At 41.6% G+C, this 72,089-nt stretch overlaps 1 protein-coding gene and 1 pseudogene across 5 annotated transcripts; both read left to right on the forward strand.

Moving 5' to 3' along the window:
- Positions 1-5,686: 5,686 nt before the first annotated feature.
- TNFAIP3 (TNF alpha induced protein 3) lies at positions 5,687-22,211 on the forward strand. 4 transcript variants are annotated; one of them, XM_017856523.1, is made up of 9 exons: positions 5,687-5,827; positions 9,966-10,275; positions 13,757-13,947; positions 14,601-14,748; positions 14,909-15,079; positions 15,973-16,153; positions 17,332-18,251; positions 18,977-19,158; positions 19,933-22,211. In XM_017856523.1, exons 2-9 carry the CDS (start codon positions 9,981-9,983, stop codon positions 20,215-20,217), a joined length of 2,373 nt encoding a protein of 790 aa, XP_017712012.1. In that variant the 5' UTR covers positions 5,687-5,827; positions 9,966-9,980; the 3' UTR covers positions 20,218-22,211. The 4 variants fall into 4 exon arrangements, with proteins under 4 accessions (XP_017712012.1, XP_017712010.1, XP_017712009.1 ...); XM_017856521.1 differs by lacking the exon at positions 5,687-5,827 and adding an exon at positions 6,036-6,340; XM_017856520.1 differs by lacking the exon at positions 5,687-5,827 and adding an exon at positions 7,097-7,251.
- A 24,689-nt stretch (positions 22,212-46,900) lies between these two features.
- Positions 46,901-48,655, forward strand: LOC108518252 (phosphoglycerate mutase 1 pseudogene; annotated as a pseudogene). The gene has a single exon (XR_001882330.1). The product of XR_001882330.1 is annotated as a phosphoglycerate mutase 1 pseudogene (transcript).
- Positions 48,656-72,089: the final 23,434 nt, after the last annotated feature.

Consider the following 72,089-nt stretch of genomic DNA (forward strand, 5'->3'; position numbering starts at 1 on the left):
TCTTAAAATACTGTATTTCCTCAATTTTATGACATACTATTTTTTAACATTTAAGTATTTCTAATATAGTGATTAGTTTAAATTTTACATAAAAGCCTCAAATGCCAGAGAGTGAAGAGAGGTGGTTCTCATTGCCTGTGCATTTGCAAGCTTAAAAATGTCCAAAGGAAAGGTATCTTTTCATTCATCCACCCAATCGTTTCATTCATCTAACAAACTGTTATTCACTGAGTGCCTGTTTTGTACCACGTACATTTCTGGGCACAGGGAGTACAGAGTACAATGATAGGCAAGCATCAATGGCAGACTCTCAAAGAGTCTCATTCTAGTAGGGAAAGGTAGATGATAAACAATTAAACCAATAAATAAAGAATTTTCAATGGTGATAAACGCTTCAAAGAAAACAAGACAGAAAGATCAGGAAGTGGGGTAAGTCAGGGAGGTTTCTCTGATTAAATAACATGTAAGCAGAAAGCTGAGTGCTGAGCGGTTGAGAGGGCAGTCCCTGTAGAGAAAAAAGTAAGTGCAGGGCCCTGAGGCAAGCTGGCCTGAGCTCAGCAAAATCAGGGAACACGGAGACTCACCCTGTTGACTCATTTACATGGCTAGCTGGACAAGAAGTTCCATTTAACTTAAATTTGGATTTCTATCTCTTGAACAAAATATCTTTCAAAAGATACATTATGATGCTGGACTAAAGCTAAAAGAGAAAAACGCAGAACTAAAGTCCATTGTTTCTAGTAAAGCAATGGCCCGTTTGGTTCCTATATAGAGATAAAGCTGTTTAAATGTGTCATGGAAGAATAGACCCGCTCTCACAATGAAAGGCTTAGAGGGAGCCAAATTCCTTTCCAAAGCTGTTATTGAACAGAGCATCTTAAAGGACTATCTCTGTTTCCAGCAGACCTTCAAGAGAAGTTTAAAGGAATATGTAATGTTATAGTCAATTCTAAATTAGTAAAAAGGCCAGAAGAGGCAGATCACTGCAAACAGCCTATCTGAGCACTGCAGTACACCACTGTCAAAGATCAGAATCAGCTCAGAGGAATCACAAAACTCCAAGAAGCCTTCGAATCAAACATGAATTGTGACAGTGACGAAGAAAAACAAATCTCATCGCATCAATAAACGTAGGCTAAGTGAGTAAAGGAAGAAACACGTGTACATTTCATACAATGAGGTTGTCCCCCTCCCAATCTTGTTATTAAATCCATAGTGTGTCTTACAAACATGGACTCTAAGAATCATAGAAATACCACAGCTCTTTCTCCAGCCTGCTAAAGTGCTTGGAATTTCCACCGTTAAGCTCTAGGAAGTTCTGTAAGAACATTTTTTTCAAGAAATATAACACAGTAACACATCGCAATCTGTTTGAAAACGAGCATGATTTATCTTACCAGCCAGTCCCAGAAAACAGGTCTCTGAAAGAATGGAAGCCTTTAAAATTTCTTTTTTATGGAGACGGCTCACAGCCAAAGGAGCAGGATTATAGAGACCCCGAACTAGATTGAAGGGATTGAGGGACAAATGAAGAGAAAGGGGAATGTCAAGGCAAATTTTCACAATGGCTTGCACTATTCCAAGTAACAGGAACTAATTCATCTCAGAAACACATGGCTTATTGCTAAAACCAACACTGCATTCTAGCTAGTTCCTAATAACACCCATTTCTGGGCTTTCTGTCATCCTATTTGGTCATTAATAGCAGCCTTCGCAGAAACAGAAATGAAACTAAGAATTGAATATTTATATTTATGATGTAAAATAAAATTACTTTGCCAAGTGTTTCAGCCAAGTGTTGACAGGAAATAAAACAGAATTCACAGGGACAGTGGATTTTCTGACAAGTTTGAGATGTCAGCATCCCATGCTTTCAGGCAAAATGGAACAGAAGGAACTGTACTTGTCATTACACCAACTGCCTCCCTCCCAGGGGAGGGTCTTTGTTCCTGGTACTATGACTCATCGGGGTCACTAAGGACATCAGTTGTCCCTCCGCCATGGTGGGTCTTGGGTTTCTCCATTCGGTCCAGATAACACCTGTAAAGGATCTGAGGTCCCTAGATAAGAAGCAACATTCAGTAGAATTTGGCATTCGTAAGATGATGAAATCTATGACATCATTATCCCAGTTCTCACGCTTATAATCCACAGAGAGCTTCTCTTTATTCTCAGAACTAGCCTTTGTAGTGATCTTGAATGTGCAAACATCACTCTTCAGTAATGTTTGAAGCAGAATTTGAAAATCTGAACCACGATTCAAAGCTATCCTGTAATAACTAAGCTGCCATAGTTACCTAAGGGTGCTTCCCAATATGTTTTCTATGAATCTGCCTTTCCAATAGAGCACAGTGCAGGGAAAAGGGGAGGGGGCAATTGTATAGAAGACACAAAAGGTCCAATTTTAGTTTGGCCCATGACTACCATGCCCTGGAATTCTGTACACTCTCAGAAAGAGAGTGTCACTGATTATTAAAAATATATAATTTCTTCTTCTTTTTTTTTTTAAATTTTTAGAGACATGGGTCTTACTGTGTTGCCCAGGATAGACTCAAACTCCTAGACTCAAAGGACCCTTTCCTCTCAGCCTCCCGAGTAGCTGGGACTGCAGGTGCATGCTAATTAAGAATCAGCAACCAGGGGCTCACGTCTGTAATCCCAGCACTTTGGGAGGCTGAGGCGGGCAGATCACGAGGTCAGGAGATCGAGACCATCCTGGCTAACACGGTGAAACTCCGTCTCTACTAAAATACAAAAAATTAGCCAGGCGTGGTGGCGGACGCCTGTAGTCCCAGCTACGAGGGAGACTGAGGCAGGAGAATGGCGTGAACCCGGGAGGCGGAGCTTGCAGTGAGCCAAGATCGTGCCACTGCACTCCAGCCTGGGCGACAGAGCAAGACTCCATCTCAAAAAAAAAAAATCAACAACCAATAAACTGTTGCTGATTCTTGATTAAGAAAGGCTCATGAACTATGTTTGAGCTCAGCAGGGTCGCCTCTCACTTGTCACAGGTGGTGCTCTCTTTCATCAGGTTCTTCCTGCTCCCCCCATCTTGGCAAGCACATCTTTTTTACTGCATGATACAGGGATACAGGCTGCAAGCACAGTCTCACAGAAACCGTTTAATTCCAAGAGGTCATGTGTGCTCATTTTACACAGTTCATGACCCTTAAACCCCGCATTGGTGTCAAAATGGCACGTAACTCAGGAACGCTCCAAAAATATTTCACATAATCAGAATTCGTTTTTCATCTAATAAGGAGACATATTTTTTCTCCTGTCTACTAGATTTTAATAATTATTCTCTTCTTTAAAGAGTTCTGTCCATCTTGACAAGGCCTATAGCTCAAATTAAAGTCTCCTTCAAGGCTTTTCGGCATTCTATATCTCTTTGGTTTCAACTTATTCAACAAATCTCCCCAAATTGTATTTCCCCTTTTTTCCATAAGAAGTCATTCCATCTATACTCTCTCCTTCTCTTCTATTCTTTCCTTCTGTTTCGCCAAGAAAATTGTCATTGGTCTTGTCAATGCATCACATAATAGAAGGGGAAAAGCCAAGGGTACAGCCCAACACAGCGCTGATTTAGAAGGTGGAAAGGACAGTAAAGACTGCCGGGTGGTGGGAGTGACAATTCACAAGCCCAGTAGTAGAATCATGGAAAGTGGAGTTTGAACAAAATCGAGGGCTACAGACCACTCCTGCATCTGACTGCTATTACCTTGTCACAAATCCTGGCAGGCAAGATGACAAAGCATTTACATCAGGACAGTTGGCAGTGGCAGATATGAACATGGCCCCTCGGGCTTGCCACTCCTCCTTACTGCACTCCCAGCTCATCACACCAGAGAGCAAGACATGAGCCAGACAGGGACAGTGGAAGCTGCAGGAGGAATTGAAGCCATGGAGCCAGACAGAGATGAGAGGGAGCAGGCCAACTCTGTTTACAAAGGAGCACCAGCGGGACAGTGGTGTGAGGACTAACATTCCAGGCAGGGTCTTTCAGATACACGATCTTCTTCTGTCAGCTCAACTGAAGCCCAGAAGGTTTCCTGAAGGTGGAACCAAGACCCTTCTACCTCTGAAGCTGCATTCTGTTTTGAGAGGCTGGGAGACAGGGCACCAAAAGAGTTCCTGTCTCACAGGATCTTTCCTGAGAGGAATGGTCTAATAAGACTGGTCATTAGGGGCTTTGGAGTAACACAGGCTTAATGCCACAGGTGACTCTGCCCCTTCTGGTTGTGGAAACTGCACAAATGTCTCAAGCTTCTTAAGCTTCGTATAAAAAGCATATATAAGCATATAGCAAGTACTTGATAAATGTCATTTTAGACCCTGTCATTTCTGCTAGCCCTGAATTCCAGCAAGGTCCATTTACAATGGATAGCTGACTATCCATTGTTTGAATGTTGATAGCACATTTGTGAACAAGATGAGAGGACAAATAACAAGAGGTTTGGAACTGGAAGAAATTCCAGCCATCGGTTTTAAAAGACCAGGACCAGTCTTCGGAGAGGCCACTAGTGACACCCTGCTCTAAACTTCTATTTTTTTTTTTTTAGACGGATTCTCACTGGGTCGCCCAGGCTGGAGTGCAGTGGCACGATCTTGGCTCACTGCAAGCTCCGCCTCCCGGGTTCTCGCCAATTCTCCTGCCTCAGGCTCCCGAGTAGTTGGGACTACAGGCGCCTGCCAACACGCCCGGCTATTTTTTTTCTATTTTTTAGTAGAGACGTGGTTCCACCGTGTTAGCCAGGATGGTCTCGATCTCCCGACTTCGTGATCTGCTCGCCTCGGCCTCCCAAAGTGTTGGGTTACAGGCGTGAGCCACCGCCCCCGGCCTGCTCTAAACTTCTTCTTGCCAAAACAGTGCCATCCTCCACCCAGCTCGCACCCCCATCTCTGCAGGTACTTACAGGCAAGAAGAGGATACTTTTCTAATGAAAAACCTGTGATATATGGCCTGACGAGTATTCTTAAATGTAATTAAGGGGACCACAGTACAGAATATTTCCATCTGGTTCTAGTTTAGCCAATCTAGTAAATGATCCAAAGGGTCCCGTGCTTAGAGGGCAGTAAGACAGTAAAAGCACCCTAAGCCTCCTCCCTGCACAGGACCTGCACCCCCACTGCCCAGGGGACTGCACCCATCTCCACATGACTCACTCTCCCTATGCAACGCATGGGGGTGGGGAGGGGAGCGCCAGTATTATCAGCCATCAGCACCCTGGGGTGAACTGATTATCAGGACAACTAAAAACACACCTAATAAAGCCTTGGAGACACATGGCAAGCACGGTGATGGACTAGAAGCGGTTTCAAAGCTGAAATGCTGCTTGAATGCAATGTCAGCTGGATGCTTGGTGAGCAGAAATAGAGAAGGGGAAATGGAGCAACGGTGGCATAGGGGTGAATGTTGTTCTGATTCCTAAGTTTACCTAAGACTGGGGCCACGGGGTCGGGTGTTCCCTGGGACCTACGTCTCATGCAGCCTGGGGTCCAGAGCTGGCAGGAACAATAGAGATGGGGACCAAAGGCTGTCACTGTTGCTTTTTCTCGAAATCCCCGCCCGGGTCCTGTCTGGGGCTCCCGCCTACGCGCTCATCACGTGCACAGCCCAAACTTTTCAGAGCCAGCCGAGGCCTGCGGGCCGGGGCGCCAGGGTGGTTTTTAGGGTTTTCTTTTTTTCTTATTTCCCTTCTTCTTCTCCACAGTTGATGATTTTCTGCAGAAAAACAACTGCGAAAAAGAACCTATTTCATTTCCAGTTCCCATCACCGCGATTTCCACATGGATGTGACGTGACCCCAGCTTCCGAAATGCCCAGGTGACTCACGCGGGGACACCCCGGGGCGGGGCGAGGGAGTTTCTCCCGGGACGGGGCGGGACGGGGCAGCGGGGCGGGGCAGGGAAAGGGGGCGGGGCGGGGCCCGGAGGCCGGGGCGGGCGGAGAACGCGAGCGCCCCTCGCCCCCTGCGCCCTCTGGCGGCCGGCGGGACGCAATTCGCAGCCCTACCCAGAGAGTCACGTGACTTTGGAAAGTACCGTGGAAATCCCCGGTCCTACAACCCGCATACAACTGAAAACGGGGAAACGCAGACTGCGCAGTCTGCAGTCTTCGTGGCGGGCCAAGCGAGCTTGGAGCCCGCGGGGGCGGAGCGGCGATAGCGGCCGCCAAGAGAGATCACACCCCCCGCCGACCCTGCCAGCGAGCGAGCCCGACCCCGGGCGTCCATGGAGCGTCGCCTCCGCCCGGTCCCGGCCCGGACCTCCGCCTGCTGGGCGCTGCTGCCTTGACCCGTACTTGGGACTTTGCGAAAGGATCGCGGGGCCCGGAGAGGTAACCACTGCGCCTCCCAGTGCCGTCTGCCTCGGGATCACCGCAGCCGAGGGCTGCGGGTGCATGTTGGGCAGCGACCCCCTGGCTGGCACCGTCTACCTGGCGTTGGTTTTGCAGCGCTCCTGGAGTGGGAGTTTGTTGGATGTTTGTTTCTGTCTGGGTTTTGAAGTGCTGGGAGTTGAGGTCACCGCTCCAGAGGTTGGAGTGACAGCCCTGGATACCTCCAGCCAGCTGTTCCTTTCGGATAATGCACGGAACTTAAGCAGCAGCTGACTGGTGAAGAGGCGCCCTTCGGGCCCTCTGATCGGGTGGTCGTTGATGCTTTGCCCCTTTCGTATCTTTTTGAGAGCCAAGCGTTGCATGCTCATGGCCACGTAGACCTTGCAGAAGCGCTGCGGCTTTTTCCCAAATTGTGCGGGTCCAGCCCGACGGGGAGTAGGGTACTGCATTGGCCGCCAGCCCGGCGGAGGTGAGGGGCTTCAGTCCCAGAGACAGCTTCCCAGAAGCTGAGGGGTCCGTGCATGGGGCTGGGGTCCTGGCGCGGGGTCCAGCGTTTCCAGCTGCAGCAGTGAAAGAGAAGTATGCATGTAGACGTGGGTCGCTGGCGCCTGCTCCAGCCCCTACCCCAGGGTTAGACTGTCTTTGTCAGCCGGTGTCGTCCCACATCCTGCCACCTGGCCTCTCAGGAAAGCAGTGGCATTAAGTAAGGAAGGAGCTTAACTCTTTTTGAACCCGCTTTGTTTTCAGTTCTCCTCTTCTCAGATCTTCTTGCCTTGGAAAGCCAGTCTGGTCAAGTGTCTCAGGGCAGCATTTTGGCGGAACCATTGTTAATCAAAGGGACTTCTGGACCCGCAACCTTAATGTACTGGATTATTGAGCAGCCAATGAATGCCTCATTCTCATTGTTTAAGGTGCTGCTTTGATTTTTTGTTTTTGTTTCTTTTTTTTCAATTCTTAGTACTATTTTTGATTTTTTGGAGAGGCACATCCCCAAATTTGGATGAGGTATTTGTTGATAAATAATTCATCAATTTCCACAACGCAGACAAAAATATCTGCCCAGAGTGGAAAATAAAACAAGGGGAGAAGAGTTTGAGCAATGGAGAAGTTCTGTAGAATCCTAGTGACAAAAGTTGAGAAATTACCTTTAAATAAGACAGTGAGGTAACAAATGTTAAGAAAAAAATATATAGTTAAGGGTAATATTGCATTGTTTGCCACTTTATAATATATCTGAAACATTTATTCTTTAATCTTAAGTGTAGAGAGGTCCAAGAACTGGAAACTTGGACAGTGGGTTTTGATTTCTAAGGAGGCAATTTTACAGACTGTGCAAGGCTAAACCTACCAATGAGATCACACTGGGGTATCCAATATTGACATTTGCATGTCTTCCCTATGGTTTATAGCTCTCACTATTTTAGATCTTTGGCGAAAAATCTTTAGATTCAGAAGAGAAAAAAGGGTCAGACAAGCAAAAAGAGATAACACCTCATTTGTTTAAAATCTTCCTATTGCCTATCTCTTTCCATCTGATTGTGGCAGGCACTGTAGCCACAGGTTTGGTATTGTGGGATTGCAAGGGGCAGGTATTGAAAGACCTGGCTCCTAGGCAAAACTTTGCCCCTGAATGGCTGTGGGATCTGAGCAGTACCTGTAACTCCATTGCCTTAGCTGCAGACTAAGTTGGTAGTGTGATTTCAAGGAAGGGAATAAGGTCATCTTTGACTTTTAGTCCTATCATCAAGCATGGTGATTGGCCTTCAGTAGTGGTCAGGTAGTGCTTGTTGGGTGGATGGGTGGGTGGATGGATGGATGGATGATATCGTGAGAGAGACTTTTGCTGTGCCACAAAGGAAAGGTGTATGCGTTATTTTTGTCCTGCTATAGTTTTGCCCAATTCCACCTGTAGAGGACGTCTGACATCAAAAGAGAGCACCATCTGATCCAGAGAATGACTCCCACTATGCCTTTCCCAGCAATCAGATTAAGAATCCCAATCTAAAACTATCACCAGAAAACTCCTCAGGAGAAAGCCTGGGTCATCTAGTCCAACCTCTCCCCTTTGAGTGGGCCACAAGAATTTAGACCACCTTATCAATGGTGTTAAGAGAGTCTAGACACACGCAGGAGTAACTACCCTAAAATCTAGATTTCTTCTCCTCCCTCTTCCATAGGTTTAACATTTTTATTAACTGGAGAGTTACCCTGGCAAATAGGATGCTGCAGGAATGGAATTAACAATCACTGTGAAATTTCCTAGGGAATGTCTTTGTGCTCTGAAAACTTCTTCATCTTCTTGGAAATTAGGAAGTGTGGCCAGACACCCTACTAAGGGCTAGTGAATCAGAGCTGGCTTTTTACACTGTTCCATACTGGAGAGATCCCACATCATGTTAACTTGCATCATTCTGCACTGTTGGCATGGGTTGTAGATGCTGGTCTTTGCCGCCTTTCCTCCTTCATTTGCCAGAGTGGCCTCCTGGTGGAAACTTCTTTCCTTGTCTCCTTCTAGACTTTCATTCCTTCTACTAGTTGATTATGCTTAAAGATTTCAGGGTGAAAAGCCAGGCAGACATGCCCCGGTGTTGGTACCTGGAGGGTGATGATAACATTTCATTGGCAGTTGAGTTAAAATGATTGACCTCCAATATCTGTTCTTAGAAGTATAGAATTTATTGTTCTATTATTATTTTGTGGTTTTTCATTTTTTGTTTTCGTAGAGAGCTAGGTCTCACTATGTTGCCCAGCCTAATCTCAAACTCGTGAGCTCAAGTGATCCTCCCACCTCGACCTCCCAAAGTACCAGGATTAAAGGCGTGAGCCGCCATGCCTAGCCTATTGTTAGTCTGTTTCTTATTCTGATATGAAGTCCGATTGGGAGGTTCTGAAGGAATGCTGACTGCTCTTAAAATTGCGAAGTATCTTGGTGGAAATGGGCTTTTTTATTGATTAGAAAACATTTGGTTTTAACTCTTTATAAACATTAAAATAAACTTTATGAATAAACACTTTATAAATACTTTTCTTTGGGGATAAAGAGGAAACACCAGCTAGCAGCCTAAGTGACAGCATAAAATTGCAAGATTTTTCATAAAGTATTTTACTGTCCTTCCAGCATAGGGAGGGAGTGACAACTCAAGATTTGGCCCAAGAGTAGGATTGCCTGGTGGTGGTCTGAGGGGAGGAGCTACAGACTTGTCAGGGCTACGTTGAGCCCTGAACTGGCATCCGGTACTCCCCAAATCCAGCACTGTTCAGCGTGGCCTCAGAATGAAACGGGAGCTTAAGTTGGTTTTGAGGAGCAGTACCTGTTGCTGACAGACAGGGTTGGCTCCCTGACAAAAGTTACTGAAAACACGGGTTATTCCCCTCCTCCTCAGTACCCACTCTCTGCCTTCCTTCTCCTGTTTAGGCTAATCTTTTAAAGTGATGTAACTTAAAACAGTCCAGTGTGAGTTAATATCTGGGGCCAGCTAGTATCCCAGGAGTAGAGGTGCTAAGATCTTTTGCCTACAGATCAGGGTAATGACAAGATCAAACACTGGGGTTTCCTGCAGGCAGCTGTATAGGAGTCGTATTAAAGTTAGGCTAATGGAATGGCTTTTTTTCCTTTCCTTTTCAGGTGTTGGAGAGCACAATGGCTGAACAAGTCCTTCCTCAGGCTTTGTATTTGAGCAATATGCGGAAAGCTGTGAAGATACGGGAGAGAACTCCAGAAGATATTTTTAAACCTACTAATGGGATCATTCATCATTTTAAAACCATGCACCGATACACACTGGAAATGTTCAGAACTTGCCAGTTTTGTCCTCAGTTTCGGGAGATCATCCACAAAGCCCTCATCGACAAAAATATCCAGGCTTCCCTGGAAAGCCAGAAGAAACTCAACTGGTGTCGAGAAGTCAGGAAGCTTGTGGCGCTGAAAACGAACGGTAAGACTTGATCTGTTGTGCTTCTTTTGCCTGGGTGATAGCTCCCGCCTGCTGGGTCCCCATTCAAGCTTTAATAGCACAAGCCCGAGCTCAAATCAGTCTTGAGATTTAGTATTGAGACCTTAGTATAGAATCTCTATTCGGGGCATGTGATAATAGCAGACTTGTTTTGTGAATCTATTTATTAAGGATATTTTCTGATTGCGTATATTGCAGAGCACATTGAGGCTTGGAGAATGCATTTGTAAACACCATACCCCAATTAGGCGATTTGTTTCTCATTCTTGCAAATGTTTAATCATCTGTAAAATACCCTTCGCTGGCCCGTAATGGAAATGTTAAAAGCCTTTAAGTTCAAAAGGAAAGCATGGTGTGAAAACTGGTAGTACATTTGTTTCCCATTGTCATTAGAAAATGCTTGTGATGTTCTTACACTTCTTGAATTGGTAGCATTTTATGGGTTAACCAGTGAATGGCTGTTGGAGACATGAAGAACTTCTTTTGTCTCCTCCTCCTCTCTGACCTAGGTTCTATTGCCCATGCCCTGCAAGGTGAAATAGATAGCTGAAATTTTTAGCATGAATTTTAGACTTCAGCTTCATTATTTTTAGGGGTTCTTAGTCACTGAATTCCTTCCTGTCTGTGCTGTTCTGCCAATGGCCTTTACCACTAGTAGCTATTTCCTATTCTAAGCTTTACTGTTTTGTTTTTTAATCATTTCCCTTGGGTAAGAATATGTGCATCAACAGGAATGTCAGAGCATACTGTTCCATGCAGGCACAAAATTCTACTCTATGGATGTGGATAATTATGACAATAAGCAAGTAGACTGTACAAGATCAATTAAATGCTCATAGTCTACATAAGAGCAGGAATCTCAGGTCCTTATATCTGTGACAGTCGCAAACCATCCTAATAGAAATAATATGTCCAAGGGAAGAAAATCCTTGTTGACAATGATTACGATAAGAACACTAACTTAATTAACTTCATTGGTACATTAACTTTGGCTTTTTTTGACTTGGGTAACTTAGAGTGATTGGTGGACATGAGATTTTAAATTCTGATCCTGGGGGCTCTTGTACATTACCCCAACATCTTGCCTAGATTTATGAAACACTGATTCTTAGAAACATACATAGAAAGAAAACTGGGGATAGCTACTGTCTGCATTGTTCTTGGCATTAAATTAAGTGATACATAGAAGTAGGTAATTATGTGAAGTCATCATCACAGGGTTTATGTGCCTGACAATTTGTGGTTTTAATCCTCTCACATTTGTTACCAAAAGAGATGGAGTCAACTCTGGGGAGTTAGAAACAAAGATTCTGCTGAATTAAAATGTGGTAGAAAGGGGAAAACCTTATTAAGAGAATTAACTGATTTTTTGCTTTATTTCCTTAAGAAAGGAAATGCTCTATTTCCACTAGGGGAAAAATAAAGGAATATAAATAGGAAACACTTACTTTGCAAACATGTCATTTAAATCAACAGGGAGCCACACTAGAAATAAAACTACAAAAGCAGGTGTATTTGCGTAACATTTTCTGGGAAATCATTTTTAGACTCAAAATCCTTTGTTTCTTCACTTTCAAGAAAACTCCTTAAGATTCTAAAAAAGGAAGAAAAGATATTTAGGGAGGAAAGAAAACAAATGACTTTTTTTATTTGATTTTGATTAGCACCTTTTAAAAAAAATTAATCCTTCCCTTGATAGGAGGGTTCTTCAAAGGCAATATCTGTTTGGGGAGGGGGTGATTCACAAGTTTGCATTTGAGGATATGAGACTGTGGTGAATGAGGAAGGGAGTAGGTGGCATAAAATTGAAACTTCATGTGAAAAATTCCAGCGTCTATTGGCTGCAGCGATTTCACTTGTATAATGAGTAGCCCTATTCCAGCTCACCCTGACCACACCCACTTGGAAAGTCCAGGGTGCACTTCGCAGTTTAAATGTCTACACACCAGAACAAAAAGTACAATAGCTGTTGCTCAATTGCTAGTCAAATAACTTAGCACTGGGGAATTCCAGATGTTACTTAGGGAATTTTATACTGGTGCATCTCAATAAAGAACTGAAAGTAAGCACAAGAAGAAAAAAAGCCTTATCTTTGCTCTAGATTTTGCAAAGGGGAAATTTCAACAGAATGCAATCATTGCTACACGTCTGCCAAGACACAAGGCTTGGGTGATCTTTTTTGTTCATTTGTTTGAATACTTAGCTAGTTTTTCTAAATGTATAAATTGAAGGAATACTGGCTGTGGATATATATTTGAGGGTTTTTTGGTTTCTTTACAGTTTGACTATCATTACAATTTGATAAAATTTCAAATAACTTTATTACCCTACTTATAGAGTAATATAAGAAACAGTTTACTTTTCTTTATAAAATTATTTTGCACGTGCCAAAGGAGATTAAGGAGTTAACGTTTTTTGTTTTGTCTTTTTTTTTTTTTTTTTTTTTTTTCTTTTTTTTTTTTTTTCCCTTTTGTGGAGAACGGGGTCTCGCTGTATTACCCAGGCAGGTCTCGAACTCCTGGGCTCAAGCTATCCTCCCGCCTCTGCCTCCCTGAGAGCTGGGATTACAGGCGTGAGCCACCGCGCCCGGCACGTTTTTTGTTTTAAACATTCCCCCAAAATATTTATTGTTTGGGGGCTGAAAAAAAATGCAGCCCATTGAATTGTGAGTTTTAAACTGGAAATGTCACAAATTAATGGCATACAATTAAACTTGTTTTTTTGTTTTTTGTTTTTTTCTCAAAATGTCAGCCCTAAACACTGAATTATTTTCAAATTTAGACACCCAGGTGATTTTTAACTTTTGTACTTTACAGTTACTAACAAGCAGGTTTGCATAAGGCATTCTTGAGAGCCGGACTAGCAGGCCATAGGTAATTCAGTGTTGTCAACACCACTTTACACACCAGGAGAGGAAACTCCCAGGGCCCAAAGGCTAACGTGGAATGGTCAAGTCATTTGCCATTGAGTCACAGCCAGACTATCGCTGTCTAGCAAGCCATACCTTCTTCCTGGTTTGTGCATGTTGCCTTGTGTGCGCTTCCTTAGAATTAGAGAGCAGCAATGCCAGTGCCTTCCCCGGCAGATCGGGGATGGTAGGAAGGAATGGGGCTTTAGAGACCGTCACTCACTGCCCTCATTTCACAAAGAGGAAAAATGCCCAGAGAGCTCAAGGAATTTCCCCGGGTCACCCAAAGTAGGTAGGAGCAGAGGTAAGCTAGAACCAAGGTCCCCTGGCTCCTTTGCAGTTGGTGTCATTCATTAAAAGAAGAATAAAAGAACTGTTTTTTCCTTAAAGCTGTCATCATCTTATGAAATATCAGTTTGCCCTTGACTAGGAAATTAAACCAAATTAAACCATTCAGTCCACTAGAATAGCAGTAGGGCTGGTTTATTCTGAAAACCTTTGCTGGGCCTTCCATGCAGATAACTTGACTCCTTCTCTTTTCCTTTCTGTCCTCAGGTGATGGCAATTGCCTCATGCATGCCACTTCTCAGTACATGTGGGGCGTTCAGGACACAGACCTGGTACTGAGGAAGGCGCTGTTCAGCGCGCTCAAGGAAACAGACACACGCAACTTTAAATTCCGCTGGCAACTGGAGTCTCTCAAATCTCAGGAATTTGTTGAAACGGGGCTTTGCTATGATACTCGGGTATGTTTTTCCCCCTGATTATCTACTGACAGAGCTCCATGGTGGGCATAGGGTACCCCTGGACGAGTCCCTGCCCTCTGGTAGCATCTGATGGACTAGGTCACATGAATTTGTCTAAGCGAAGCATACTCAATGGAAAACACCAGAAACCTCCAGTGGGACTCACCCAAGGCTTTTGCCCTGTTTTTGGTTAGCAGATTCCCAGCTGTGAATCTGTTCCCTGTAGCAGCAAGTCTTTTGATCATGGCCTTTTCCACTGGTGTTTTGTTGTTTTTCGGTTTGATTGCCCTTAGCTTTGCTGAGCCAGCCAATAAGATTAAGACACGTGCCTCACCATCCTCAGTCACAAGTTTGGAATTTTTGTGAACATTTGGATAAGGGGCTGCAATGTGATACCTCATCAGGGATTTTCTTTTAAAGCAGGTGCTGTCCCCGTCCTCCCCAACTTTTGAGTTTGCCTTGTAGTGGAAAAAAGTAAAGGAAGAAAACAGAAATGGGGAAAAAAGGGTGATCATTTGAATGATGGTTTCATGAAAGGAGAAAAATAAGCTGAGTTATATAAATGAATAATTGTAGAGTGATGTCAGAATGACTTTTTAGTACAGGGTACATTCAAGCTTTTTTTTTTTTTTTCTTTCACCCCCTCCCCTTAGAACTGGAATGATGAATGGGACAACCTTATCAAAATGGCTTCCACAGACACACCCATGGCCCGAAGTGGACTTCAGTACAACTCACTGGAAGAAATACACATATTTGTCCTTTGCAACATCCTCAGAAGGCCAATCATTGTCATTTCAGGTGAGATGCCTATAGATCACATATCTGTACTTAAATGCTTTCAGCTTTATGGCTTGGCTCGTCGAGAAAACCACACTGCCAAAGTTCAGGTAACAGAGTGAAATGGAATTTGATGAAAGTCACCTAAGGGCCTCATTTTTCTTTCTCTTTCTTTGAACAGACAAAATGCTAAGAAGTTTGGAATCAGGTTCCAATTTCGCACCTTTGAAAGTGGGTGGAATTTACTTGCCTCTCCACTGGCCTGCCCAGGAATGCTACAGATACCCCATTGTTCTCGGCTATGACAGCCATCATTTTGTACCCTTGGTGACCCTGAAGGACAGTGGGCCTGGTGAGAAAACTGCATTAATTCAGATTTGTAACTAGACACTGAAACATCAGGGGTTTTTTTGCTTCTTATTGAAACAATCTTATTTAAGTATATTATTTTTATTTAAATATATTGTTCTGTGACTTGCTTGGTTAGTAAGAGTAATGCAATAGCAGTAACTCATAATACCCTCATATCTTTTTGAATATGACTTGGAAAGCACTTTCATACATGATAAATTAAGGCACACAGTGCCTGTTATGGAGCAAGTAAAGCCTGTCAGGTTAGCTTTTTTATTTCTTTTTGAAACAGGGTTTCCCTCCGTTGTCCAGGCTGGAGTGCAGTGGCACAATCATGGCTCATTGCAGCCTCAACCCCTTGAGGTCAAGCAGTCTACCGCTTTGGCCTCTCAAAGTTATAGGCATGAGCCACTGTGCCTGGCCTGTTAGCTATTATTTTAATAGCTTCATGTAGAATAAGCACTGTGCTTTGGATATATTATTTTATTGCATTTTTATCCTCTTAGCATTCTTGTGAGATGTAGGCCTTGGTAGCCTGATTTTACAGATTAGACAGTTAAAGCTTAGAGAGGTCAACTAACCTGCCTAATGCCACACAACTTGACAAGAGCCAGGATTCAAACTCAGGTCAGTCTGATTCTAAAGCCTGGGACTTCAACCAATAAGATCCACCCCCTCCAGGCTGGTTAATATTCTGTGAGTTTCCTGGAAACAGTGCATTTTTATATTAGATTGTAGCACATTTTGTTTTCCCTTTTGGGTTTAACTGTGGCTGAGAATAGTTTTCTATTCTGTAAATTATATATTTTACACACTTTCAAAATGAGATCTACTTACCTATGGCCTTGTTTAGTAGAATACGATTTTACTTATGTGTTATTTTTTTTCCCTCAGAAATCCGAGCTGTTCCACTTGTTAACAGAGACCGAGGAAGATTTGAAGACTTAAAAGTTCACTTTTTGACAGATCCTGAAAATGAGATGAAGGAGAAGCTCTTAAAAGAGTACTTAATGGTGATAGAAATCCCTGTCCAAGGCTGGGACCATGGCACAACTCATCTCATCAATGCGGCAAAGTAAGCAGTTTATGTTCAGCTCTCTTCTGTGTCATCTGTAACCGTCTTTAACCTCAGCCACCTGAGTTGCTGCCACCCTGAAGCTCAACAGTAGAGTGATTTGTGGCCAGTTTCTGCCAGTGGGAAACAAATTCAGAGCCTTGTGCATGGTTAGAGAGGATTCTGTAAGGCCGTACTAACTTGGGTTTCAAATCGAAATAAGTCATTTATCCATAATGAGTTTCCTAGATATCTGGATCCCAAAAGTCAGAATTGCAGAATTATGGGTTTTCAAAGTGCATTTACATCAAGGATAGTTGTTGTTTTTTGTTTTTGTATTTTAATTACTCTGGTACGTATTAAAAAGACTAGCAAGTGAAAACACTTGGAAACAAAACCTTTCTCTCTTGGCTTCTTGGTAAGAACAGGCACATCAGACATAGCTGGGGCTGTAGAATTGTTCATGTTGCAGCTCATGATTCTGCCACATGGAATGGGAGGAAAGCCCCAGAATGCCCATTGTGCAGGTATCCAGCCTTTAAACGTTGGCTTTATGTTAAAGAGATGCCTGTTTCTGAGCACTTGAGATGCACAAGAGATGACAAGGAGGCCATAAGAGAATCTGTCTCTCAACATGGAGATTAGCAAATTACAGAGTCAACAGTAAATAGACAAGTGCCTTTGAGTGTGTCTGCATCTTAGTTATTCATGGCTGCTAATGCTGGTGGAGACCAGACACAAGTTTAAAGTTAGTAATAGCAAAATACCCAACCTGAGGTTCCAAAGGAGTTTGTACTATAAAGTAGACTAGTCCCAAACGAATGGCCCAAGTGATGTTTTACTCAGAACTTGATCTCTGAGAAATTAAAGAGTCAGCTGATTTTTTTTTAGCCCTTGTTTTAAAACTATCTATAATTTTTGGATGGACCAAGATTGATTAAATGAAACTGTGATTTTAAAAATAAGGAAGTCTTGGCAAACTAACTGACATCATTCTTGACTCTAGAACATGTTGGGAAATGTGTCAGATCATGTTACGTGAAGTGTGAGCTCTTCATCACAGGCCTGCGTTTCAGTTAATGGTTCTGCAATTCTTGCCATAATCCACATTCTAAAACTTTGTTCTGTAGGCTAATGATGTAAAATCTTGTGTGTGATTTTGTGTAGTCTCATACATAGTTTTTCCTTTTGGTCTTCAGGTTGGATGAAGCTAACTTACCAAAAGAAATCAATCTGGTAGATGATTACTTTGAGCTTGTTCAGCATGAGTACAAGAAATGGCAGGAAAACAGTGAGCAGGGGAGGAGAGAGATGCATGCCCAGAATCCCATGGAATCTTCCCTACCCCAGCTTTCTCTCATGGATGTAAAATGTGAAACGCCCAACTGCCCCTTCTTCATGTCTGTGAACACCCAGCCTTTATGCCATGAGTGCTCAGAGAGGCGGCAAAAGAATCAAAACAAACTCCCAAAGCTGAACTCCAAGCCGGGCCCAGAGGGGCTCCCTGGCATGGCGCTCGGGGCCTCTCGGGGAGAAGCCTATGAGCCCTTAGCGTGGAATCCCGAGGAGCCCGCTGGGGGGCCTCATTCTGCTCCACCGACAGCACCCAGCCCTTTTCTGTTCAGTGAGACCACTGCCATGAAGTGCAGGAGCCCCGGCTGCCCCTTCACCCTGAATGTGCAGCACAACGGATTTTGTGAACGTTGCCACAACGCCCGGCAACTTCACGCCAGCCACGCCGCAGACCACACAAGGCACTTGGATCCCGGGAAGTGCCAAGCCTGCCTCCAGGATGTCACCAGGACATTTAATGGGATCTGCAGTACTTGCTTCAAAAGGACTACAGCAGAGGCCTCCTCCAGCCTCAGCACCAGCCTCCCTCCCTCCTGTCACCAGCGTTCCAAGTCAGATCCCTCACAGCTCGTCCGGAGCCCCTCCCCGCATTCTTGCCACAGAGCTGGAAACGACGCCCCCGCTGGCTGCCTGTCTCAAGCTGCACGGACTCCGGGAGACAGGACGGGGACCAGCAAGTGCAGAAAAGCTGGCTGCGTGTATTTTGGGACTCCAGAAAACAAGGGCTTTTGCACACTGTGTTTCATCGAGTACAGAGAAAACAAACGTGAGTGAAATGGTTGACTTCCTAACATAGCAGCTACTGTCCAGAGGAGGTTTTGTTCCTGACCTTTAAGGAAAAAATCCCGTGTGGGCAGTCAGGCAGAGTGGTCAGGACCTACCGTGCTTTTCTACTGGCTTGTGCACGGGACAGCCACGGTGGCCCTGCCAGCTGCCCATGGAGGCAAAAGGCACTGCGTGATTGTAGCAGCTCCTAATATCACATTCCAAAAACCAGAGTGCCCTGTAGACAGAGCTCATGGGATTTGCTTTTACTAGACCGTTCAGGTCTGGCATATCTAAGACAGTCTTAAGTTTAAACTAGATTTCTTTTGCAACTTACATATAATAGAACAATCTTAAAATCTGAAGAGTAGTAACTGGAGAGAAGGAAGTGTCTACTGACACTGTAAGGAAACAGATGTGGTTTTGGAAATCTCTCATTTGAAAGAAGGGTGACCAGGTAATGCCTGCTCTTTGTCCTGTTCCTGTGACCAATCAGTGCTTCAAGTTCAAAATGAGAGATTGGTAAAGCCAAAGATGTTTCCATAATAGTGTTGTTATTATTTCTTTTGCTGAATTTATATACTTAAATATGTACATATATATATTTCTATATATTTAAGGCTGGCCTAATCTGTATTTGGAACCCATTTTTTTCTCTAATGTCAGCATCTCTGTATCTGTGGGGTGACCCCTATGTGATACTAACTAGCATCCACTCTTGTGTAGATTTTGTCGCTGCCTCAGGGAAAGCCAGTCCCACAGCCTCCAGGTTCCAGAACACCATTCCGTGCCTGGGGAGGGAATGCGGCACCCTTGGAAGCACCATGTTTGAAGGATACTGCCAGAAGTGTTTCATTGAAGCTCAGAATCAGAGATTTCATGAGGCCAAAAGGACAGAAGAGCAACTGGTGAGACATTTTGAGGAGTTTTCCCTCTCTCCCGTGTGTCCGGTACTTTTTGCTGGAGCGTTGGCTTCCGACAGTGACAAGCAGGCTTTCGTCTCTGCCAGGTTCTGTTCCCTCATGATAGAGGATTAGTTCAGAACCTGAAGGGGAATGTCCATGTCACTGTGGCTCCCCAGGTCCGAAATGCTGTCACCGATTTTCATGCTCAAGAATACTTTCGAATTTGAAAACAAAGAAACACAGCCATTGCATAAAACTTCTTCAAGCCTCCAAAAAGCCAGATAGTGATCAGAGGCTTCTTTGATTTGTAAGAGAAGCACAGACATCTAAAAAGCAGCCCTTCTTAAATAATCGTTTATCACAAGGAGCGAACAGACAGAGCTTCCCAGGGGCCTCCGCTTAATGGTACATCAGAAAAGCCAGCTTTGACAGATACAGGTGTGTTGCCTGTTGTTCACATAATGGTAGAGAAGCTATCTAAGAACAGTGGTTATTGGTCCCAACAGAAGAGAGCCAGGGAAAGTTTGCAGGCCAACTTAGGCTTGACGGTTTTCCTCAGCCTCCCTGGGGGCCAGGGCAGCTATCCTTGAGACTGGAAGGAAACATCCTTCAAGAGCTCTGACTCATAGACTGCAGTGCTCTCCTGTTCCCTTGCTCAGGCAGGTAAAGCGCTTTGTAGACTCCACACTATCCAATGAGATTTCGTTGTGCTCTCCCTAAGAAATGTGAGCAATAGTTTCCTGACTTTTTAATGGTCTGTCTGTTCTTTCCACTCAGAGATCGAGCCAGCGCAGGGATGTGCCTCGAACCACACAGAGCACCTCAAGGCCCAAGTGCACCCGGGCCTCCTGCAAGAACATCCTGGCCTGCCGCAGCGAGGAGCTCTGCATGGAGTGCCAGCATCCCAAGCACAGGATGGGCCCCGGGGCCCAGCGGGGTGAGCCTGCCCCCGAAGACCCCCCCAAGCAGCGCTGCCGGGCCCCGGCCTGTGATCACTTTGGCAATGCCAAGTGCAACGGCTACTGCAATGAGTGCTTTCAGTTCAAGCAGATGTATGGCTAACCGGAAACAGGCGGGTCACCTCCTGCAAGAAGTGGGGCCTCGAGCTGTCAGTCATCATGGTGCTATCCTCTGAACCCTCAGCTGCCACTGCAACAGTGGGCTCAAGGGTGTCTGAGCAGGAGAGGAAAGATAAGCTCTTTGTGGTGCCCACGATGCTCAGGTTTGGTAACCAGGGAGTGTGCCCAGGTGGCCTTAGAAAGCAAAGCTTGTAACTGGCAAGGGATGATGTCAGATTCAGCCCAAGGTTCCTCCTCTCCTACCAAGCAAGAGGCCAGGAACTTCTTTGGACTTGGAAGGTGTGCGGGGACTGGCCAAGGCGCCTGCACCCTGCCCATCAGGACTGCTTCATCATCTTGGCTGAGAAGGGAAAAGACACGCAGTCGGGTGGGTTGGAGAAGCCAGAGCCATTCCACCTCCCCTCCCCTAGCATCTCTCAGAGATGTGAAGCCAGATCCTCATGGCAGCGAGGCCCTCTGCAAGAAGCTCAAGGAAGCTCAGGGAAAATGGACGTATTCAGAGAGTGTTTGTAGTTCATGGTTTTTCCCTACCTGCCCGGGTCCTTTCCTGAGGACTCGGCAGAAATGCAGAACCATCCATGGACTGTGATTCTGAGGCTGCTGAGACTGAACATGTTCACGTTGACAGAAAAACAAGCTGCTCTTTACAATATGCACCTTTTAAAATAATATTTTAGTGGGAAGACGTGTAACTCTTTGGGTTATTACTGTCTTTACTTCTAAAGAAGTTAGCTTGAACTGAGGAGTAAAAGTGTGTACATGTATAGTATACCCTTACATTATGTATGAGGGATTTTTTTTAAATTATATTGAAATGCTGCCCTAGAAGTGTAATAGGAAGGCTAAATAATAATAACCTGTTTTCTGGTTGTTGTTGGGGCATGAGCTTGTATATACACTGCTTGCATAAACTCAACCAGCTGCCTTTTTAAAGGGAGCTCTAGTCCTGTTTGTGTAATTCACTTTATTTATTTTATTACAAACTTCGAGATTATTTAAGTGAAGATATTTCTTCAGCTCTGGGGAAAACACTGCAGTGTCCTCTTGAGAGAACATATTTGCTTTGAGTCAGGTTGTGGGCAAGTTCCTGACCACAGCGGGTAAATTGGCCTCTTTGGTACACTTTGCTTGCCTCCCCGGGAAAGAAGGAATTGCATCCAAGGTATATATATTCATCAAAGTTTCGTGCTTCTCCTTATGAAACTCCAGCTATGTAGTAAAAAACCATCCTCTGTGTTCTGTTAATGCCTCTGAGTGTCCTACCTCCTTGGAGATGAGATAGGGAAGGAGCAGGGATGACATTGGGGATGGTCACAGGGAAAGATATGGCCTTTTGTGATGGTTTTATTTTCTGTGTTAACACTGTGTCCTGGGGGGCTGGGAAGTCCCTTGCATCCCATGGTACCCTGGTATTGGGACAGCAAAAGCCAGTAACCATGAGTATGAGGAAATCTCTTTCTGTTGCTAGCTTACAGTTTCTCTGTGTGCTTTGTGGTTGCTGTCATATTTGCTCTAGAAAAAAAAAAAAAAAAAAAAAAAAAAAGGAGGGAAAATGCATTTTCCCCTGAGATAAAGGCTGTCATTTTGGGGTCTGTGCTTACGACCTGAAAATATATGTGATCTATAACTCTACACAGCCTTTACTCATATTATTAGACACGCTTTCCCCTTAGAGCTCCCTAAGTTTTTTCCCAGACAAATCTTTATAATTTCTTTCCAAAGATATCAAATAAACTTCAGTGTTTTCATCTAATTCTCTTAAAGTTGATACCTTAATATTTTGTGTTGATCATTATCTCCATTCTTAATGTGAAAAAATGGAATTATTTATACTTATTATAAAAAGTATTTGAAATTTGCACATTTAATTGTCCCTAATAGAAAGCCACCTATTCTTTGTTGGATTTCTTCAAGTATTTCTAAATAAATGTAAGTTTTCACAAGAGTCAACATTAAAAAATAAATTATTTAAGAACAGATTGTGATGTTTTCAATTGATGAATGCTGAAAGAAAAAGAAAGACTCGGATATTAAAACTGTGCTTCCTAAGCAGCTTTATTTTGAGGCACACCTGAGCAATGCACACATCTCTCATCCATGGTAGCAAGGCAGCTTTTCATAAATAATAACTGTATGAGGTCCAGGCCCGGTCCTCAAGCACAAGGCCCCGCTTGACAATGAGGACACTTTTCCTCTGATGGGAAGAGGAAAGGGATGCTAGGACCCTGTGGTCCTTCTAAGCTTCCTGCCCTAAACTTTCATAAAGTGAAGAAAGAGAAAACAACAGGGAGGAGGAGGGAAGACAGAAAAGAGAGAAGAAGGTGGGGAGGAAGGAAGACTGATGTAAGATCTCCTGGGTCAGACAAAGCAGAGGAGGCAGCATGCCTGTGCTGGCTGCCAGAACTAGGAAATTAAAAAAATAACACATTCCTCCGTGCGCAAGCCTTCATCCCCACCTCCCATCCAGTACAAATGGACTCGCAGACAACTGATTCCGCTGGACTGTGCAGCTCCCAGAATCTATTTTTTTAAGCTCCTCAGATGATTCGGATGATCAGTCAGATTTTAGAATCACACTTTAAAAATATATTTATAATCTTTTTTTTAACTTTTTAACTTTTAAAGTAGAAAACTTTAATAAAAAAGTGACAAGTACTATAAAGAGCCACTCTATAGCCATCCTCCAGTTTCAATAATTACCAACATTCTGCCCGATTTGTTTCATCTATCACATCCTCTTTTTTGTTTTTCCTGGACTCCTTGAAAGCAAATCACAGATATTGGGTCTTCATACCCATAAATATTTCAGTGTGCATCTCTAATTCATCAGAATATGTCCTTTTAACATAACCACCATTATCAGAGCCAGCTAAATTATTTTCTTCTTTAATATCCAAATTCCAAGTATGTATTCTAATTTCTCAGTTTATCCACCATACAAGACAAAGTCTTATTGCTTTCGTTTATTAAGGCTCTTTTTTTTTTTTTTAATGTTTGGCAATATTTATTAAGACATATACCTACCTCATGATCCAAAAATTCCAATCCTAGGTATACACTCAGTGGTATACACTCTACTCCTAGCTATACACCCATAAAACAGAAATGCATACATATGTTCACCAAAAAATGGTAGTAAAATGTTAATCTCAGCAATATTCATAACAGCTCCAAACTTCAAATGATCCAAATGTTCATTAACAGGAGAAAAGACAAATACATTGTGATGTATATTCATACAATGGATTATTAGATAGCAGTAAGAGTGAACAGGCATCTTAGTTCCAGTTACTCAGGAGGCTGAGGTGGGAGAACTGCTTAAGGCTGTAATGAGTTAAAATGGCTCTTCTATTTATTTATTTATTTATTTATTTATTTATTTATTTATTTTTGAGGCAGAGTCTTTTTTAAATTTTTTTTATTATACTTTCAGTTCTGGGATACATGTGTAGAACGTGCAGGTTTGTTACATAAGTATACACGTGCCATGGTGGTTTGCTGCACCCATCAACCTGTCATCTACATTAGGTATTTCTCCTAATGCTATCCCTCTCCTACCTCCCAAGCCCCAATAGGCCCCAGTGTGTGATGTTCCCCTCCCTGTGTCCATGTATTCTCATTGTTCAACTCCCACTTACAAGTGAGAACATGCAGTGTTTGGTTTTCTGTTCCTGTGTTAGTTTGCTGAGAATGATGGTTTCCAGCTTCGTCCATGTCTTTGGAAAGGACATGAACTCATCTTTTTTATGGCTACATAGTATTCCATGGTATGTATGTGCCACATTTTCTTTATCCCGTCTATCATTGATGGGCATTTGGGTTGGTTCCAAGCCTTTGCTATTGTGAATAGTGCTGCAATAAACATACATCATATGTGTGCATGTGTCTTTACAGTAGAATGATTTATAATCCTTTGTGTATATACCCAGTAATGGGATTACTGGGTCAAGTCGTATTTCTGGTTCTAGATCCTTGAGGAATCGCCACACTGTCTTCCACAATGACTGAACTAATTTACACTCCTACTGACAGTGTAAAAGTGTTCCTATTTCTCCACATCCTCTCCAGTATGTGTTGTTTCTTGGTTTTTTTGTTTGTTTTTTTGGGTTTTTTTGAGACGGAGTCTCACTCTGTCACCCAGGCTGGCATGCAGTGGTGTGATCTCAGCTCACTGCAACCTCCACCTTCCAGGGTTCAGGCAATTCTCCTGCTTCAGCCTCCCGAGTAGCTGGCACTACAGGCACCCGCCACCACGCCTGGCTAACTTTTATATTTTTAGTAGAGATGGGGTTTCACCATATTGGCCGGCTGGTCTCGAACTCTTGAGCTTATGATCCACCTGCCTGGGCCTCCCAAAGTGCTGGGAATACAGGCGTGAACCACCATGCCTGGCGTTTCCTGACATTTTAATGATCGCCATTGTAACTGGCATGAGATGGTATCTCATTGTGGTTTTGATTTGCATTTCTCTAGTGACCAGTGATGNCACATCCCTTGTAAGTTGTATTCCTAGGTATTTTATTCTCTTTATAGCAACTGTGAATAGGAGTTCACTTATGATTTGGCTCTCTGTTTGTCTATTATTAGTGTATAGGAATGCTTGTGGTTTTTACACATTGATTTTGTATCCTGAGACTTTGCTGAAGTTGCTTATCAGCTTAAGGAGATTTTGGGCTAAGAAGATGGGGTTTTCTAAATATACAATCATGTCATCTGCAAATAGACACAACTTGACTTCTTCTCTTCCCATTTGAATACCCTTTATTTCTTTCTCTTGCTTGTTTGCCCTGGCCAGAACTTCCAATACTATGGTGAATAGGAGTGGTGAGAGAGGACATCCTTGTCTTCTGCCTGTTTTCAAAGGAAATGCTTCCAGCTTTTACCCATTCAGTGTGATATTGGCTGTGGATTTGTTATAAACAGCTCTTATTATTTTGAGATATGTTCCATCAATACCTAGTTTATTGAGAGTTTTTAGCATGAAGGGATGTTTGAATTTTATTGAAGGACTTTCTGCATCTATTGAGATAATCATGTTGTTTTTGTCTTTGGCTCTGTTTATGTGGTGGATTACTATTATTGATTTGCATATGTTGAACCAGTCTTGCATCCCAGAGATGAAGCCAACTTGATCGTGGTGGATAAGCTTTTTGACGTGCTGCTGGATTCAGTTTGCCAGGATTTTATGGAGGGTTTTCACATCGATGTTCATCAGGGATATTAGCCTGAAATTTTCTTTTTTCGTTGTGTCTCTGCCAGGTTTTGGTATAAGGATGATGCTGGCCTTAAAATAAGTTAGGGAGAAGTCCCTGTTTTTCTATTGTTTGGAATAGTTTCAGAAGGAATGGTACCTGCTCCTCGTTGTACCTTTGGTAGAATTTGGCGGTGAATCTGCCTGGCCCTAGGCTTTTTTTGGTTGGTAGGCTATTAATTACTGCCTCAATTTCAGAACTTGTTATTGGTCTGTTCAGGGATTCCAATTCTTCCTGGTTTAGTCTTGGGTGGGTGTATGTGTCCAAGAATTTATCCATTTATTCTAGATTTCCAAGTTTATTTGGGTAGAGGTGTTTATAGTATTCTCTGGTGGTAGTTTGTATTTCTGTAGGATCTGTGGTGATATCCCCTTTATCATGTTTTATTGTGTCTATTTGATTCTTCTCTCTTTTCTTCTTTATCAGTCTGGCTAGCAGTCTATCTATTTTGTTAATCTTTTCAAAAATTAGCTCCTGGATTTATCGATTTTTTGAAGGGTTTTTCGTGTCTCTATTTCCTTCAGTTCTCTTCTAATCCTAGTTATTTCTTGTCTTCTGCTAGCTTTTGAATTTGTTTGCTCTTGCTTCTCTAGCTCTTTTAATTGTGATGTTAGGGTGTCAATTTTAGGTCTTTCCTGCTTTCTCCTGTGAGCATTTAGTGCTGTAAATTTCCCTCTAAACACTGCTTTAGGTGTGTCCTAGAGATTCTGGTACATTGTGTCTTTGTTCTCACTGGTTTCAAAGAACTTATTTATTTCTACCTTAATATTGTTATTTACCAAGTAGTCACTCAGTAGCAGGTTGTTCAATTTCCATATAGTTGTGTGGTATTTAGTGAGTTTCTTAATCCTAAGTTCTAATTTGATTGCACTGTTGTCTGAGAGACTGTTTGCTGTGATTTCTGTTCTTTTGCATTTGCTGAGGAGTGTTTTACTTCAAATTATGTGGTCAATTTTAGAATAAGGGCAATGTGGTGCTGAGAAGAATGTATATTCTGTTGATTTGGGGTGGAGAGTTCTGTAGATGTCTATTAGGTCTGCTTGATGCAGAGCTGAGTTCAAGTTTTGAATATCTTTGTTAATTTTCTGTCTCATTGATCTGTCTAATATTGACAGTGGGGTGTTAAAGTATCCCACTATTATTGTAGAGGAGTCTAAGTCTCTTTGTAGGTCTCTAAGAACTTGCTTTATGAATCTGGGTGCTCCTGTATTGGGTACATATATATTTAGGGTAGCAAGCAAGCTCTTGTTTCATTAATCCCCTTACCATTGTGTAATGCCCTTCTTTGTTTTAGTTTTGTTTTGTTTTGTTTTGCTTTCCATTTGCTTGGTAAATCTTCCTCCATCCCTTTATTTTGAGCCTATGTGTGCCTTTGCATGTGAGATGGGTCTCCTGAATCCAGCACACCAACAGGTCTTGACCCTTTATCCAATTTGCCAGTCTGTGTCTTTTAATTGGAGCATTTAGCCCATTTACATTTAACGTTAATATTGTTATGTGTGAATTTGATCCTGTCGTTATGATCCTAGCTGGTTATTTTGCCTGTTAGTTGATGCAGTTTCTTCATAGTGTTGATGGACTTTACAATTTGGTATGTTTTTGCATTGGCTAGTCCTGGTTTTTGCTTTCCATATTTAGTACTTCCTTCAGGAGCTCTTGTAAGGCAGGCCTGGTGGTGACAAAATCTCTCAGCATTTGCTTGTCTGTAAAGGATTTTATTTCTCCGTTGCTTATGAAGCTTAGTTTGGCTGCATATGAAATTCTGGGTTGAAAATACTTTTCTTTAAGAATGTTGAATATTGGCCCCTACTCTCTTCTGGCTTGTAGAGTTTCTGCCAAGAGATCTGCTGTTAGTCTGATGGGCTTCTTTTTGTAGGTAACCTGACCTTTCTCTCTGGATGCCCTTAGTATTTTTTCCTTCATTTCAACCTTGGTGAATCTGAAGATTATGTGTCTTGTAGTTGCTCTTCTCAAGGAGTATCTTTGTGGTGTTCTCTGAATTTCCTAAATTTCAGTGTTGGCCTGTCTTGCTAGCTTGGGGAAATTCTCCTGGATAACATCCTGAAGAGTGTTTTCCAATTTGGTTCCGTTCTCCCCATCACTTTCAGGTACACCATTCAAACGTTGGTTTGGTCTATTCACATAGTCCCATATTTCTTGGAGGCTTTGTTCACTCCATTTCATTTTTTTTTCTCTAATCTTATCTTCATGCTTTATTTCCTTAAGTTAATCTTCAATCTCTGATATCCTTTCTTCTGTTTGATTGATTCAGCTATTGATACAAAGTTCTCATGCTGTGTTTTTCAGCTCCATCAGATCATTTAGGTTCCTTTCTAAACTGGTTATTCTAGTTAGCAATTTCTCTAACCTTGTTTCAAGCATCTTAGCTTCCTTGCTTTAGGTTAGAACATGGTCCTTTAGCTCGGAGCAGTTTATTACCCACCTTCTGAAGCCTACTTATGTTAATTCGTCAAACTCATTTTCCATCCAGTTTTGTTCTCTTGCTGACAAGGACTTGTGATCCTTTGGAAGAGAAGAGGTGTTCTGGTTTTTGGAATTTTCAAACTTTTTGTGCTGATTTTTCCTCATCTTCGTGGATATATCTATCTTTCCCCTTTGTTGTTGGTGACCTTTGGATGGGGTTTTTGTGTGGATGTCCTTTTGGTTGATGTTGATGCTGTTCCTTCAGTTTGCTAGTTTTCCTTCTAACAGTCAGGACCCTCTGCTGCAGGTCTGCTAGAGTTTGCTGGAGGTCCACTTCCAACTCTGTTTGCCTGGGTATCACCAGCAAAGGCTGTGAAGTAGCAAAGATTGCTGCCTGTTCCTTCCTCTGGAAGCTTCACCCCAGAGAGGCACCTGCCAGATGCCAGCCAAAGTTCTCCTGTATTGGGTGTCTGTCAACCCCTGCTGGGAGGTGTCTCCCAGTCAGGAGGAATGGGGATCAGGGACCCACTTGAGGAGGCAGTCTGTCCTTTAGCAGAGCTCGAATGCTGTGCTGTGAGATCTGCTGCTGTCTTCAGAGCCTGCAGGCAGGAATGTTTAAGTCTGCTGAAGCTGTGCCCATAGCCGCCCCTTCCCCCAGGTGTTCTGTCCCAGGGAAATGGGAGTTTTATCTATATGCCCCTGACTGGGGCTGCTGCCTTTCTTTCAGAGATGCCTTGCCCAGAGAGGAGGAATCTAGAGAGGCAGTCTGGCTATAGTGGCTTTGCTGAGCTGTAGTGGGTTCCACCCAGTTTGAACTTCCTGGTGGCTTTGTTTACACCGTGAGGGAAAAACTGCCTACTCAAGCCTCAGTAATGGCAGACATCTCTCCCCCTACCAAGCTCGAGCATCCCAGGTTGACTTCAGACTGCTGGGCTAGCAATGAAAATTTCAAGCCAGTGGATCTTAGCTTGCTGAGCTCCATGGTATTGGGATCCACTGAGCTAGACCACTTGACTCCTTGGCTTCATCCCCCTTTCCAGGAGAGCAAATGGTTCTGTCTCACTGACATTCCAGGTACCACTGGGGTATATTTAAAAAAAAAAAAAAAAAAAAANGTATCTGGGCCAGAGTGCACCCTTCCTCATGGCACAGTCCCTCACGACTTCCTTTGGCTAGGAAGTTCCCCAACCCCTTGCATTTCCTGGGTGAGGTGACACCCCACCCTGCTTTGGCCCACCCTCTGTGGGGCTGCACCCACTGTCTAACCAGTCCCAGTGAGATAAGTTGGTTACCTCAGTTGGAAATGCAGAAATCACCCACCTTCTGTGCTGATCTCGCTGGGAGCTGCAGACCAGAGCTGTTCCTATTTGGCTTCTTGCCAGCCACTGAGACAGAGTCTTGCTCCATCACCCAGACTGGAGTGTAGTAGCATGATCTTGGCTCTCTGAGGTCTCCGCTACCTGGATTCAAGCAATTCTCGTGCCTCAACCTCCCAAGTAGCTGGGACTACAGGCATGTACCAGCATGCCTGGCTACTTTTTGTATTTTTAGTAGAGATGGGGTTTCACCATGTTGGCCAGGCTGGTCTCGAACTTCTGACCTCAGGTAATCTGCCTGCCTCAGCCTCCCAAAGTGCTGGGATTACAAGCATGAGCCACATACCCAGCCAAGGCTCTTTTTTTTTCTGGAATGTTCTCTTTTAATTTTTCATGCCATTCATTTGTTAGAGCAATGGGGTCATCTGTTTCATACAGTATCCCACATTCTGGATTGGCTGGTTGCTTTCTTGTGGTGTCATGTAACTAGTTCTTTTGTACTTCTTACTAGATTCTGGTTCCGTGAGGCAAGAATCATTCGCAGATGGTGCTGTGTGTTTCCTACTGCATTCCATCCTGGATGAGCCATATGAATGCTGGCCCAGAGGAATCAAAGTCTCAGAGTGAACCTCCTCTTGTCTCCATTTTATCTGCCATCCCACACCCGGCATTAGAAATTACAATTCATCAATCAGCGTGATGAACATTAGCATTTGACCATAAGTCATGAGGATTTCTAAAATAGGAAGTGACTTATAACTAGCAAATTATCTCTGACTCAGAAGATTGGCACATAGGGAAACAGAGCAGGTTTTGAGGTCATTGAAGGAGCCAGTTAGAGCAGGGCTCCCATCTGGACATGGACAGATCTCTGGGGCTGAGTGTCCTATAAAGCACAAGTACAAATTTACGCTGTGGTATGTACATTCACTTTCTTCTGAACTGGAACCCATGGCTTTCTTCAGAGTCTCAAAGAAATAAATAACTTTCCAAAAAGACAAAGAGCCTAGGGATTAGAACCCTGAAAAATAAAGCTTGGAAGGAACTGGCTTTGCTTCAGCTTGCCCAGATAGTCACTCCCAATGCTGCAGGAAGCCTCCCATATACCACATGGAGGGAGGGAAGGGGACCTCATATCATCCAAAACTGAACTCATTACATTTCATGCCCCACCCTCTTCTTCCCATGCTCAGGGAGGAAGGGGCATTATCATTTTCCCAGGTTGGGGTGCAATGGTGCAATCTCGGCTGACTACAACCTCTGCCTCCCAGGTTCAAGTGATTCTCCTGCCTCTGCCTCCCATGTAGCTGGGATTACAGGCATGCGCCACCACGTCCAGCTAATTTTGTATTTTTAATAGAGAAGTGGTTTCACCATGTTGGTCAGGCTAGTCTGAACTCCTGACCTCAAGTGATCCACCCTCCTCAGCCTCCCAAAGTGCTGGGATTACAGGCGTTAGCCACCACGCCTGGCCTCACATCCAAACTTTTAAGTGTATCTACAAAATGTGTCTCTCAAATCCACCCCTCTCCCTCCCGTTCTGCTGCTCTAGCTTGGTCTGGAAACTCCTTCATCCCTTTTTCCAACCCACTTTTTGCTGTATCTTTATTAGTGACCTACGCCTGTAAATCATGGGCCTGGACATGCTTCTCTTCTAATTAAGACTTCTTGGGGGCTTTGTATTGCTCTCAAAGCCCAAAGCAGGGTGCATGCCGCCAGGAGGTGCAGGAACAAAATAGAACACCTCTGAGTTTATTTTTTCATCTTAAAAATTATGATATAAACCACATGTTGCTAATATTTGGTATATAAGTTGACAGTGTCTATGGGTCACTGTCACTGTATGCTTTATTTAGCTCAGAGAAGGGTCCCAGAGGCACCTTCATTCATTCATTCATTCATTCAGAAATGATGCAGATGTGCCACCTACAAACTCTATTATCTGCACACTTAAACTTGCAAACCAAATTTTCTAGTCAGCTTAAAAATTACCCAAATGAAGGGTATCAAGAGATTTTGAACCCATATGTTGAGAATTTCAACTTATCTTTATAACTTCCCAACTAACTGACATCAAAGAAGATAGGAATTTACTAGCTGAGTTTCAACAAAAACTTCTTCATACTTGATAACTGACAATGAAATGTGATTCACCATGAAATAGCAGGCACACCCAGTGATTTTTTTCTACATATCTTCTATCTTTTTTCTATTTTTTCTGCTCTCTTGAGGTGTCTTTTTCAGCCCTGACAGTCATTATCATCAAGGATTACAACAAAATGAACTTAGAATAATTTTGGAATGGCTTTCTCACAAAGTGATAGACTTTTTTTTTCGATAAAACATATTAACTAATCTTTTACTATTTCTTATTGAGGTTAAAATATACTTTTACCATTAATAAAAATAATTATTTTAAAATATTACCTACTTCATCTGTATCTCATTGTTTTAAAATTCCTCTATTTGGTGATTTTTAATGTTTTAAATAATAGTACATTATAATTGATTTGCAATAACTCATATTTTGTAAAAGTATGCTCAAAAAATGTTTTTAAAGATGGTATGAGATCAAAGGGATTTGGAACTGGGCGTGGTGGTTCATGCCTATAATCCCAGCACTTTGGGAGGCGGAGGTGGGCAGATCACTTGAGGCCAAGAGTTAAAAACCAGCCTGGCCACCATGAAGAAACCCTGTCTCTACCAAAAATACAAATTTAGCCAGGTTTGGTGGTGGGCGCCTGTAATTCCAGCTACTCAGGAGGCTGCGGCAGGAGAATCATTTCAACCTGAGAGGCAGAGGCTGCAGTGAGCCAAAATGGCACCACTGCACTCTGGGTGACAGAGACTCCGCCTCAAAACAACGAACAAAAAAAGGATTTGGAGTCCAATTCCCAACATGATATGCAATGCTTTTTAGAATAAACCAAGTTAAGTATTCATTCTTGCCTTCACACACACACATATACATATTATGGCTTCCTAGTCTCTCTAGAATGGGACACCTTTCTGGTCTTAGGACTCCTTTACCGTCTTAAAAATTATTCAAGACTCTAGAGAGCTTTTGTTTATATGTGTTTTTATTTGTTTATATTTACCATTTTAGAAATTAAAACTGAGAAAAATGTCACAGCCAGAATTCACAAGCAAACACTCTTAGCTTCCAGAATGCTGACATCACGACATGTCATGGAGCCTCTGGAAAACTCCATTGTCCCCTTTTTGCCATCCTCTCTTCTCTCCCTTCATCAGAACCTGGTAGAGTTTGTGCTTTCTGTCCTGCATTCTCCCAGATATCATGGAAAGAACATGACGTTTTGTAAAAGAAATATTTAGGTTCAAATGCCAGCTCCGTTACCCACGAGTTATTCAGCCTTGAGCAAGTTGCCTCATGTCTCTGAGTCACAGTTTCCTCATCTGTAAAATGCTCATTAAACGCTTTCAAACATATATCAGGGAATTTTCCCCCTCACCCCACCAGATAATGTTCTTTTTATCGATAACCCAGCTAAGGTTTCTCAATCCTGGGGATCACCCAGGAGGGCTTTTAAGTGATGCCAATGCACAGAGATTCCCAGCTTTAATTGGCCTGTGATGGCTGTCTTGGGTATTTCCTTTTTTAAAATTCCAGTGAATCTAATATGCAGCCAGAGTTTAGAATTGCTAGTAGCCAAAAGAGCACTGTTTTCAAAGAGCAATTGAGGGAAAGCGAATAAAATTACAGTGTGTACCTGGGGCATTACAAGAGGGCAGGCACCTTCTTCTGCAGGTGACCAGCTTGTCATGTGCACATGCACTAGGTGGCATTTATTACCATTGTGAATCCATTTTAGTATAGAAGTGCCATAAAAACTTAGTGTCCCGGAGACAATATCATATTAGTCAAGATCAGAGATATGCTGCTACCGATACTGATTATTTTCATAAGATCCACTGATTACCAAAAAGGTACAAACACTGTATTCTCCAGTCAGTGACATCCCTCCTTAGAGGCACATTCCATAGCAATGCTTATTATCAGGGTGCCTGATAAGCCTGGAGTCAGACTGAGGGGAGCTTGTGACTGTCTGCGCGATTGACGTATCCTTCTGCACATTGGGCTTTATCCATCTCCAAGTCCCAATAGAGTGAGTCTTCTCTCCTTACTCAGCCACAGTCCTTCAGGATACTGTCTCCACATACATGGCTTGATGAGTCCCGCCAATGTCTCTGCCTTTGAAACCCTGCCTGTTCTCTGTGTCACCACCCCCACCTTCTGATTGGTCCACTTTCCTCTAATCCTGGTCAACACTTTCAATTTTAAGCCATAGTTTGTCTCTTCTGGTGACTCTGTACATATCTGAACTGGTTTATTATTTAACTCCCAGAGGAAAATCTATTTCCAAGGTGTTACCTCCAGTTACTATCCAAAACCTTGAGTTAGAAGTCAGGAATCTGGGAAATGCTTAGAGTTTGTTGGAGTGAGATTTGGCATGTAGAGTTTCAATTATTATTGGAATACTTTATTATAGTAAGAAGGACATCCAGCTGTTGTCAGACTACACAAGAATCAAAACAAGAGAAGATATGATTTACAGCCTGAAGAAGCACAGCAAACAAGCAGGAATTTCCTAATATTAAGAAACATGATGGCTGGGCACAATGGCTCATTCCTGTAACCCCAGCACCAAGGCCAAGGCGGGCCAATCATTTGAGGTCAGGAGTTCGAGACCAACCTGCCCAAGTGGTGAAACCCCACCTCTACTAAAAATACAGAAATTAGCTGGGCATGGTGGCAGGTGCCTGTAATCTCAGCTACTAGGGAGGCTGAGGCAGGCAAAAAGCTTGAACCCAGGAGGTGGAAGTTGCAGTGAGTCATGATCAAGCCCCTGTACTTCAGCCTGGGCAACAAGAACAAGACCCTATCTCAAAAAATAAAAAAGCTTGGATTCCTAATATGAAATGACTAAGGAAAGAAGTAGAATAAATCTCTCTTGCACTGCCCCATCCACTCACCCTCTGCCTTTAAAACACACTTATCTTATGAATGTTCTATTATCTTCCCAGTCCTATGATTCAGTGAACTTCTGCTCTGATTTTAGGGACCTGGACTTCATTCAAAGACTTACCGGTGAAATCCTTCAGACCCTGGCTGTTCTATGCCCTTTCACACCAACAGTTTCATGAAGGTGAGATTAATTGACATATTGGTTGAATACTGAATTAGCTTACTGAATATGCTTCTCTGTGAATTCCAATTTTATAGATTTTCCAGTAGAATAATGAGTCAGAAAATAGGAAGTAGCTAGTACTCAGCACTTTTCATGATCATCTTTAGAAAACATAAACTTTTAAGTGACTTAAATTTAAGTTTAGAAAACTGAAAAGTCTGCTGGTAGTTGTATCCATTCTTGAGGGTTTAAAGACATCAACAAGTTTGTGACTCTTAAAGTAGATACTTTAAGAACAGTTAACACAGGTATTAAAAAGGAACAGTCTTTTTTTTTTTTTTTTTTTTTTTTTGCAGTTTTTTTTGGAAAAAAACAAACGAAACAGGAGTAGTTTCAAAGAGTAGAGAGGAAATTGTTGACAGGCCTCTGACTCCACAAGAGGCTTGACCCCATTGATCCAGCACAAGCTACACATGTCCTCAGAGGCAGCAAAATCGTTTGTGGGTCTGTGAAAACTATACTGTAATTATTTAACCACCGAGTTTAGAAACATATTGCTTAAACCAACTTTAAGCTTCTTTTGTTATCTATGTAGGATTTTGTATTTTTAAGAAAAGAACAGCTTGATATTTCACGTCTGAACAAAACACATGAATGTCTCTTCCAATCTAAAAGTATATGAAAGAAAATACCTGATTGTCAGAGAATTTGTTAACAGATGTTATAATAATATAGCATGCATATATTCCAAGCCATCAGTAAAAGTTAGAAGATTATTAATTATTTAATGTAAATGAAAATGAAATGAAATGTGCAGAAAAAATTTTAATGAAAAAATTTTAATTAACCAAAAAAAGAGAAGAAGGGTAGAGAGTATTCATTTGGAACCTCTTGAATCTGTCTAGTACACCATTGCCCATGCACCAGATTACTCTTCACCTGGTCCACCCCAAAAGCTCCGTAACTAGGCCTTTTACTTTCAGTCATAGGCCCTCCAAACCACCCGCCAAAATGCAGCCAGTGGGATCTTTCTAAATATCCGTCTAATTATGTTCTCCTCCTGGGGCCATGGAACACCCTAGATCTGAAGGATTTCAGGGACAAAGACTTGAATGAAGTCCAGGTCTCTAAACTCTGAGCAGAATTCCACTGACTGTAAGACTTATTTTTAATGGCCCTCAATAGATTTCCAAAGTCCAAGTTCCTTAATGTGGCTCACAAGGCCCTTTGGTCATATGTGGGCCAATGGCTCTCTGCCTCTATTCATACCCACAGAGAATCCAGGAATGCCCTGAGTCCTCCATCCAGAGCCTGATTCTGCCATTCCCACCACTGCACCACTTTTATTCCTTAGCCAAGCCCTATGCGTCCTTCATGACTCAACTATAGAGTCCTTTAATCCAAGAGGCACGTGGTCTCACACTCTCCAATCTGATTTAACTGCTTTTCCTAGGTACTTCCTCGAAACCTGTGTACTTTCTGTCATGATTTTATAATTATTGGTTAATGTTTATCATACATGTGAATTTCTTAAAGTAGAGGAGCTTGATTTTTCTGTGTCTCAAATGCTTAACCATATGTCTGACACAGTATGGACTTTCTCTAAAAGTGAATGTTGAGACAATGTTTGAGATGTAAGATGTTTTTTAGGGATCAGAATTTCATCTTTTGCCCAGTGTCTGCCTTCTATACCTCCAACCATGGGCTCAAAAAAAGTTTAAATATGAGTAGTTTCACTTGTGGTGATCACCACTAATATACCTCATTAGAAGGCATGTCACCATTGAATCAAACATTAATGAAGCATGTCAGTCTGAATTTGCATGATGTACAAATATTTCTGTGATTTTTTTAGAAGTCCAACTTTGTTATAAAGAGGAGGTGTTTGCATAGGATTTTTTCAAGGTAGTGCCTTAAATGCTAATAGCTAGTTGATCCATACAAAGCAACTCTAGAATCAAAGAGTGACATTTTGAAGATTTCCTTTTTTCCCTCACTCAGGATATTCGATTCTTCATTTGCTCCAAAATATCTCATCCTCCTCCCACCCAAATTTATTTTTTATGTTCCCTTTTAACAACATTTACTGAGTGCCTCTTATATTGCAAGCATTGAAGATGCAAAAGTAAATAGGACACATCCATGCCTTGAAGAGCTCCCATCCAGAGAAACAAAAGTAAATGTAGCCAGGCGCAGTGGCTCATGCCTGTAATATTAACAGTTTGGGAGGCCAAGGCAGGAAGATCACTTGAAATTAGGCGTTTGAGACCAGCCTGACCAACGTGGAGAAAACCCAGTCTCTACTAAAAATACAAAAATTACCCAAGTGTGGTGGTGCAGGCCTGTAATCCCAGCTACTCAGGAGACTGAGGCACCAGAATCTCTTGAACTCAAGAGGTGGAGGCTGCGGTGAGCTGAGATCCTGACACTGCACTCCAGCCTGGGCAACACAGCCAGACTCTGTCTCAAAAAATAATAATAAAATAAATGTAAAAATGACAAAATCATGGGGAAAATATGATAATCAGTTGAAACTAGACTGGGGGAAAACTATACCATGTTAGAAATTCTAAGCAGGAAAGGATTTTTCATAGGAAATGTGATGCTAAGATAACTGATAGACTCTTGCTGGGCAAGAGAAGCTCAGGATAAATTGCTGATGATTTTCAAAAGTATGAAAATTCAGGAATTACATTTGATGACATTTTCTTCCTGCCTACATCCACTACCTACAGCTGTCGCCAGAAGATAATGGTTTCTCCTTCTCCTTTGCTTTCCAAATCTCTGGTGATTTTTTCTTGGAGGTGATGTTTTCTTGGAGGTGAGCTCTAAACAAGAACTCTGCTAGAAACACAGGTCAGGCAATGTTGTTTCCAGGTTTCCAGCCCCAACAGAGAAAGGGAAGCTGAGAAGGGCTCTTGAAGGTGGTGATACCTAACACTGCTATGCACTATGTATATTGGGGTGGGTGACTTCTCTACTCTGAAGTAGCCAAGCCGTCTTTCAGTCTGCAGAAAGGCTATAGGATATGTATTCCAAAATAGGTAGAAGAGATTTGAAATGCTCCTAGCACAAATAAATTATAACTATGTGAGGTCACAGATATCTTAATTATTCTGACTGGATCACTACACATTGTATGCATGTATCAAAATATCACATGTAGCACAGATATATGTACAATTATATTTCAATATAAAAATTAAATTTTTTTAAAAAAGAGATGCCATACAGAGCTTTCCCTTTGATAGGTCTATGCCTAGCTAAGAAACATATTCTCACATTGCTCAAAGGTCCTTTACATCTACTGACTTTTTTTTTTTTTTTTTTTTTTTTTTTTTTTTTGAGACAGAGTCCCACTCTGTTGCCCAGGCCGGAGTGTGGTGGCGTGATCTCAGCTCACTGCAACCTCTGCCTCCTGGGTTCAAGCAATTCTGCCTCAGCCTCCCAAGTAGCTGGGATTACAGGCATGTGCCACTTGGTTGGCTCATTTTTTTTTTGGTATTTTGGGTACAGACAGGGTTTTACCATGTTGGCCAGTGTGGTCTCGAACTCCTGACCTCAAGTGATCTGTCTGCCTTGGCCTCCTGAAGTGCTGGGATTATAGGCATGAACCACCATGCTTGGCCCTACATCTACTGATTTTTATCCTTCTAACTACATAGTATGTAATATTTATGTGTTTTGAGTAATTATTTGGGGGTTAAAGTGTCATCCTAGGAGGTCTAACACATTAATCCTTCATACCAAAGACTTGGCTGCTTCCTGAAATGAATTGTAAGGTCTGTTCAAAGTGAAGGTTAGCCACCCCACCCCCCAGGGTAAAGAACACTAAAATGAGAGATAAGGTCTGAGTTCACATCCTAAAGAGGCCATTTATTAAACATAAATACGTCATTAGGCTTCTTAAAGACAGTTTCCTCTTTAGCGAAACAGAAATTTAACAAGCCTCCCCTCCTATCTCAAAGAGTTATTTTAAGATTCAAAACTAGAATGGGAAAATACATATAAAGATATTTTTGTAAATCATAAATATAGTAAAGGTCAGAACCCAAGAAGGCTTACCTGGAAAGTTTGCAGGATATTGGTGAGGGAGACGTGAGCACAGGAAAAGAAACCAGAATTACTGGGGACTAACCTGTCTGTAGAACTGGGACCTGAGATGGATAGCTAGATCTTCAAGTTATGGTGTCAAAAGGGATATAGTAAGCTTGACATGGTATCAGTATCTAAGAGGTCCAATCTGGGGCAAAACAGACTGTCTAGCCAATGGTGAATTTTGGAATCAGGCATTTGGCAGGGTTTACTGAGATCTAGCTGTTTGGATTGATATCTCAACAGCAGATCAAAGTCCAGACAGTACTATCCCCCACATAGTAGCTTGGCATGGTGTAGGCACTCAATATATTTTTATTGACTTGACCTACTGATAAACAGAATAAATGAACACATATCTGGCAATAAGATATCATGTTGTCAAGACCCAGAGAAGCTGAGTGCAGTTCGTGACCTGGCTCCAGGCCCAGTTAGGGATTTCAGTGTTAATCAGGGCAAGCTGCCTAGTGACATGGACAGAGCAAGCTCAGTGAAGGCCAGGAGGAAGAAAAAGGATATAGCTCAAGGGGCTCAAAGATGTTGGAGCTCACCCCAGACGCAATGGCCTTGGATCCAGCACAAATTCAAGATTGTACCTATGAGTAGGGTTACAGCACCTGATGTACTTCAAGGCTTGGTCAGGCTAGTTGCGTCAGGACCAGGATGGAGCTAAGAATGAAGGTGGCAGGTGCCCAAAGCTTAACAGGAAGTGAATATATGTATTAACATATTATTTACTGAGTTTTAAACATTAACTATTCACCTAAAAAATTAAATTTTTTATTTGGGATGCAAAGGGAGCTTAATTTGAATTTGTTATTAATCAGCTTAATAGGTACTAAAATTTCTGTTTTTAAAGAATATTTAAGGCATGGGAAGTTCTAATGAAGTAATCAAAGAGTTGGTAAATAGTATATGCTACTATGGTCAGAATTCTGTGTGTGCATATTATGTGTATACAGATATAGATAAAGAGGAAATTGGACGTATCTTGCAGAGACTAACAAAAAGTTCTAGAAGGAAATATATCAAAATATATTTAACAATACTTTCTGGATGGTAATGCCTATAAATTACTTCTAGTTTGTTCTTTGTAATATTGGGTGTTTTTATAATTCCTGACAATGAGTTTACATTACTTTTGTAATCTTTTTAAAAAGATTTTTTGAAAACCTATCTCTTATAGTATCTCTACAATTCATAGAGAAAGAATGAATATTCCACAGCTCAGTCTATGAATTCAATATGACCTCGCTACCAAAATTAGACAAGAATGGAATAAGAAAGGAAAATTACAAGTCAAACTCGGCCATCAATGTATATATACAGGCCCAAATCAGCCATCAAGTTTTTTTTTTTTTCCAACATAAAAGAAACAAACTCTTGGAAAACCAAATCTAACTGTATTTAGAAAGATAACACACTAAGAGCTAGCTGTCTTCATCCTACAAGAACAATTTATCATAAATAATAGTTTCATACTGGCAAAAGAACTGACAAATTTTCAGTGGAATAGAATGGAGAGGCCAGTTAACAGGGTGTAGATGATATCTCAACAGTCTTGACTTGGATTTCCTTGCTCACCAGTGAGACTATCACTTCATATGGCACACTAATACATGGAAATTTGTCACACGATGGGGGTGACATAGCTGAAAAGTAGAGAAAGGAAGGAATCTTTAAAAAGTACAGTTGGAAAACTGATTATAAATACAGACAAAATTAAATTTGGATTTCCAGCTCCTAGTATGCTTAAAAATCAATTATAGACAGAGTAAGGAATTTATATGTCAAAAACAAAACTTTATGAGAGGAATATATATGGGTGAATATTTTCTGACTTGAGGATAGAAAAGAATTCCTTCAACAAGACCAAATATGGTATCCTAAAAGAACATATTGACAAATTTGTTAAACAACTACACTATACTCCAGGTCCTCCCTCCAAAATCCTAAACCCAAATCTCATCACGTTTTTCAGTGAAATAAAAATACTTTCTGTTTCCAGCAAACATCCTCCATAAAAGGCTTTGAAGTTATTAATATAATTAGCAAAAAAATCAGTACAGTATCTATTTTTAAAAAGCAGCATTAAATTATAAGAACTATTTGTCTATTTACCCTAGTTCCTTGAATGACCGTGTGGAAGAATCAAATGCACAAAGGTTAAAGCCCGCAATTTTCTTCTTGAAGTAAATGTTAGCATTTTAAGAAACGACTGAGGCCAATTTTCTTTTTTGACAGTAAGAACAACTTGTAACTAGAAGACAGAATCTCTATTCAAGTATTTTACATAGTGCTTCTGTGAATTGCATATAGTGAATAGGATCAGATTGATTTATGATGTCAAAATCCAGTGCAGAGGTTTCACAGGGGAAGTAGAAAGAGATAAGATGACTACTCACCACTGCTCTGGGCACCAAGGCCCAACCTCTCCTCCTCAGAGGAGGGCAGCTGTCCAGGTACCTTTAGTCTCAGCTCACATCTGAGGGTTCTTATTCCTGGGCGACAGAGCAGCTTTTGGGTGCTTTCTAGAACGCTTTATCATGTGCTAAAGATTGATAATGGTGAATTTCACAGAGATTTGTGCTTGGAGGATTCCCTCATTCTCTGTCTGGAGAGACAACCACCCCCCAGTAGTTGGCTTTAAATTTTGTTTTTATCTGTCTATCTATCTACCTATCTATCTACCTACCTACCTATAGATATTTTCACCATGTAGCCCAGGCTGGTCTTGAACTCATGAGTTCAAGAAATTGGCCCGCCTCAGTCTCCCAAAGTGTTGGCATGAGCCACCACACCTGGCCCCAGGTAGTACTGTTTACACTTGTATTGTCCAAGTTTTAGCATGAAGTGTTGCTTTTTCTCTGGTGGTCTAGAAGAGTTCACCCTGCCTGGTAGTGTGAATTTCACCTACTTAGAAGTGTGTCTCCTGCAGACATCATCCTGAGAATGTCAGCGGGGGACTCAAAAATGAAGGGGCATCTCCTTGTCAGTGGGGCATCTCATAGTCATCAATGCCACTAGCGGTTAACAGGAGTACCTCTGGATGTGCATGCTGTTTTAGGTAGGTCTTTTCAGGTTTTGAAAATGCACAAAGCAAGTGAGGGGACTGGAAATTGAATTAATTCTTAGATCTTTATCTCAGAAATGTAAGCTCAGAGCAAGAAAATCAGCACAGTGCTCTGGAGTCCTATCTGGTCTCCGGGTTTCCGGGTGGCACCTCCCAGAAGGTGCAGGTACCACAGATACCCCTTCAAGACTCAGTGGAAAAACTCTCACCACTATTCTTATGCCCAAGGGGCCACGCTGTGAGTGTCTCCAGCTCCTCAATCACACAGGTCTTCTCATCCCTTGCCTAGATAAGACAGTTACATTGAAACTATTGCATCACCTTGCTGCAGTCATATATGATTAACTAGATATGCTGGAAAGAGAGAGGAAGGAGGCTGGTTACGGAGTTTAAGGAGTGTCATTTATGGTAAAACACATTTTTCCTATAGTAAAATCAATCATGGGTGGTGGTAATTGCTACAGCATGCTTTAGTATTGGTTTGATTTCTCAATTTCTAGATAGTGTTTCCCATTAAGTTTTTTTTCTTTTTTTTTTTAAATCAGCCTCAAAGAAACCTTAAAATAAAGTTTTGACTGAGGGCGGGTGAAGGGGACATGGCGTATGACAGTCACTTTTGTTCCAGTGTTAATTTTCAAAAACTCCGGATGTCTAATATTGAAAGCCAGTCCAGAGCGCTCAGTGTTAAAGAACTCGCTCCCTACCCGCCCCCCCGCCACCTCGCCACCCCAACTGCGGGGCTGAATCACACGAGGAAGGAAAGTCTGGCTCACTGCTTTATTAATTCACTACTGTGATTTCTTTCTCTGTTACTAAAGGGGACTGGGTGGGGGGTGGTAAATTGAGTGGGCAGCCAGGAAATGTAATATTTTTCTTGGTTCCTTGTGATTGGAGGAAATTCTGTCTTCTCCTTTTGGTTCAAAAGTTTCAGCAACATAACCTTTTTTTGTTTTGTTTTGTTTTTCTGTGAAGTAATTTGACTTTTCAGTGGAAGCTACCCCAAGCCCACCTCTGTGGGGTTGTAAAACCCACTTGCTTTTATATAATTTCATTAAATGAAATCATCCAGATGGTGCACCCATACAAAACCCTGACCTTCAAAGGTCTCTGCCTGTCTCTAGGTCCTTGGGTAATTTGAAGTGTCACTTCTTGGCCATGTCTGCTCAGACCTGTCACCTTAAATCTCCTCTTTAAACTTTATCTTACTTTTCTCCTTTATCTCCTTTGGAAGGCAGGTGAACATTAATAGGAATGCTCTTCAATGCCGGTTCTCTGAAGACCCACAGTAATTCTTAGTAATCAAGCCTGATATGCTGGACAAAATACACACTATGTGTAAATGTCCCATGCAAAATGTGAGAAAGTTTAGATGATGTACAGCAGTTATTTTTAGTCATTTGAATAAAGCATACTCCTCACATGCATACTCCTCACATTTGAGAGCAATATTATAAATAATGCAGCATTCATTTAATATAATGTCAGTATATTTCATTTCAAAAGACCAATTGTAATTTCTATTTCTGTTTATTTTTAAAGAACTCTTCACTATTGTAATATTATATTTTAATAATAATAACAATAACCCATATACATTACATACTTAATATATGACAGTACACAAGCTAGGGTTTATGAAGATTATATACGATCAAATTTCATCCTAACAATACATTATGAGCCAAGTATTATCCCCATTTGACAAACAAGGAAACCGGGTCTCAGAAATGTGCACAGTCATGTTTAAAAATCCTAACTCTCTATCTCAAAAACCCATCTTATGCTGTCTCTAAGAGAAATGTGCAGACCTCTCAAACTAGTTCTAATAAAGTTTTCCCTCATTTTCAATGTTTCTATTCTGTAACGAAAACTGTAAATAAATAATACAAAAGCATATTTATAACCTAAGTATAAGGTCTAAGAATAATAATAAAATGGATACTTGCATACCCACCCTTGAGCTTAAGAAATGAGACATTTGCAACACCTTTGAAGCCTCATGTACCTTTTCCCCAATCTATTCATCTCCCCCAATCCAGAGGCATGATTTAGTGCGTGTGAGTGAGCCATCTCCCCAGTTAGAAAGTAGACTTCTTGAGAAAAAACTGGGTTTATCATGTCTTCATTTTTCTTTTTAATTTTACCACATAGGCATTTATCCCTGAACACTGTACTATTTGATTTTGCTTAGTTTTGAACTTTATATAATTATTCTTTTGTAACTTGCTCTTTTCATTCACTACCACCTATGTTGATGAGTATAGTGTATAGTTCTTAATCTTCACTGCTATCCAATATTCAACTGTATGAATATACCACACTTTTTAAAATTATTTTTTATTATACTTTTTTTAATTATACTTCTAGGGTATATGTGCACAACGTGCAGGTTTGTTACATATGTGTACATGTGCCATGTTGGTATGTTGTATCCATTAACTTGTCATTTACCTGTGTCCAAGTGTTCTCATTGTTCAATTCCATTTACCCATTATCCCATTTGCCTGAATCTGTGTTGCTTCAGGTTTTTGCTGTTACAAATCAAATAGATATTCTGGTCCAAGTCTCCTGGTAAACACATGCTAAAATTTATTTTGGGTATATATCCAGGAGTAAAATTGGCAGATTGAAGGGTGTGTGAAGTTCAGTCTTACATAACCATGTCAATTACTTTTTTGTATTTTGAAAAAAAAAAATTCCCATCGTTTTTCTACTGTTCTGTTTGCCACTCATTTTCTTATTAATTTGTAGGCTGCCTTTACATATTTTTATTACTTTTTTTGTTAGACATACAGTTGCAAATATCTTCTCCAAATTTTCAGCTGACTTTTCAGAGAAAGTCTTAAGTTTAACATTTTCAAATTTTAATTTTTTCCCTTTATGGGTAAAAACCTTATTTATGAAATCTTTTCATTTCCAGAGGTGTTATTCATCTAAAATGGTTTTTTGTGGTTTGCATATTTAAATGTTTAATATCTCTGAAATTGATTTGGGGATATGGTAAGAATAGGCAGGAATTTGAATTTTATTTTTTCCATGAATTCAGGGGAGCCACAGTCTGAAACCACACCATGTGGGCTCTATAATTAAAATATTACAATCTTCTCCATAACATTCTTGCTCCTCTCTTGAAAAAGGTTTTTATATGTATCTTATGTTTTTAATTGCTTTTGTGACTATTGTCTTTTTTTTTTTCAATTTAGTTTCCTTTTCTAACTTTCTGCTTTTGTGACTGCAGCCTTTAAAAAAAAATTGGGGGGGGAGGGTGTTCTTTTTCTTTCCTTTTTTTTTTAAAGAGGTAGAGTCTCGCCATGTTGATCAGGTCAAACCTCTGACCTCAAGCCATCCTTTTGCCTCAGTCTCCCAAGTAGCTGAGATTATAGGCTGGTTTCTTTTTTTAACTTGTTTGTTGTTATGTAAAAATGCAATTGACTTTTATGTAAATATTTGCGTTTTAATATCTACGGTTTCTTTTGGGTTCTTCATAAACACAATTGTGTCATCTGAAGGGTGACTTTGAAGATGTGTGTGTGTGTGTGTGTTTAAAAATACATTAAAGACTCAAAAGGTATTCATTATTCTGTTATTTTGCCACTTTAAAAAAATAAATTTTATTTTATATGTTTATTTCATTTCTCTGTCAATATATATAAATTTCTATCTGTTTTCTCAGTTAAGTAATATTTATTCATTCAGAAAACTTAGCAAATAGACATAAGAAGAAAATCACAATGCCCATAATCCTATCACACAATTAATTAGAATTCAACAATATAGTTTTAAATGACTTACCATGTGCTCTAAATGCACTACTTATTTCCTATTTTCAAAGATTTTGCTTTCTGGGGAATAACTACCATAAATGTTTTTATAGTATACTCATTTGGGCTTTTTTCTAGAAGTGAATACATATTTTTAACACAAACAGGTCATATTGTACATGCAGTTATGCAACCTAATATTTTTCACAAACTATGTATGTAATCATTTTTTGACATTACTGAAAATTCTTTTGCCACATTATTTTTGTTGAATGCATTGTATATTTCATTGTACGTATTATAATTAATCAGTTTTATTGCATATGTACTGTATTCAGTATTTTGTTATTATAAAATTGTTATGACTTTCTATCATCCTATGATGATTCCCTCAGAATAAGTGTCTGGAAGTCGAATGCAAAATTTTACATTTTTTAAATAGCATTGCCAAATTATCTTCCAGAGATTTTCTTCCAATATAGACTCTCACCAACTGTGTATCAAATCCATTCTGTAATCATTTTCTCTCTTTCTCTCTGTCTCTCTCACACAAACACACACACACACCACACACACACACACCCCAGGACTCTAAACTTGAATCATTAAATGGAACCAAAAACTTCCTAAAAGTTTCACTAAAACTACCTAGGAAAACTTTGCAAAATTACCCACCCTAGAAATGGCTGTGCTAGCTCCCACTGAGTTTTTTTTTTTTTTTTTTTTTTAAGTTTATTTATTTTCTGGGTACTTCTCAACAAGATTACTAGTGTATAATACTTTATTCTCCTTTCTTTATAGGGTAGAGATAAGCCATTTCTTTTAATTGTACTATGTCTGATAGAATCCCTTCATGTATGTACTGCTTTGTTTCTAAATATAAGCATGACAGGTTCAGAGCTGTCCGTGGTCACGTAGGGGTTTTTGGAAATAATTTTAGCTTCGGGCATACCCCTGAACGTGGGCAGCGCCTACACATTGTCATCTCAGCCCCCTCTTACCCTTTTGGGAAGTCCTGATACCCTCATGAGGAGGTTTTTTTTCTGCTTCATTCTCAAACCAACGTGGGGTTTCCTTATATCCTAGGCCCAACTTGAACTTACACAATTGTAATGGGCAGCGTTATATTGAGAACTGCATGTGGTAGAATATTGGTTCTCACATCTGGCTACAAATTTATTCACTTAGGGAATTAAAAAAAAAAAAAAATCCATGTCTGAGCCTTGCCCCTGAGATTCAGATTTAATTTGCCTAAGTCATCACCTCTGATCGTTGATGGGTGTCTTAATGTGGATTCCACGGCCTACCACTCCAGATGATCAAAATGACCCTCCAAAGAAGAAGGAGACTGGATAAAGACAGGAACTGAGTGGAAGAGAGGAGACTCATGAAGCAGGAGTGAAAGTCTCTCTCCTTTTGTGGTTTTAAAGTAGAAGAAGGTTAAATCGTGTCAGTTTATGAAAAGTAGAGGGTGTGAGAATTTCATCATTTCATCACCATCTTTGGTACTTCCAATTCTGCTCAGTAATCTGCTTAACCAATTGTGAGTATTTTCAGTAGAAGGTGTAATTTCATGGTTTATTACCTCTTCTTTTCCTTTAAAGAAAGGAGGGGACTCCGGAATCTGCGAACCGCAGTCGGTGCCGCATCCTCAGCCCGCCGCCATGGCCGCCTACAAACTGGTGCTGATCCGGCACGGCGAGAGCGCATGGAACCTGGAGAACCGCTTCAGCGGCTGGTACGACGCCGACCTGAGCCCAGCGGGCCACGAGGAGGCGAAGCGCGGCGGGCAGGCGCTGCGAGATGCTGGCTATGAGTTTGACATCTGCTTTACCTCAGTACAGAAGAGAGCGATCCGGACCCTCTGGACAGTGCTAGATGCCATTGATTAGATGTGGCTGCCAGTGGTGAGGACTTGGCGCCTCAATGAGAGGCACTATGGGGGTCTAACAGGTCTCAATAAAGCAGAAACTGCTGCAAAACATGGTGAGGCCCAGGTGAAGATCTGGAGGCGCTCCTATGATGTCCCACCACCTCCGACGGAGCCCGACCACCCTTTCTACAGCAACATCAGTAAGGATCGCAGGTATGCAGACCTCACAGAAGATCAGCTACCCTCCTGTGAGAGTCTGAAGGACACTACTGCCAGAGCTCTGCCCTTCTGGAATGAAGAAATAGTTCCCCAGATCAAGGAGGGGAAACGTGTACTGATTGCAGCCCATGGCAACAGCCTCCGGGGCATTGTCAAGCATCTGGAGGGTCTCTCTGAAGAGGCTATCATGGAGCTGAACCTGCCGACTGGTATTCCCATTGTCTATGAATTGGACAAGAACTTGAAGCCTATCAAGCCCATGCAGTTCCTGGGGGATGAAGAGACGGTGCGCAAAGCCATGGAAGCTGTGGCCGCCCAGGGCAAGGCCAAGAAGTGAAGGCCAGCCAGGAGGATACTGTCCCCAGGAGCACCCTCCCTGCCTGTCTTGTCCCTCTGCCTCTCCCACCTGCACATGTCACACTGACCACATCTGTAGACATCTTGAGTTGTAGCTGCAGATGGGGACCGGTCGCTCCCATTTTCATTTTAGCCATTTTGTCTTCTGCACCCACTCCCTTCGTACAGTCTAGTCAGAATAGCACTTCTAGAGCATAGGTTCTCAGTCCAAGCTGTGGAAAAGCTCCCCTTATCCAACAGAGTTTAAAGGTAGTAACTTGGGTTTTTGCGAGTTCTTTGTTTACTAAGGACTTGTGGGGAGGAACCATGCTAAGCCATGACCAATGAGGAGAAGCAACAGAGCCTGTCTGTCCCCAGGAGCCAGTCCTCTGCTCTTCTGCAGTCAGGCCACTGCTTGGGAGCTCTAGTCATTCCAGTGGAGGATGAATGTAACCTGCATGGTGATGTGACGGCTGTTTCCTCCCTGACCCTAGAGGACCTGGCTCTAGAAGTTTGGGATCAATCCTGAATTTAGTTATGTGTTACATTTACTTTTATTAAAAAAGTATAGTATATATAAATAATACAAAACAGTAACCCTTCTGGGGTTTCTTGTGGCGGTTGAAATAGTCCCACATGTGGTCATCAGAAAATAAGCCATTCCTCATACCAGTATGGGATCAGTTCCTTGACCTCTGAGGGGCAGGAGTGCTTCCTGCTGTGTGTGTTAGAATCCCTTCCTGCCTTGTTTCATGGCAGTGAAACGCCCCTTGGTCCTCTCCAAGTGTCTTTCACTGATTTCCGAATCATGTTCTAGTTGCTTGGCTCTGCCACATGGGTCCAGTGTTCACCTGAGCATAAGTGTACTAAATCCTTTTTCCAGATCAGTATAATAAAGGAGTGATGTGCAATAAAAAAAAAAGAAAGGAGGGAAGGAGTAGAGGGGGAGAGGAGAGGGCGGGACAACACAACAAAATGAGAAGGACAAAAAGGAGGGAAAGGAGAGAAAGTGCGAGAGAAGCCAGGCGAGGGAACAGGCAAGCACACAAGGAGGAAGAGCAGTGCCATTGCAGAGAGGAGCCCTGTGAGGGTCAGGTAGGGATACCAGTTGGGCACTTGTTGAGTGAGAAATTGATGGGATAGAAAGAGGTCAAAGCAGAGAATGGTAGACAGAAGAGGAAGAAGAGGCACACAGAACACCAATATCGGGGGCTCACCTCCAACAGAAAAATGAAGCAAAGTGTAGGAAATCAAGAATACAGCCTTCCCATTTGCTCAGATGCTCCTACTCCGACAGTGCAAGTGGGTCTTGAAAGATGGGGTAATTCAATCCCAACTCTCAACAAGACGGCAACTACTGAAGACATCATAGGCAGACATGCTATAACTCTCCTCAGTGATCTATTTATCTACTATTCGGTTCCTTCCTCAGTTGTTTTCTTCGTCAATAAAAGCTGTGCATACCTAAAAAGAAAATAAACATCAGTTATTTATCTCCTTTCAGACGACGTTCGCGTATATTTTATGTATCTGTCGTAGAACATCCATCTACCTTAACTGAAATGGTGAAGGGGAAAGCGTATGATTAGGGGCGGGGTTGAGATCAGAAAATCTTGCTTCTACCAGTTGGCATCTTTCTTAATCCTTCTATAGAAATTAAGAATGTTTTTATTGGCATATACCAAAAAATTCATGTTTTCAGTGGTAATGTTCACAAGAAGTCTTGAGGTAGTCCCTTCCTGGGTCCTTTAGAGGGCTGCATAACCTCTAAGTGTTGTTTTTTGTCCTTGTGATTTTGCTTCATGGTTGTAAGATTTTGTCCTCAATTCAGCATCTCAAACTGGAATCAAAGGCAAGGGAAAGGTTCTGTCCTTTTAATCAGAAAGCAAAATAACTTTCCCAAAAGTCCTCCTGCAAATCTACTTAATGCCTCATTTAGCAGAAATGGGTGAAATGGCCATCCTCAGCTCCAAGGGAGGATGGGAAAGAGACTGCATGACTGTTCTGCTTGCCTCCTGGGAGGAGGGAAAGGAGGAAGGGACTGAGGATGGCTTGGGGGAAGTCAAACCACAGTGACTTGGCTGAGGTCCCTTTCTGTGCTCGTCTGTGCTCCTCTCCACTTTATGACTTCAAGCACAATTTCCAAAGTATAATCCATTTATAGAAACACAAACCCAGGGAATTTCTATCATCTAAAATAAAGCCAACACATCCATACATATTTATATGATTCTTTCTTACAATACCATACTATGTTTTTCCAGAGGTTTACTTAGCTAATAGGGTTTCTAGGTTCCTTGTCTCTGCCTTACCATCTACCACTTTAAAACTTCTAGTTTCAAGTATAATGTAGCCATATCTGCTGTTGTGGCACCTATAAATGAATTGTTTGGGGATTATTCATTGTTTTCACCAGTTGAACTATGTAGCTTCAAATTCATAACTTTTTCAAAGTCTCCTCCCCAACCCAGTCATCTTATTCTTTTGTTTTGTTGGAGACAAAGTCTTGCTCTGTCACCTAGGCTGGAGTGCAGTAGAGCTATCATCGCTCACTACAGCCTCAAACTTCTGGGCTCAGGGGATCCTCCTGTCTCACACTCTTGAGTAGCTGGGACTATAGGCATGCATCACCACACCCAGCTAATTTTTACCTACGTATTTTGTAGACAGGATCTGTGTTGCCCAGGCTGCTCTTGAACTGCTGGTCTTAAGCAATCCTCCCATCTCAGCCTCGGAAAGTGCTAGGATTACACATGTGAGCTACCACACCCAGCCAATGGCCTTTTAGTAACAGGATATTTTCTATTCCCATTTTATTTTCCTATAAGTAAACAAAGGCTTAGTTGTTTTCATTCTTAAAAAGTGCTGTTTACAGGCGCTCAATGCTTATTGCCCACTCACAAGTCTCCCATGACCCTCATGGGGGGCTGTGAGCCCCTCACTGTGTTCCCCTGGTTTCCAACCTCCATTGTTCAGACACTTACATTAGAGACTCCACTGTGAACTCCACAGGGCAAGCATGCTGCACTCACCTCTTAATCCCCAATGCCCAGCACAGCCTCCACATTAGAGGGCAACCTCTGTGTAGGCACTGGACAATGCTGATTGAACCAAAATGAAGTTAAAGAACGTGAAATGCCCTGTCTGGCCATATGACTTTCAGCTGGCTGCAGCTGAAACACTCAGACCAGGTACCATCTGCAGTGCGAGTCCCCCTCTACACTTCAGACAGCCACAGTCTCTCACCAGGCTGTTCTGCAGAAAAAAAAAAAAAAAAAAACCCTCCTCCCTTCAAGCCAAGCAGAAAAAACAAGCAGATTTAGGAAATGAATGATAGTGAAGATTGACGGCTAAAGCTTCATTCCTTTTTGGCGTCTTCACCATTTGTTAGTGCTGGGGAAACACCTTCATGCTACAAAGCAGGTCCATTGGCAGGAGGACAGTAAGGGAACGTGTTAGGGAAACAACAGGATCCCGGGGCCAAATTGTCTTCATCCTGCCCCTTGAGCTCTTCTTCTCTGGTGGCCATGCTTTTCATTTTAATTCATTTCCTGTTTAGAGATTCTTCCTGGGCAGGCCCTGAGGGTGTACTGATGAATTTATCCAACAGGTATGATTGCTTCCTTTTTTGTCTGTCTACCATATCCTCCATCATGTTTAACTCTCTTAATTAAGCTCTTTGAAATCAAATTGAACTACAAAAGCAGTCTTGCATTTATCAGTATAATTGAAAATTTTACCTCTTGCTAAAAGACTTGATTAATCCCATCCAAGTTTATGATCGCCCCTCTGTGCATCTCTTTAGCATTTATATTCCCGATGCCCCCCTTCAACTTGTCAGTGTGAGTGAATGACCTCCCCAATTAAAAGGTAGGCTTCTTGAGAAAAGGAATGTATTGTGTTCTGTACTTATAAAAAATCATTCTGCTTCACAATATTGTGCCCCCACTAACATGCTCACACTTACACTGATATATCCAAGCAGTGGTCTTGCACTGGATTTTAAATGCCTCTGACATAGACCCATCTTGACCCAGAAAGACATTCTTGGTTCAGTATCAGGTCACTTGTAGTCTTAGTGCTGAACTCATATAATGGTCCACATGCTATAAGTATTAACTGCCTGTGAGAATATAAAAAGATATGTGTATATATCAGGTTGGATGATGAAATACATTAGTTTCTTGTTTTTAAATTTTAGATTCAGCAGGTACATGTGGAGGTTTTTTATTGGATATATTGTGTGATGCTGAGATTGGGGCTTTTGATGATCCTGTCACCCAAGTAGCCAAAATAGTAGCCAATGGGTAATTTTTAAACCCTTGCCCCCTCCCACTCTCCCTGCTTTTGGAGTCCCCAGTGTCTGTTGTTCCCATCTTTGCACCCATGTGTACCCAATGTTTAACTCTCACTTTTAAGTGAGAACATGTGGTATTTGATTTTCTGTTTCTGCATTAATTTGCCTGGGATAATGGCCTCTAGCTGCATCCATGTTCCTGCAAAGGACATGATTTCGTTCTTTTTTTGTGGCTGTGTAGTATTCCATGATGTATATGTACCACATTTTCTTCATCCAATCCACTGTTGATAAACACATGCGTTAATTCCATGTCTTTGATGTTGTGAATAGTGCTGTGATAAACATACAAGTGCGGTTGTCTCTTTAGTAGAACCGTTTATTTTCCTTTGGGTATATAGCCAGTAATGGGATTGTTGGGTCAAATGGTAATTCTATTTTTGGTTCTCTGAGAAATCTCCAAACTGCCTTCCATGGGGGCTGAACTAATTTGCCTTCCCAACAACATTGTATAAGCATTCCCTTTTCTCTGCAACCTCACCAACATCCGTTATTTTTTGACTTCTTAATAATAGCCGTTCTGACTGGTATGAGATGTCATCTCATGTGATTTTGATTTGCATCTTTCTGATTATTAGTGATGTTGAGTATTTTGTCATGTTTCTTGGTCACTTGTATTTCTTCATTCGAGAAGTGTCTGTTCATGTCCTTTGCCCACTTTTTAATGGGGTTATTTGTTTTTTTCTTGTTCATTTATTTATGTTCCTTAGATTCTGGATATTAGCCCTTTATCGGATGCATAGTGTGCAAATATTTTATCTCATTCTGTAGATTGTCTGTTTACTCTGTTCATGGTTTCTTTTGCTGTGCAGAAATTCTTTAGTTTAATTAAGTCCCATTTGTCTATTTTTTTATTGTGTTGTATTGAGGTCTTCATCACAAATCCTTTGCCTAGGCCAGTGTCTGGAAGAGTATTACCTAAGTTTTCTTCTAGGATTTTTATAGTGTAAGGTCTTACATTTAAGTCTTTAATCCATCTTGAGTTAATTTTTGTATATAGTGTGAGATAGGGGTCCAGGTTCATTCTTCTGCATATGGTTAGCCACTTGTCCAACCACCATTTATTGGATAGGGTATTCTTTAGCTGTGCAGCTTTATTTCAAGAGTCTCTGTTCTATTCCATTGGTCTATAGGTCTATTTTTTTACCAGTACCATAATATTTTGGTTACTGTGGCCTCATAGCATAGTTTAAAGTTGAATAATGTGATGCCTCCAGCTTTATTCTTTTTGCTTAGGATTACCCTGGCTATTTGGGCTCTTTTTTGGTTACATATGAATTTAGGAATAGGTTTTTCTGATTCTGTGAAAAATGATGTTGGTAATTTGATGGAAATAACATTGAATATGTAGATTACTTTATCTTAACAACATTGACTCTTATAAACCATGAGCATGGAATGCTTTTTTATTTGTTTGTGTCATCTATGATTTCTTTCAGCAGTGATGGAATCTTTCAGCGTTCTCCTTGTAGAGATGTTTCGCCTCCTTGGTTAGATGTATTCTTAGCTCTGTGTGTGTGTGCGTGTGTGTGTGTGTGTGTGTGTGTGTCTATTGTAAATGGGACTGCATTCTTGATTCGATTCTCAGTTTGAACATTATTGGCATAGAGAAATGCTACTGATTTTTGTATGTTGATTTTGTATCCTGAGACTTTGCTGAAGTCATTTATCATGTCTAAAAGTCCTTTGGCAGAATCTTTAGGGTTTTCAAGGTATGGAAACTTACTGTCAGTGAAGAGAGATAATTTAACTTCCTCTTTTTTTATTTGGATGTCTTTTCTTTTCTTTCTCTTCTCTGCTTACTCTGGGTAGGACTTCCAAAATGCATCTGAATGTGTACTCTACTGGGTATTGGAGATGACCACAGAGAAAAGGAAAGCTTTTTTGAGATTTAGTGTAACAATTGGATTTCTTTTCCCTTAGTATGTATTTCTCTTCTTTGTTCTTGATGTGCTCCCTGGCACTAACGTGGTGCTTATGAATTCATTGAACTGAGTGACTTCTAGGTGACGATGCCAGGATTTGAGACAGCCAGTGGAGGTCCTCTTTCTCTAAAGTAGCAGTTCCCATTTCACCAATCTAGCTTCTTTACTGAGGTTCTGTGGGCAGTTCCAGTGGTTCTCTAAGTAAATATATATAGTCCGAGAAAACTGTACTTAATGATTAGAGAAGCCAGAATTGGATGGGAAGTTTAAGCAGTCATTGTGCTGGGGGTTTTATACACAGGAACAGGTTGGGCAAGAGATAGGATGAAAGAGAAGGACTCTTTTATGATAAGAGGTTCCCAAGGCAATTTTTTTTTTTTTTTTTTTTTTTTTTTTTTTTTTTTTTTTTTTGAGACAGAGTTTCACTCTGTCACACAGGCTGGAGTGCAGTGGCATGATCTCGGCTCACTACAACCTCCGCCTCCAAGGCTCAAGGGATTCTCGTGCCTCAGCCTCCTCTGTAGCTGGGATTGCAGGCATGTGCCATCATGTCCGGCCAATTTTGGTGTTTTTCAGTAGACACAGGGTTTTACCATGTTGATCAGGCTGGTCTCAAACTCCTGGCCTAAAGTGACCCACACACCCCGGCCTCCCAAAGTGATTGGATTACAGGCATGAGCCATCTTGCCCAACCACAGATATTTTTAAGTGGATACACTCAACATCTTTTTTCAGCCCCCTAGTTTCTTGCCAGCCTCTATTATAGTTTTTGAGACAGAGTTTCACTCTGTCACACAGGCTGGAGTGCAGTGGCATGATCTCGGCTCACTACAACCTCCGCCTCCAAGGCTCAAGGGATTCTCGTGCCTCAGCCTCCTCTGTAGCTGGGATTGCAGGCATGTGCCATCATGTCCGGCCAATTTTGGTGTTTTCAGTAGACACAGGGTTTTACCATGTTGATCAGGCTGGTCTCAAACTCCTGGCCTAAAGTGACCCACACACCCCGGCCTCCCAAAGTGATTGGATTACAGGCATGAGCCATCTTGCCCAACCACAGATATTTTTAAGTGGATACACTCAACATCTTTTTTCAGCCCCCTAGTTTCTTGCCAGCCTCTATTATAGAGTCTAGAATACCTAAAAGCAGCCGTGTAACACAATGAGATGTAAAGGAAAGTTTGTGAGAGGGTGTATTAGTCCATTTTCACACTGCTAATAAACACATATCCAAGACTGGGTAATTTATAAAGGAAAGAGGTTTAATTGACTCACAGTTCAACATGGCTGGAGGGGCCTCAGAAAACTTATAATCATGGTAGAAGGCAAACATGTCCCTCTTCACATGGTGGCAGGAAGAAGTGCTGAGCAAAAGGGGGAAAAATCCCTTATAAAATCATCAAATCTTGTGAGAACTCACTCACTATCACAAGAACAGCATGAGGATAATTGCCCCCATGATTCAATCACCTCCCACTGGGTCTCTCCCATGACATGTGGGGAATATGGGAACTACAATTCAAGATGAGATTTGGGTGGAGACACAGCCAAACTATATCAGCGGTTCTCTCTTTCCAGATAAAATAAATAGAAGGAGGCAGGTGCCATTTTCTTCCCCTTCTTTCTGTGTAGAGTATAGCTGTGATGAATGGACCAACCATTTTTTCCATCATGAACCAACAAGCCCGAGGACAGAAGCGTAGCCCACTAAGAATTATAGAACTCAACGTGAGAGAGAGCAAGTGTCTCTGATGATGTTGCTGGACTGGATTCCCTACCTCCAGGTACTTGTTAGGTAACGTACTTTAATGCATCTTTGTTATTGAAACGTCTCATTCACAACATTTTGAGGGTCCGCACTAGTGTTTTGTGGTCTCTTCTTGAATTACGTAATTGCATACATTGTAGCTTATTGGATAAGTCAAGCCCTGAATTTCTGTTATACAGTGTGGGTCTCAGCATTCTAGTATAGCTTAAAATAACTATTTATTTTCAAAATAAATTTTGCCCGGAAATGGATATGGATTTTTAGAGTGAAAGATTAGACTTTACAAACCCATTCCAAAAAGGATCTTTGTTTCAGTTTGAAAGAGAACATAGTGTTGTAGAAAGATTATGGTTTGGGGAGTCAGACTCAAGAAACACCTAACTGCAATCTCACCTCTATCACTTAGTACATAATTAAATTAGGTATGATATTTAATCCTCTAAGCCTCTGCTTCCTCAAGTTTAAAATGATGAAAGTACCAATCTTGAAAAGAAGTATGAGGATTAAAAATAATGTACATTGGCTGGGCGTAATGGCTCATGCTGTAATCCCAGCACTTTGGGAGGCCAAGCCAGATGGATTACTTGAGGTCAGGAGTTCAAGACCAGGCTGGCCAACATTACGAATTCCTGTCTCTACTAAAAATACAAAAATTAGCCAGGCATGGTGGCATACACCTGTAATCCCAGCTACTTAGGAGGCTGAGGCAGGAGAATCCCTTGAAATTGGGAGGTGAAGGTTGCAGTGAACTGAGGTCATACCGCTGCACTCCAGTCTTGGCAACAGAGCAAGACTCCATCTAAAATAAATAAATAAAATATATATATAGACATGAAATGTTCTGGTACACAAGGAACATTCAAGAAATCAATGTAGACACAGATCTTACATTTTTCACAAAAATTAACTCAAAATGGATCATCAACCTAAATGCGAAACACAAAACTATAAAACTCCTAGAAGAAAACATAAGAGGAAATCTAAGTGACCTTCAAGTGGGCAATTACTTTTCAGACACAACACCAACAGCATGACCTTTAAAAGAAAATATTGATAAGTTAGATGTTATAAAAATTTAAAACTGCTGCTCTGTGAAAGATACTATTAAGAAAAGGAAAACAAAATCCACAGATTGAGAGAAAATCTTTGCAAAACACATATCTGATAAAGGACCAGTGTCCAAAATATACAAATAATTCTTAAAACTACAATAAGAAAATAAACAATCCAAATTTCTAAATGGGCAAAATGTTTGGACACCTCACCAAAGAAGATATACAGATGACAAAAAAGAAACATATAAAAAGATGCTCGATACCTTATGTCATCAAGGAATTGCAAATGAAAACCACACTGAGATACCACTACACACCTATTAGAATGGCCAAAATCCAGAACACTGACAATATCAAATGCTGGCAGTGATATGGAGCAACAGAACCCTCATGCATTGCTGATGAGAATGCAGAATGGCAAAGCTCCTTTGGAAGAGAGTGTGCAGTTTCTTAGAAAACTAAACATAGTCTTATCATACAATCTAGCAGTTGCGTTTCTTGATACTTACCCAAATAAGCTGAAATTTTATTTCCACACAAAACCTGCACACAAATGTTTATAGAAGTTGTATTCATCATAATTGCCAAAATTTTGAGGCAACCAAGATGCCCTTTAATAGTGAATGGATAAACAAAATGTGGTATATCCATATAACGGAATATTATTAATGCTAAGACTAAATGAACTACCAAGTCACAAAGACTTGGAAGAAGCTCAAGTGCATATTGCTTAGTGAAAGAAGCCAATTTGAAAAGACTACATACTATGTGATTCCAACTAAATGACATTCTGGAAAAGGCAGAACTATGGAGATGGTAAAAAGATTAATAGTTGCCAATGATTTGAGGGGAGGAAATGAGGGAAGAATGTGAGAAGCTCAAAGGATTTTAGGGATAAGAAACTACTTTTTTTGATACTATAATGGTGGACACGTGACATTATACATTTTTCACAACCCATAGAATCTACAACACAAACTGAACTCTAATGTAAACTATGGACTTCAGTTAATAATAATATATCAGTATTGGTTCATCAATTGTAGTATATATACTACAGTACTGCAAGATGTCAGTGATAGAAAAACTGAGGGGTGGATGTAGTGCCACATGAGAACTTGCTATGCAATTTTTCTGTAAACCTAAAACTGCACTGAAAATTAAAGTCTATTAATTTAAAACGTTAATGTGCATGAAGCATCTGATACACAAGTATCAGTGAATCATATGAATCAATGAATCAATGAATAATAGCTGTAATTATTTAATCTCTATCTTCCCGGGGAGTGTGTCCATCACACAGTAACTTCTGTAGTCGGCTAAGGAGGCCCACTAAGTCAGGGTTTCTCATTGTTGGCATTATTGACATTTTGGGCCAGATATTTTTTGGTTGTTCTGAGCATTGTAGGATGTTTAGCTGTATCTCTGATTTCTCCGGACTAGAAAATGCCCACTCCACATCCCCACCCACTCCCATCTCCAATCTGTGACAACAAAAAACGTCTCCAGACATTGTCGAATGCACCTAGAAGGAGCAAAACCACCCCCCATGAGAATCACGGCATTATGTGCTTTTGAAGAAAAGCAAAAGGGCCCCGAATATCTTAAAACCTGTACCTCTGTCACATTAGACCAGAGTTTCTAAACTCAAAATGGGAAACGCATGCCACTAAAAGTAAGTTATGTCTGCTGCGGATTCTTCATTATGTGATTTTGGCCTTGGGCCTTGAGACCAAAATTGCCTGGGCATATATCCTGGTTTGGCATTATTTGAAAGCCGGAAATCTGAACAATCGCTTCTTTTCTTCCCTTTTCTTTTCTCTTTCTTTCTTCCTTTTTCTTTCTCTTTCTTTGTGTCTGTCTGTCTCTGCTTTTCAAAGTTCCTGTTCACACTGATCCAAATAAAACTAAAACCATATGGCCAGAGTGGGGGTATAATGCCTATCTATTTTCCCTCATTCCTTTCAAAATAAGCACAGAAGTCAAGCATGGCAAATCCCTTTGCTAGAAGATCATCTTTAGCCTGGTTGTTTTGTTTTGTGTTGTTTGAATAATTGCTTAGGACAATTTGATACTTCATAGCATTTTCCTCCCAAGAAAAAAGTTTTCAGATTAGTAATATTTCTCTTCACTAATCTCAGTCTTAGCCACTAAACCACAATCAAAGGGTCTAGAATAAAGAAAAAGACCCTGTTACTTGTCATTTTTTAAGCTAAAAGGGGATTTTGTGTATATGCTTTAATTGGGCTGAATACCCTACAACTAACTATCTTATTGAAGTTTGAAAGCTGGGAGTTTCCAGGATATGTGCTAAACTTGATTTGCCTGTGTGTGTTTTTATTAGGTACCAGCCAAAATATTTTATTTATTTGTTTATTTATGTAAAGAATGAGGGATTTCTGCTTAGGCCTCCGTCCAGGGGAATTCATGGTTCAATAAAGACTAATAGCCCCAACAAAGCTACAGCTTTCACCAGTTGGGTTCCCCCTGGGTTCTTTATCAGAAGAAAACAGATCTTCTGAGAATGAACTTCCAGTGGATCATTCCTTTTTTTATCAAAACATCTTAGCAGAGCTAAAAGATAGTCTAGTTGGTTTGGGAGGCAGAAAAAGAGGATAGGCTAAGGGTAAAAAGGAACATGTGTGATGTGGGGCCTAGTGGGACTTATCCTCAGAAAAGACCTGGATTTCTGTGCTGTCATGCAGGCCCACCCCTAACACTGTAGAGCTTCCCTGGGGCTTGAAGAGCATTGCTTGTTGAGTGGATGTCTAAGTTTTTGGGTTATACACTAGGGCAGCACTGGGCAGCAAATTCCAAGCAACAAAGGCAACTGTGTGTTCGTCAATAGATTTATATTCTTTGTGTGTTTGTGAAACACTGGACTCTCTAAAGTGCAGGGACTAGATGATTCTGACACTAAAAAAAATACATACCATCAGTAACCTAAATCACCAAAGGCCTCCTGCTCAGAGATGTCTATGAAGGTGGCAAACGCCCAGTGCTGGCAAAGCATCAGATTCACATGGGGAGCCTTTTGATGCTACAGACATCCAACTTCTCCAGTTCCTCTTCATCAGATCTCTAGGGGGTAGGGGCTCAAGCATCAAAATCAGTGTGAGATTGGAAGCCAAGGTTACACAGGCTACTTGAAAGCAGTAGTTACAGAAGGCCACCCAACCGTGTGTTCTATTTGGACACCTGTGAATGACAGAAGCACTTGTCATGTGCTGTCCTTGGTGGGACACCATGCAGACAATAAACGGGACCTTTCTTCCCTAGTTCTCTTTGGATGGCCAATTGCCCAAACTTTCCAACTCATTCATCTTGTTACTTTCTATAAAACTCTGAGCACAGTCAGCCTCCCATTTGTGCTCAATCAATTAACCGATTAAGGCAGTAGATACTAATACCTTATTTCATTCTCCAGGTCTCTAGCTCAGCCTTCTCCTTCAGAAACTAAATAAATATTCAAAGTAGGAACACATGTTTGAGATTTCTGAGGGATCTCAAATAGCCTATAGGGAAAAATGTTACCATAATGACTCATATGAAAGCTGGGGGGCCCAGTCTGAAGGTGACCTTTTCAAGAGCAGTTGAGGACATTCAGGAATTATAAGGTCCTTCCATGTAAAGAAACATTTTATGTGAAGAAAGGTTTAAAATTGCATGTAAAAGACCCACTTACTACTGGATTAGAGAAATGACACTTTAAGCAAGGCACCTTTGGCCTAGTCTACGAAAGAATTAAAGGTGCCATCTCTAGGGCAGACAGCAGAGCCAGAGGCATAGCTTCTTAAAACGTGTAACCCTCAACCCCACTGCAATGCACTCTGGCCTCTTGGGTTCATAACTCATCCCCACGGACAATTGCTTGATGCTATCATGTAGAACACATGGGGTTCTAGGATTCACTACTGGGCAAACTCTACCTCTGGCAGAGTCCAGTCAACAGGGCCTATGCAAATGAGCATCTGAGGGGGCTCAATTGAAAATTTAATCGCAAAATTCATCTCAAAGGTCAAACTGTAGTCAAATGGGTAAGTTGTGGCTCTACCACTAAATAACTCTGGGTGACTTTGAATGAATAAATTCATTCATTCATTCATTCATTCATTCATTCATGTACTTATAAAGTAACTGTTATGTGCCAGAAGTGTGTCAATCACTGGGGATATATCAGTAATCAAAACAGACAGCCCCATGCCCATGCCTGGCAGGGAAAGACATGTTAAACACAGCACCGAAATACATGTACAAATACAACTTATGATAAGAATTGAGAAGGAATGGTGTAACAAGGGGGTCCCTCCTTTAGACTGAAGGGTCAGGGAGGACCTCTTGAAGTAATTAAACTGAAACTTAAAGGATGATTAGGAATTAGACAAAATGGTAGGGGAAGAGGGCTTCAGACATTAATAACAGCAGGTGTGTGAGCTGGTGTTCGAGGGAAAGAGTGTTTAGAGGAGTGGGCATGGGAGTTACAAATATGGTACTTGCCCCATAATGATGAAAATGATGGCCCAAGGGATGCAAACCAGGCATGAAGGGAAATGAAAGAGGGAGGTACTGAAAAAGAAAAAAGCGAGTGAGTACATTGGTGGTCTGACCAAGTCTGCCGAGATTGGAGAACGGTTTCAGCGAGGGACCTCAAGCCTGTGCACTGAAGGAGAGGCTTTCTCAATGGAGAAGTTCTTATTTGAAGTAACAGTAGCAGTGATGTCCAGCGGGTGGCCGCAGGAGTGGATGTCTGAGATGAAGTGCAGAAAACATGTATTGGCAATGAGGGGGTCCCAGGAAAGAGCTCATTCAGTGGGCTCTATGTTGAATGTGCCCCCTGGATATTCACATTTCTTAGAAGAATGAAGACTAGTCCAGGTGCTAAAGTTTTTAATGAGTGACAGGAAGAGACAAGGAGGCTTGCAGACAATCTCCTCTCTTCCCTGGGGAGTCCCTCAGATTTTTGCTATAGGCAATAACAATTTTCAGTTTTCTTAACTCTTTCAAAGTGATGAAAAACACACTAGGCTTAAAATCAGAAGACCTAGGTTCAAATTCTGGCCTGGTGACCTCGATGTGCCCCCTTTTTTTTGGACATGTCACTCTGAGCCTTTAGGTCTGGGTTTCTTCATCTGTGAATTATATAAATGATTTTCGAAGGGTGGTTGGAAGTGGGGCGGGGAAGCATGCCTCCTTAGGGAAGTCCACCAGAATTTTGAGGACAGTGGTTTTCAACCCAACTTGCACGTGAGAATCACCTGGGGAACTTAAAAAATTATAAGCCACCCATGAGATTCTGAATTTGGCCTGGGTTGGCCAGGTTTGGGAATTTTTTGAAAGGTCCCCAGTGATTCTGATGGGCAGCTTGGGAACCACTGCTCAAGGGAAGCATATGTCATTTGAGAGGGTCTCCAACTTACACCACTAGAATATAAACCTCGTTTTCCTGTTTTGTTCACAGAAATTACCTGAGTGCCCAGACTAGCTGACATAGCATAGGCATTCAACAAATTGTGTTTGCATTTTACTCTGATTATAAAGCAGATCAGAGCACCATGCCCCAAGGACATGATAAAGTCAAAATTGTCACTGAATGTCTTATTCAACTACTTAATTCTTTGGCCAATCCTGACCATAGAAATGTGGGTGACCCTGTAGCCCCAAGCATAATTCTAAAAGATTAAGTAAGATTCATTTATATATAATGAACCTTCTTCAAAATGTTCCACACATGCACATACACGTGGCCACAACCTCACAAGGGGTCTGCATTCAGGGAATTTATTCATTAGACCCCCAGGGAGATCATGGTCCCTTTTCCTCTCAGTTCCCATTGCACCTTGACTCGGTTTTGCCCCTCAGCAATCACAGAGTGTGGAGATTTTCTGTTTAAAAATCTCCCTATGATGCCCCTGTTTACAAGAAATTCCCTGAAGACAGAGAGTCTTCTATGTTCCTTCTAATTCCAGCACTTATTGATAATGACAGTGATAATGATGATGATGTCCCTGGCTTTGAACCAATATTTTATCACTTAATGAATACATTTGAATACTGTCTGGGACACACTGGGGATTTTCCTCTGCTGTATTTCCCTTCCACTAGAGAAAGAACCAGGATTAGACCACAGAGCCCAGTCAGAAATGTTCTTGGTGGCTGGTGGTGGGGTCACTTAGATACTGATATTTCCCTGGGATGAAGGCAAGAAGGAAGGGGTGCAAGGAAGCTTGGGGGACTCTGGCCCATGAAGACTGGCTGATGGGCTCAGGTTATCACCCTTTTCCCAACCTGCTTCAGGGAGATCAGGGAACAAAAGCACCGTGATGACTTTTGAAAGAAGGAGAGGTCTTACGGGGTCAGAGGGGTACATAGCTGCAAACTTTTCCACTATGTGGCCTCCTAGAAATAACTGCAGTATGGGAATTTAAAAACTCAGTCCTCAGCCTTTTTCTTAACCAGCTGAGTGACACTGGGCAAGCCACTTAACCACTCAAGGGTTTAGTCTTTTCGTCCATAAAAGAAATGGCTAAAAGTTGTTGCCCTAATCACAGTGCCATAGTGCAAATCAAAACTAGGTAACACATGTCAAATCTCTTCACAGTAAAACCCTTTCCATGCTCTGTGAAGTGATATAGATAGCAAAGCACTGTTCCCATCATGTTCTGGTCACTTAGGTGTCCTGGAGTTTGCTGCATCAGCTATTTGGGCAGGGCCCTTGTGAGCAGCCCCCGGGTCTAGCATAGAGCTGGAAGTGAGCATTGTTGAGTAGGTTTGCTGCTTATGCTGCCTGTCATTTTAGCTGTGAATGGTGCTTTTGTCTCTCTTGAAATCAGATAAGAGCCTAAGGGAAACAAGAACTTTCCAAGATACTGTCATCCACCAGCTCTAAGGTAATAATCAGAGGTTCCTTGAAAATGTTGATTTTCCTGCTGGACATCTGCTAGAATACTCCCACCTGTGAATGCCCAGGACAGATCTGAGAGGGGCCCTGAAGGGTTGTGCATCATCCACAGTGGCCTTTGCCTGTCCTATCCTTTGCAACTATTTCTCCACACCCCCTTTTGCACAAGACTGTAGCCTCTGTTTCTCTTCATTCATCATGATAAAATCCAAATTGCCCAATAGCTGCTACTGTGTAAGAACAGCTCTTCCTTCTTCAGAGAACCTTTCCTGGACCACCTAGCTTTGGAGCTAGCTGAATTTTGACCTACCCCCTCCTACTCAAATCCTGTAAAGCAGTTCATGCTCCTTCCCTAAGTTAGAAAGCTTCCTTAGAGTTTTCTCATGCCTGGCATTCTGGAGCAAAGCTATTTAATGATGCTGTAGTAATTTTCCTAGAATCTGGGTCTAAAGAGGCCCAGATTCTTTTTTTTTATGGAGTGGGTGCTAGGATGGGGTATTTCGTATTTTCAGACTTCCTTCCATTATCAGTAGAAAAAAAGACATATTTCCTTCTGTCCTTGCTGCTGTCATCATTTAGATGGCTCTGGGCCTTCCATACCAAGTTACTACATTTTTGTTATGGAATCGACTTTGATGACTGATCAAGTCTTCAACCTTGTTTTAGACAAGGCTGTGACTAGGATGAGGTTAGTGAAGCACTTGCCGTGAGCACAATATTTAAGGAGATGGCCAAAAACACAATAATCAAGATAAATAGTATTTTAATGTGCCTTTTAAAAATAGACACTAATGCAAAAAAAAGTCTATGATGAGCAAAATATGATAATTTTAAATAAACCTGAGGTCAATAATACTGAGTTTTCCTTTGGCTGCAGGCTGCAATGTAAACTGGCATAGCACTGGCCTGGGATATCTATTTATTTGATAGGTTTCCTTCATCAAGGTCTTTTCTGATTTACCCAGACTGCTTCATTGTCTGTGTGGATCATGCACCTCCAGTGGGAGTTTCCCTAAGCCACAGCACCCTCGAAAGTCTTCAGTGTGCTCTTCTCCTTCCTTTACTGTACTCCATACTCCATCCTCATGTGCATAACAGCAGCAACCAACATTTCTCACCCACATGCCAGGCTCTGAGCTGAGATCTTCACATTCATCGTCAGGTAACCTCACAATTTGCACAGGTACCAATTTAACAGGTCCTGGTATTATCCTGGTTTTATGTTTTATAGCTGAGAATGCTTCAGAGCGATGCTATCACAGCCACAGGAGGCACAGCTAGTGCGCAGCAGAGCCACCCTCACCCACCCCTCTGTACTGCTCCTCACAATTTTAATCCTCAGTCTTTTCTTTCTTCTCGCCATTCACGAATCCCATCAGTATTCCCTTTCCAGGACCTGTCGACGTTTCTCTTTAAGAGCTTTCTGTTGGATTAGAAGCTCCACTGAAACTCATCTTGCTCAAAGGCAAAGCTAGATGAAGGAACCTCAGAGAGAAAGCATTGATCCAAAGAAATTAATTCCCTCAATCTGCCAAGTAGGAAACGGAGTCCTGGAAGGGCAATATGATTTGCCAGCCTTCCCTGTTGGTGACACGGCAGGAGCACCTGCTCTGCCACTCTGCCTTTCCCCTCCCTTTCCACCAGACTCCAGTTCCTCTCCCTGTGGTAGTGGGACCCCCAAACTGTCCTGCCCACTGGAAGTCTTCCTCTCAGGCCTCTGGCTGTGTGCTTTGTTCCCAAAACTGTTCCAATTTCCACCCCTTCGAGCCCACTTCCTCTCTACCCCCCAGACACTGGCATTGATCTCTTCTTTTGCGCTAGGGGTTCTGCTGACGCCTGTAGGTGGCACTCTGAAAAACATCAACAAAACTGGCCCTGGCCCGGAATAAAGTAGTTAAGCTGGAGGGAAAAGGGGGATTGGGTCCAACTTCGAAGAGAAAATTACCTCCAAACTGTAGACTGCTGGTTGGCTTCCAAGTACAATTTTGGGTGCCAATCACCATCACTAAACCAAGCCCACCTCTTAAGGGAAGGGGTAATATTCCAAACACCTCTTTATCCTGACCTGCCAGGACCAGTTCCCCTCCCCCGTGCCAGCTGTAGTTACAGCCCTCTGAGTAAACAAAGGGGTTGGACTTATAAGACTTCATTTATAGGCACCTAAATTCCCTTTCACTTACTCCCAGAAGCTCATTAATAGATCAGTTGGTCAACATCTTGGAATGTGTCTTGCAAAAGGATAGGATAGATGAAAGGAAAGTTTCCATGAGAGGAGAGGAATTTAGGACGAAAGAGTAGCCTGAAATGGCCCAAGCTCTCATTAGAGATTGGCAGGCTCAGTTGTTGCATTGCTACACATGGTTCCTAAATTCCACCAACAGAGAAAGGTAGTCACAGGGTTACCCAAAAAGACTGTCTGCTGGTCATGTTACTGCTTATTCTGGCAAATGGTTAATAGGTTGGGAAGAAAAAAAAACCCAAAAGATTTGTTATAAAACATTCTGTAGAAACTTGGGGCAGAGACTGCACCCAAAAAAATCAGTGATTTCAAGTTAATGGTAATCAGGTAAAGGAGATATTTTGAAATATGTGATAAAAAGCTGCTCCCTAGGGGCAGGGCGCGGTGGCTCAAGCCTGTAATCCCAGCACTTTGGGAGGCCGAGACGGGCGGATCACGAGGTCAGGAGATCGAGACCATCCTGGCTAATACGGTGAAACCCTGTCTCTACTTAAAATACAAAAAAGTAGCCGGGCAACGAGGCGGGCGCCTGTAGTCCCAGCTACTCGGGAGGCTGAGGCAGGAGAATGGCTTAAACCCGGGAGGCGGAGCTTGCAGTGAGCTGAGATCCGGCCACTGCACTCCAGCCTGGGTGGCAGAGCAAGACTCCGTCTCAAACAAACAAACAAAAAAAAAGCTGCTCCCGCTGATTACAGAGTTTGACATCACTGCCCCAAGGCAGCAAACAGGAGATCAGTAGGAATTCTTTACCTTCCTTCCACTTTTCAAATGGAGGCGAAGAACTAGCTTCTAGGAATCCTTTAGCAATTCGTAGCAAGAAATAGCTTTTCTCCTTGTCCTGGTCCAAATTATCTACAGGCTGGAGTTACTGAAAGGAACGGCACATTGAAGTTGCACAGAAAGTTGTTTTCAAGGAGAAGAGAAAAAAATGGAAACCGAATTGGGCAGACCATGTGCCTCCCTAAATCCAAAATTAAATCCACAATATATAATCTGCCTGCCTTCTCACATTGCACTGTGCTGGGTGGCCAAACATACCAAGGGGGTCCTGCTGAACTGGAAGTGGGCTGTCATCTTAGCCTCCATGAAAAGCTCATCTTTGAAAACTCATCTTTCCTTATGGGACTACTGTATTTTAAAAGGATTTCTTTCTTCTAAATGCAATACATTGATTTTACTTTTAAACAAAATGTTCATTATTGAATTATTTTAGTTGATTCTATTTTTGCAGTTTGTGTAATTGATATTCTAGGTGATATGGAGATTCCTGTGGCTGCCTGGCTCTAGGCAGTGGCTCCCAGAAGCTAGCGAGCAGAGCACACTGCCCAGAGCTGGGATATCAATACCCTTTGTGAAAACCACAAAATAGGAAATTTGAAAAGTAGAGAGAAACCCGACAACGAAAAAAAGGTCCCTTGCCATTTTCCTACTTTCATCATTTTAATTAAAATGTATTTTTGTCAATGCAATGGTTGTTTCAGACATTTTAAGAAAACATATTGACTCCAAATTGGACCCTGGCATAAATTAAGTCACTAAACTTTTGAAAACTTGTGCCATGTTGCAGATGGACTTTAAAAGTCATTGCGGGGTGGGGGGAATGGGGGTTTCTAAATATAATAAACTTCCCAAAAAGGCAATCTCAAACCTAACTGAAGTCATACTATTTTTGAAAGTGGAAATCCCCCTGTTCACCACACAACCCCGTGGCTGAGCCATCTAAGAATTCAACTTCTGTGCCAGCGATAGGACAAAGCTCATCCTCTGCCGAATGCCACAGTCACTCCTCTTCCTTCCTGCCACCCACAGGGTCAGCAACAAGCACTATCAGTTAAACGTGACACCTGGTGTCTGCGGGCTCCTCCGGTGGGAGCCAAATCCCACGTGCTGGTGTGGTTCCCACTTGAACAGATGTTTTCCTTTGAATCGTCCCTTTTCAACCTTCGTCTCAGTTCTGTGCTAGTTTCTGGACTTTTGCCAGCACTTCTTGATAAAACAGCTTGTATTTGCTTTGAAAAACAAAAAAGGTTTGCATTTTGGAAAATACACTTCATACACGTCTCTAACCTTTACCATGGCCTGAAGGGAAAATGTAGCAGTTTCTTTCTGTAAATTTTATATATAGGAAAGATAATGGTCACTTTATAAAGAAAGCCAAATTTGTCCCATCCTTACACTCTTCCTCAAAGTTCATTTCCACATTGAATTTGGGTCGGGCTGTGTTTAGAGTGCCAATGAGCCTGCCTGGGCCACTTCTGCATTCTTGATGTTTGCAGCATTCTGCAGAAACTGGCATCAGGACAGGCCTCTGCCACCCACAGCAAAGCTCCTCCCACCTCCCTCCACTGTGCAACCCCAAAGTGACAGAGGCTGAGGATTCCCAGCAAAGCAAACTGCTTCTGTCATCTGTTTTCAGGCAATTTTGAGACATCTTTCCTTGACTTATTTCCACTGCTAAGCCCTGACACAATATAATATTTCAAAAGCCCCTCAGTGCCGAGAGAATACTCAAAATCACATTTTACAAAACCAAAGACAGAGGCCTCCCGCTACCTATTAATGCCCATCATGATAATTCCTTACTTTGTCATAGTCTGTGTATTTTTGTTGTTGTTGTTGTTAGTTTATGTTGTTGATTTGTTCAGCCAAGGATCAAGCAATGGAGTGCAAGTGAGGCCACCCAGCAAGGGGGAGAAGGTGCAGTCTCTCAATCTACAGTGTACTTGTAAACATTCACTTTTTTTCTGATTATATCGGTAATTCACGTTTACATCAGAAATTTTGAGAAAATTTGCAGAACATTAAGAAGAAAAAATTATTGTTTTAGATCATTTACCCAAAATTGCACTTCAATATTTTGGGAAATATTCTTCTAGCATTTTTTTCTATACCTTTAAATATTCATCGTCACCCCCCAGCTCCCTGCCCGACTCCTCCATTTGGGATCATACTAGACATACTGTTCTATAACATGGCTTTTTTCAGTTCATGTAGTGTAATTAGTTTTTTATCATTTAGTTTTATCCATCTTTTTTTCATTTGTTATTATAAAAACCCAGAGTAATAGCCAGAGCACATGTTTTTAGCCCCATTTCACAGATTAAGAAAATGATCACGCCTGTAATCTCAGCATTTTGGGAGGCTAAGGCAGGCAGATCACGAGGTCAAGAGATGGAGATTATCCTGGCCAACATGGCAAAACCCCGTCTCTACCAAAAATACAAAAATTAGCTGGGCGTGGTGGCGCATGCCTGTAGTCCCAGCTACTCAGGAGGCTGTGACAGGAGGATTGCTTGAACCCAGGATGCAGTGGTTGCAGTGACCCGAGATTGCGCCACTGCACTCCAGCCTGGTGACAGACCACAACTCCGTCTCAAAAAAAAAAAAAAAAAAAAAAAAGGAAAGAAAAAGGAAATGAGACACAGAAGTGCCTATACTAAAGTCATAGTGTGGTTAAGCTGAAGTCTCCCAACTGCCAATAAAGTGCTCTTTGCATCAAATTAAAGGGGCAGAAAAGCACAATGTAGGGGTCCTCAATATTCCTTTGCAAGAATAAGAGGCATTAGTGACAGGTCATTGACATGGTGACTCCTTAGAGAAGAAAAAAATAACATTTTACTATTATAGCAATAATGGCACTGATTTACAAATGAGAGAAAATAGAATGTTTTCAGGAATTTAAAAATATTTGGGAAATGTTGGTGAATATATGAAATTTCCATTCGTTGCTGGTGGGAGTGTGAGTTGATACAACCACTTTAGAAAACTGGTAAAGCATAATGAACATCTTAACACACAGCATTACCATTCCTTGGTGTATAACACACAGCATTACCTAACACACAGTATTTCCAGTCCTTGGTATAGACCTAAGAACAGAGCAAGGTTCAACAAACCATGGTGTACAGGTCAAATCTGGTCTTTGTAAATAGCACTTTATTGAAACACAGCTACATCCATTTGTTTATGTCTTCTCTAGAGCTACTTTGGCACTACAATGGCATAATTGCGACAGACAGAAACCATATGACCTGCAAATCCTAAAGGATTTACTATTTGACCTTTTACAGCAGAAGTGTGCCACTCTGTCTACGTGGGAGGATAAATGCATATATTCACAAAGCAGTATGTTATAAGAATGTTTGTAACAGTTTTACACACAATTGCCAAAAACTGAAACCCACCCAAATGTCTGCCAACAGTAGAACAAATAAATCTTGGTATAGTTACACAATGGAATACTATAAATTGATGACAAAGAACAAACTATTGCTTTTTTTTTTTTTTTTTTTTTTTTGAGATGAAGTTTCACTCTAGTTGCCCAGGCTGGAGTGTAGTGGCATGATCTCAGCTCACTGCAACCTCCACCTCCCCAGTTTAAGCGATCCCAAAATGCTGTGATTATAGGTGTGAGCCACTGTGCCCAGCTTTTTTTTTTTTTTTTTTTGAGAAGGGGTCTCACTCTGTTGCCCAGGCTGGAATGCAGTGGCACAATCTTGGCTCACTGCAACCTCCGCCTCCTGGGTTCAAGTGATTCTCCTGCCTCAGCCTCCTGAGTAGCTGGAATTACAGGCACCCACCACTACGCCCATCTAATTTTTTATATTTTTAGTAGAGACGGGGTTTCACCATATTGGCCAGGCTGGTCTCGAACTCCTGACCTTGTGATTCAGCCGCCTCAGCCTCCCAAAGTGCTGGGATTACAGGTGTGAGTCACTGCCCCCAGCCAAACTATTGCTATCTACAAAAGTGATACATTTCACAAACATAATGTTGTACAAAGAGTACTTACAAAATGATTCTATTTATATAAAGTCTAAAGAATAATCAAAAATTAACATATGGTGATCCAAATTAGAATGCTGGCTACCTTGGGATGGTTATTGACTGAAAGGAGACATGAGAGAGAGGCTTCTGGAGTGCTGGCAGTGTTAATCTGGGTGGTAAATAGGGCACGTTTATTTTGAAATCCACCAAACTCTATACAAAAAGTACGTTATACCTCAAAAGAAATTTAGAAAACTTGTGAAGTATGAAAAGTGGTCAGAAGAGATGGTAAAGGAGTACAGGAAAATCTATCGTAATGTTGTCAAGTATACTGATTACCACTATATGATTACAGAGGTCTCTGATTCAACAGAGTAATGTAATAGCATTTTTGTTAGCAAAATTAATGCCACAATATTAATGCAATAACAGAAGTTCACACTAACAAGAGATAAGTCTGTTGCCCTCATAAGGGTTCCTCACTGAACAATATGAAGGACCTAAAGGAGTTGGCAAAATCTTTAGGCTCTGAAGCTGCCAGCAGATTCTGAGTGTAGGCAGAAAAGTAAAAAAAAAAAAAGCTCCAAGGAGACAAGAGAGGGGACCAGATAAGGAGATTCAGTGATTCCACTCAAGCTACTCTTGTTGCAGGTGGACTCTGTATGGATTGATGACCAATTTCATGGAAAAAAATAAGGAAGTCATTTGCCAAAAGTCTCTGGACTCTATGAGCATGCCTGATTGACCAAAAGTGAGACTCTTTTTGATAACTGACAGATCAACACACCCTCCTAGATGTTACAGACACAGATCCCATTAACTGAATAAATAAATGAAGAAAATACGCAGAAAGGAAACTGTTAACCTTGGAAGGGAAATCTCCATCGACTCTTCTTTCATTGACATCTTTATATTTATATTCAACCACTTTGTTATATTTACTTATTTATGTTTATACCGGCTGTTTCCTCTACCTGGAACCTTATTCCCCTGTACATCCTCAGACGCACTCCCTATTTCCTTCAAGTCTTAGCTCAGATTTCACTTTCTCAGTCCAGACCTATATAGACTCCCCACCTGAAGTTGCTGCCCACACTCTCATATCAATATTACAGGTGTTCCCTGGCCTGTTGTATTTTTTCCATTGTACATATCACTTCCTTATACTCTATGCACTGTACTTACTTATTATGGCTATTGTCTGTCTCTCCCACAATAAACTGTGAGCTCCACAGGTGCAGAGATTTATTTTACAGATGTAAGCCTGTATCCCTGGCACAAGGTAGGTGTGCGTAAACATTTGTTTCATGAATAAGTGAATGAAGATGGTAGTCAACCATCCTTTCTGGC

The sequence above is a fragment of the Rhinopithecus bieti genome, unplaced genomic scaffold (assembly GCF_001698545.2).
Source record: "Rhinopithecus bieti isolate Rb0 unplaced genomic scaffold, ASM169854v2 scaffold_44723, whole genome shotgun sequence".
NCBI lineage: Eukaryota > Metazoa > Chordata > Mammalia > Primates > Cercopithecidae > Rhinopithecus > Rhinopithecus bieti.

Coding starts and splice junctions, on each gene's coding strand:
- TNFAIP3 (XM_017856520.1), top strand. CDS start 7,201: ATGTACTGGATTATTGAGCAGCCAATGAATGCCTCATTCTCATTGTTT. Junction 16,154..17,331: donor CATCTCATCAATGCGGCAAA/GTAAGCAGTTTA, acceptor TTTGGTCTTCAG/GTTGGATGAAGCTAACTTAC. Junction 18,252..18,976: donor CGAGTACAGAGAAAACAAAC/GTGAGTGAAATG, acceptor ACTCTTGTGTAG/ATTTTGTCGCTGCCTCAGGG.